The sequence below is a fragment of the Oculina patagonica genome, chromosome 8 (genome assembly GCF_052425735.1).
Source record: "Oculina patagonica isolate OP01 chromosome 8, crgOcupat, whole genome shotgun sequence".
NCBI lineage: Eukaryota > Metazoa > Cnidaria > Anthozoa > Scleractinia > Oculinidae > Oculina > Oculina patagonica.
Window position 1 is genome coordinate 2,490,060 of NC_135765.1, and position 72,089 is coordinate 2,562,148.

At 40.5% G+C, this 72,089-nt stretch overlaps 2 protein-coding genes and 2 pseudogenes across 2 annotated transcripts; 2 read left to right on the plus strand and 2 right to left on the minus strand.

The window, feature by feature from the left end:
- The first annotated feature begins 850 nt into the window (after window positions 1-850).
- Window positions 851-35,406, plus strand: LOC144664101 (uncharacterized). Its single transcript, XM_078525229.1, is given in 31 exon segments — window positions 851-980; window positions 1,296-1,373; window positions 1,976-2,230; window positions 2,412-2,495; window positions 2,498-2,593; window positions 3,446-4,064; window positions 4,579-4,875; window positions 5,732-5,864; window positions 6,592-6,712; window positions 7,736-7,840; window positions 8,366-8,553; window positions 8,835-8,990; window positions 9,279-11,454; window positions 11,994-13,505; window positions 13,791-13,938; window positions 14,494-14,627; window positions 14,738-14,966; window positions 15,259-15,649; window positions 16,322-16,612; window positions 17,120-17,916; window positions 19,447-19,561; window positions 21,071-21,177; window positions 24,807-25,027; window positions 25,673-25,867; window positions 28,007-28,146; window positions 29,091-29,321; window positions 31,340-31,451; window positions 32,591-32,775; window positions 33,609-33,753; window positions 34,360-34,539; window positions 35,285-35,406. Coding segments are annotated over 31 exon segments (9,573 nt in total). The 5' UTR covers window positions 851-970.
- Window positions 35,407-41,085: 5,679 nt separating this feature from the next.
- On the minus strand, window positions 41,086-41,203 carry LOC144664539 (5S ribosomal RNA; annotated as a pseudogene).
- A 121-nt stretch (window positions 41,204-41,324) lies between these two features.
- On the plus strand, window positions 41,325-41,422 carry LOC144664556 (5S ribosomal RNA; annotated as a pseudogene).
- A 5,425-nt stretch (window positions 41,423-46,847) lies between these two features.
- LOC144662454 (cytochrome P450 3A56-like) lies at window positions 46,848-52,541 on the minus strand. The gene is made up of 5 exons (XM_078523262.1): window positions 52,158-52,541; window positions 51,035-51,240; window positions 49,622-49,907; window positions 48,357-48,660; window positions 46,848-47,533 (listed from the first exon to the last, which is right to left on the minus strand). Exons 1-5 carry the CDS (start codon window positions 52,497-52,499, stop codon window positions 47,148-47,150), a joined length of 1,524 nt encoding a protein of 507 aa, XP_078379388.1. The 5' UTR covers window positions 52,500-52,541; the 3' UTR covers window positions 46,848-47,147.
- Window positions 52,542-72,089: the final 19,548 nt, after the last annotated feature.

The following is a 72,089-nucleotide window of genomic DNA, read 5'->3' on the forward strand; positions in this document are numbered from 1 at the left end:
TGTCTCTTAATGCTTATAAAAGCACTTCTAAGTGGTCAGAATCTGTGTTTCCTAGCATCTTCCTATTGGTTTCAAGCTAGACACCAATCTCCAAGATCATGTTTAACCCGTATGGGCAAGGAAAAAAGGCTTTCACAAACCACCAGATTCCTTTTATTCTTATAAGACTAGTGCGGATTTTTTTATAGCGGAGCTCCAGCGCGCGAAGCGCGCCAGCGGAGCACCATTGGTAAGAAATTTTGGTAAACCCATGAAGCCGAGAAAATTTAGGAACGTACGAGCGAACGTCCGTACAGACTCTGGGGAAGGGTGAGGGGAGTCACAGGGCAATCCGTCACTGGGCTGGGAAGAGTATGTCATCTTATGCCGCCTTACATCTTCCAGGTATTGGACACCCATGTTGTGGTCAATTGACAGCTGTTTAAACAAGGTATCCGCTGACCAGTATCACATGACCATATCGCGGGCTCAAGTTTGAGCTCATCGAGGTCATGTGTTGTTTTGAGGTTGATCACTGACCAGGTAGTGATTTTACCTTGGATCGCGGGCTCAAGTCTTATTTTTTCTGCTTTGGGTAACGACATAATTTGTCAGCGGAATTTCTGAAATTTAATTTGACGATTTATCTCGACTAAGGAATATTTCTGTAGTAGTTGTGCACGCCAGGTGTATTCAATAACTTTAATTAAAGTATAATATTTTTTTCAATGAGAGTATTTTCACAAGTTATGTATATAGGGAGCTATGCTTTTAAGCATGGCTAAATCTATATATTATTGAACATTTATTACAGTTCGTGCGTCCTACACGAAGCAGGTACATCCGTATCCATCGTTCAGACGGCACAGTTGTGTTCAGTGTTGACGTGGCCATTACAGCCGCTGTGTTGTATCCCGTTGGGAGACTGGGGCGAACGATTCAGTTCACGACTTCAGTGAGATTTACGGAGAGAGAAACTTACTTTGTTACAATGGATCATGGTAAATATGAAGCATTTATGAATTTCACATGCTCGACTGATCATGAATGAGTGATCCGATGCCCTTTTTTAACGAGCCAGAAAGCAGAAGGAACCAGAAAGTACCAGATATTGAAAAACCACTCACCTTCAGTTTGCGATTGGCAAATTCTTCTCGTTTTTTTATCCATCATCCTGCGTGATTTATTGTGCAAACATATCATCGGAAAATGTACTATCTGTATAAATTTAATATTAAAGTTTAATGAGCAGTTTCTGATTAAAAGCTAGCTCTCACGTTAAACTCTTAATATCACCTTGCGCCTTTTTCTTTTAGGTGTCGCTAAAGGTGTTACTTACTGTGGAGCTGAGTCGCCAGCAGTCAGAGATCCCAGCACCTGGAGAATCAAAATAAGTAAGTTAAATGTTTCTACATATTACCCTATCCTGCAAACAATAGGCCAGACCTTTTGCATCTTAACGGTGGTTAGTAAATCATTATTTCTTTGCAATCTCTTTCCTCGCGCTGAATTCCCTGGAAGAAAGGTAGCTTGCAGTGCAGATGTATCTTGGACGAGCGAGTGTTTGAGGGTTGGGTCAAGTGAAAAAACGGAGAAGGGACTGGGCGTCAAACTTTAGATGCAGGGCTGATCAAACAGCTAGAGACCGGACTGATGTTATAAATTTATTTTGGCCCAATATTTCGTTTGAACAAAACCAACCTTCATCAGGGGCATACAATGCTAAGTACAATTTGCTCCTGTTTGTCAGAGTGGTCCTTGCATAGTTACAGAAGTTACTGGAAGTCAGGCTGAAAAGCGTGCTAGCAAATTCCATATTGATGACGCGTAAAAATACGGAATCAAGAACAGCCAAGATTTATTAATATGGAATGTTTCTGGTAAAATCACCGACGTCTCTTGAGTTGAAAGGAGAGGCGTATTTTGTCAAAGCTACCTCACCGTAAGTGTTTAATAATTAAACGTATTAATCAGCAAATTCATCGTAATTTAACAGAGGATGTCACTCCGCCTGCATTGACGTTTGTCAACGCGCCGTCTCGCTCCAGTGGTGACGTCGAAATTACGTGGAGGGCAAGCGAAAATGTCATATCTCAGTGCACAGTTCAAACTCCTTCCCAGATCACTGCTCATCCGTGCAATATGTCGTGGACTGGGACGAATCTAAGCGAGGGCTACCACAGCATTTATGTTCAGGTGACGGATTTGGCGGGAAACACAGGTCCTCCTGTCAGGCACTCGTGGTTTGTAGGTATGTCATTGTAATGTATCAGTCATCCAAGTCATAAAATCCAAGAAGTTGTCAAGTGCCTTCGGTGAAGGGAATGTCACGCTATTTTGCTCGTAAATTAGCATCGTAGCTCTGCCAAGCATGCGCAAACGATCGTAAAAAGGTACTTCTTCTTTTTTCTTGCCTTTTATTCATTTTTCAGATCGCACACCACCGCAGGTTATTATCGCTTCCAAGCCTGCTCCACTAAGCAATGAAGCATCGTTCAAGTTCAGATTTTATTGTCGAGGCAGATGCAGAACGGACAGACATACGTGTTTGGTTTACGAGGAACGGATGATGTCGGGAACCTAGGAAATCCTGTGAATTTCACATGGAAAGTTGGTGAGCAAAGCCTCTTGGTTTTAATTATGTGTCCGTGTAACAAACTTCATTGCCCTTTTTCTAAGAACATTGACATTATCCTCAAGGCGCAACTAAAAGGTAACAAGAGCACTATTAGAGCACTACTTTAGCATTCGTTTTGTTTTTATATACCAACTCATCCTTTATTTAGGGAGCATGCCGCTAACATTTGGAAGGAAAAACTAGTTCCTCCTGTAGCACTATCAGTTAACGAATGATTTTTACTCAAAACTGGCCTACCTTATTGTTACTTATTTTCGCGGGACTAAATTTTCACGATTTTCGCGATTTTCAAAAAATCGCGGAATTAAAGATTTCTATTGTATTTTTTATGCTTATTACGTATTTTTGGCCAAATCGCGAAAATTAAGTCTCGCGAAATATGCTCGTTCCATTTTCGCGAAATTAAGTTCCCGCGAAAAGAAATAACAATAAGGTAGTTGTTGCTGTTCGGCCGTGTACGCAGCAATCTGAGTCACTGTATGTCTAAAAGAAACAAAGGTCAAATCCGCGTTCGAACCTGAAGCTCATACAGCCGGCGCTTTTATAAGGTTTCTGTAGCATTAAATGACTAGGAGTATTTCTACTCCCCCTGGATGGGATGCTAGTCCATCGCAGGGTTGACTCCGAGCATATATTTAGCCAGTACCCATTTATACACAAGTGGAGAGAGGCACTGCGTGAGTGAAGTGTCTTACTCACTATTACTTAACATAATGATCCCGGCCAGGGCTCGAACACGGACCGCTCGATTCAGAGTCCAGTGCTCTAACCAATAGGTTACCGCGCCACTGCGCCGTTAAAGTAATCCTTTCCTTATATCCTTACTAGATTTGCAGCCTCCAGCCATCTCAAACATGGCTGCACAGACAGTGGATTGCACATCAGATCTCAGTCCATCAGCTCTGGGTGAACCTTCAGTCAGCGACAACGAAGGACCAAATATAACATTAACCCACCAAGACATCGCAGGCGGCAGCTGCAGCTTTCAACGCAAGTGGACCGCAACAGACCAAGCGGGTAACAACGCGTCTATGATCCAGGTTATCAACCTGAACAAACCCAGTCCGCCGACCGTGAGTTATCATGGGAACGCAATCATTGCGTGTGGAAGTTTTGAGGAACAGCAGCAAGACATGCGCGATGCAATCAACGTCACTCATCCGTGCGATCGACCAATCACGATAACGCACGTCGACTCCGTTCCCACCATCCTTTGCGCCAGTACTTTCATAAGAACATGGACGATAGCTGATGATTGTGGCAAACAAGTGTCCTTTCAACAACAAATCCAAATTTTAGCGCTTCAGTTGCCCGACTATCCCAAGATTGGACAAGTTAATGTAGACCTGAGAGAGGCGCTTCGGTGGCCGCAGTATCCAGGGTCTGTTAAATACAATATCTACCTTTGGCCGTACGGCACAACAAAGCCATCATCACCAACTGATTGGTATGTCTGATAAATAACCGAAAAATTCGAAAATTAGTGACCATTGTTACTTTCGGAATAAGCAGACATTTTCTTTCGATACTTTCAGGGAGTCGCAATTTTTGGTGGGGGTGGGGGTTAGGTAGGGGATGTCGCTATCGCTACTTTCATGTAGCTTAAACGGGTACCATTCCTGAGCGTATCCATCGTAACAAACTAAAACTGTTTTGAACATAAATTAACTTATATTGGGTCATTTAAAACAAACATTAAACCAGTTTGGCACGGCTTGCTGTATCAGATATTTCTATTGTTTCTCTCAAATAACAGATCAAGTTACGTTTGACGGGCGAGTTTCAGAATTTGTTCACAACACTGAAATTTTATAGCTACTTTCGGAGGATGGGAAGTTGTTACTTTCGTAACTTTTCGTTGCAGACTCGACGCTCGGGTTAGTTATTTGAAATAAGTGATTTACTTCATTTACTTATTTGAGCTTTCTCTCACGAGCATTCAAATTTTCTTTGATTTCCAGGACTTATTATCAAAGATACTCTCCCTCTTCAGGCTACCCAGCGGATACCCGGATGTTGTGGAGAATTGAATACGTGCTCAGTTCAGGAGAACTCATACCCAGTCCAGTCTGGGGATTCCAAACCAGGGCCTTCCCTGACTTTAAAGTGGAAAAGGTCCTGGTACCACCAAACGCTTTCTCTGGTCTGACCTTCGAAGTGTCGTGGATTGTTAGAAATATTGGCAAGGTGGGAAATACATTGGTCACTTGGTACGATTCAGTCTATATTGGAAAGAGCACAGATTTCCGCCACGCAAGGTTTGTTTTGAAAACTGAACTTATCATTCTTAATCGCTGTTATCATTTCATTAAGGACGGCACATACTAGGGGACTAGTCGCAGGGACGTGTCGCAGGGACTTGTCGCAGGGATTTTCTTCGGGGACCAGTTTCCTAGTGTGTACTCGTATTTTGAATCAAAATTCTAGTCGCAGGGACCACATTTATAGTCCCTGTGACTAGACCCACGAATTAAGCTGGTTTTATTTCTGGGACTACCTAGTCGCAGGGACCAATAGTCCCACAAATCGGTCATATTTTTAGGGTAGCGCAAATATATCATCGGAAAACTCCAAACATCGTAGCGGAGCTCGAGCATTCATAGGTAGGAAAATGGTAATCTATCGAACCGAGAAATTTTGGTGGTCGCCAAACCCGTACGTACGTACGCACGGATTAGGCCTGGGGACGAGGTAGTAATATGCACACAAAAAAATTAATTTCTCTCAAAGAAGGATATCTCAATGCAAAATTGGAAAGTTTAAAACGTCTCAAAAACGTTTCAGTAAATAAATTGATGTCGTTTTTGGTTTCCAGGATTTCGTGGTGAAAAAGATAGTAGAGTTTATTTTCAGTTAAGCTGTATTGAAAAACACTTTAAAATGGCCCCACGGAAAACTGCGAGTCTTGTTTTCCTTCAACCCTCCATTAAGGGGGTCTCTGCATTGGAACAAAGCTCACTGTTTCCCTTGAAGCCCGTCATTAAGTGCTTATTACCTAACAGAAATGAAAACGGATTGGAAGATTTTAGTTGATGTAAATAACAAGGAGATACTGACGCATTTTCTTTTGTCTACAACAGAGAACCAGAATCTAAACGCCTTTATTCTTTCTAGGTTTGCAACATCCGTGCCACACAGAGCGATTCTGTTTCAAAATGATGATTACACTGCTAAGGGGACAGTTCAATTACGAGTTGACGAGTTTGGCGTGTTTTATGTTTTCGTTGAGACTGACAGGTACAAAAGGGTAAGTACTATTGTAAATAATAAAGATGGTAAATTTTAAGCTCGGTGATAAATAATGAAGATGAAGTAATCAACATGACTCGAGCATGGGACAAAGAAAAATTCTGAGTCCCCGATGGGAATCGAACCCATGGCCTCCCAGATACCGGTTAAAAAATTCATCTTCATTATTTTAATCACCGGTATCTTGGAGGCCATGGGTTCGATTCCCGTCGGGGACTCAGAATTTTTCTTTGTCCCATGCTCGTGTCATTGTTGAAAAATTCATCTTCAGGGAAAGTACCACTGACTACTCAACTGACCTCGTCATGTTCTTAAAGGGGCTTGGTCACGGATTTTAACAGGTTTTGGAACAGCCATAGGAAGCCTAACAATAAAGGTCCATTTGTTATTAAAAATTACTATATTAGAGCACTGTAACTAGTAACAAGTGTCTTTGGCTGTGGATGGCTCGGATGGAAATGGATAGCAGCTCGAAACTGATTAAGGCTTAACGTTTCAAGTTGTTTCCGCGCGTCTTCAAAATATTTATATTTATAGCCGAAGTTTGATTTCTATCTGAATTAAGATTACTGTCTCCCTTTAGATGTTCAAAGACAATGTTTTTCTTGGGTTAAGTTGCTTACCACTAATTTTGCAACAGTTTAGTCCAAAAATCTGCGAAATCTCCATGACATAGCTCCTTTAAAACCAACAAAGAGAAACACATTTTTTTTGTTTTCTTGCAGATAAGTGACATCGATCGATCTAACAATATGCTGTTGGGTGATACTCCAGTTCAAGTGTCCTTCACTCCGCCTCCTAACCTTAAAGTTGAGAAGATTGTGTTTCCAAGTCCATCGTTTTCAGGTAAGGATTATTGTCCAAAATGGCAATCATCTGTTCTTCCCTCAACTCAAATCCCGGGGGTTGAGGCAGGAGTTAAGGAGACTAAAAATGCTTCCAAACCACTCCTTTGCAACCCATTAACAATATTTAGACTAAAAGGTACCCCTTTGATATGGGTAGAGGGTAGTAGAGGATAGAAACGATTAATGCGAATGGTACCGTGATTTTGAGAACATCCACCAATTGAAAATACGCATGTCATATGCTTCCGCATAACGTTGCACTTGAGCCTTACTTTTTAAAGCATTTCAGTACAAGGTACTAAATTCTATACTATTTACCAATACAAAACTTTACAAAATTGGCTTCAGGACTTGTAATAAATGCTCCTTTTGTAAAACAGATTTAGAAACATGACATCATCTTTTATATAGTTGTCCAAACTTTCTGGGATGAATTTGAATTGTACTGGTTTTCCATTACAAAGGAGAGAATTTCTCTTAGTAAAAAAGATATAATTGTAGGCATCATAACAAGAACATGCCCCTTACTTAACTATCTTCTCATTATCACAAAACTCTACCTATGGGATTGTAGAAGTAACCAAACTATTCCAAAATTTTAATATTAAAGCTTTTAATTTTAAAGTTCAAATAAAATATGAAACTGAACTTGCACGTAATGGCATAAATTTGGAATTTTTAAGAGAAAAATGGGCTGCTTTTCAAATATTATAATTTCTCTATCTTTTTGTTCTTAGTGAAGAAAGAATGTTCAGTATTTCTATTATTTATATCGTAGTTATTACTTTTTTTGTACCTAGTGAATACCCTTTAAAACAATTGTAATGTAACAATTGTAGTGTCAGTATAATGTTTATTTAGATGTTGTATTTGTAATATGTGCATGTATTTTGCAGCAATAAAAAATAAATAAATAAATAAAATCCTAAGTAGCGCATGTTTTGATTACCCCAAAAATAGGATAAAAAATCAAATACCTTTAAAATGTTTGTACATCGATCTCGTACTTTTCTTTCCATAGGCAAAAATATTGACATAACGTGGACCGTAAAGAACTATGGGACGGGCGTGACTATGCATGATTCGTGGTACGACAGGGTATACCTTTCCAAGGATGACAAACGAGGTTGGTATCCATGTGAAGATTTCTATACATATACCGCCACATGAAACGTTGCTGTGCTGGTTTCCGGTGGGATTTTGTTGGGACTATTCTAGCCAATTCGTGTTCCAAAGTTTAGGGATATTAATACATTGAATATCCCTGAGGAATGTTGATTTATGAAATCAACTCATTCCTGTCCGGCCCTCGATGGGCTTGGGACTCTGTATGGGACCAGAAACCCATAAGGGTTGAAACGTGTAACTCCTTATGAGTTTCTGATGGGACTGACTGAGGAATGCTCCTTTAACTGGTTCAAAATCTTTTTCAGGTATTCCATTTGAAATTTTCACAGTTGTTACATATTATGGTCTCTTAACCCGCAGATATACAGGGAATACCTGTCAAAAATTGACTAAATTCACTGTTTGTGTCATTTTGTGTCATTTTATCTAAGTTATTCACTGTACTGCAAACCTAGGAAAAGGCGCGATGTCAAACTTGCGACATCTAGAGCAAACTAATAAATCTTGTTTTCATCCGGTTTAGACTGGTCTGACTGGCTACTGGGCACTTTTTACCATCATGGTTTGCTGGCAGTTGGTGCAAGTTATACGCGAAAGGAACCCGTCAAGCTGCCTAACGCAATCTACGGTAGCTTCTCCATTTTGGTGGTAACGGACGTTTATAACAATGTCTACGAGCATAATGACGAGGACGACAACATAAAGGGGCAGGTAATCAATCAATCAATCACTCACTTAATCAATCAATCAATTATTCAGTCAGTCAGTCAATCAATCAGTGGGGGAGAGGCTTCGCTCGCGGCTTATACCCCAATCCCGAACCATCCGGTCCAGGCTTACACGGTAAGACCCGTCATTCCAGAAAGAAACAGGTAGGATTGAATCATGCACGATAGTTTTGAGAAACTATGACTAAATGTAAATATAACTGTATTATTTTAAATTTTAAGAATATCTTTTGCTTCAAGAAGAGTTGTTGTTTCTTTTTATAGCTGTTAAAAATTTCCTTAAGTCCGCCCCCTGATCTTGTGGTAAGTTCAATCACAACATTGAAGAGTTATTACACCGGGGATATAATGAAAGTTGAATTTACTGTCTCCAACGATGGACTTGGGGAACCGTTTCGTAATTGGTGGAGAGATCGCGTGGTAAGTTGTAAACGAAATATTAGAGTACTCGACCCAGCTTCCGTTTTAAATTCAGATATATCAGCATATATCAGAGCCATACCTAGGATTTTTTGTCTGCGAGGGCAAACTCAGCTGCGGGGACAAACTGCAACATAGCTACAAGAAATAGCCCAGCAAAATCAAACACTATATTAGAAATTTAGTTTTCCTGGCGGAGGCAACTGCCCCGTCTGCCCCCCCCCTCCCCCCCCCCCAAGCTAGATACGGCCCTGATATGTCTAAATTTTATAAATCACTCATTTTCAGACCATCACCCACCTTGCATCGATGAAGCGTGATGTTCTTGGCACCACCAGTTTTTCAGGTTTATTTCCTCCATCGTCGACGTATACAAGGACTGTGAATCACGTGATTCCTCCAAGCTGGCCCACTGGACAATACAACATCACTGTATACACGGACTATTACAACGACGTATTTGAGTTCGTCTTCAATGATAACAATGAGAAAACCGTACAGGTAAATGTCACGCAAAAGCTACCCGATCTAACCGTGACGCTTGTCGACGAATTTTTGACTGCTGACACCGTGCAAGCCTATTTGAGGGTCTCTTTTTCAGTGGAGAACGTTGGATTGGGACAGACGACTGAGGCGCCGTGGTTTGACGCAGTGTACATCTCACCACACGTGCATTTTTCTCAGAAGAATGCCTTGTGGTTGGGAGATTTCCTTCACAGTGTCAACCTGGGTCCAGGGAAAGGATACAGTATGGACACAGGGCCGACAAGAGTCCACAGGGATGTATTTGGTCTGCGATACGTTCACGTGATAACAAACGTGTATGGAACAGTCACGGAACAAAACATAAAGAACAACATCGGAACTTCTAGAAATGTAACCGTCCCACAAGTTGTGCCGGATTTGGTCGTCACAAATTTCACTTTGTTGTCTGCCAAGAAACCCCTGGTAAGCGATTCTGAAGTATCGTTGAGCTGGACAGTTGAAAATAACGGGACAGGGAGCACCCTGCTGAAATCCTGGCACGACACGGTTTATCTGTCAAGCTCCCCAACTGTAGAAAACAATTCGACCAAGTTGACGGACGCGTTCTTTTATAAACAAACGCTAAGCCCTGGGCAAACTTACAACCAAGTTTCACTTATGAAGTTGCTGTCAAACATTACTGGAACCTACTATCTCGTTTTGGTAGTCAATGAAAACGGCTCTTTGGTTGAAAAAGACGCGCAGACGCAGACGAACAATTTTGCCCTGACGCGTGTAGAAATTCTTCCAGCACCATTGCCAGACTTAGCTGTCGTCTCTACGTCTTTTGTTTTTGAAGAAGAACGTCGTTTTCTGACAGTGTCTTGGAGCGTGGCAAACGTTGGTAGCTCGATGCGCTCACCTCTTTCCTGGGTAGACAGAGTTATCATTTCGTCGTCAAAAGGCGTCATCCATGGCGAAGCTGCTCATGTTTTAGCCTCTGAGAGAGTAACTACTAAATTAGATGAACAACAAGAGTACAAGATGACCGCTGCGCTACAAATTAATAACAACATCAGAGGAAAGTTTTACGTGCACACGGTGATAAACGCAGATAAGAGTTTATCGGAAGTTCCAGGCCTTTCAAATAACGTAGGTATGGCAAGGCAGATTCTCTCCGTTCCTCCTCCCCTGGCGGCTAGGTTAATTTTGACTATTATTTCAAGTTTGCCGTCTCAGATCACATTAGGAACTCCTTTCTCCATTGCTTTTCGCGAACAGAACGTGGGGTCTGTAACAACGAAGAAAACGTCGTGGACTGATGCGCTTTATGCTTATGGAAGGAAAGGAGCGAACAGGAAAGAGGTCATTGAGAGCGGGACAAAGTTAAAGGAGTTTCCTCATATTGGCGCCTTAGCAGCTCAATCGTTCTATGAAGTAAGGTCAAATGTTACAATTCCCCACGGATTTGGCTCGTTGGCTTTCATCTATGGTTTTGCTGATATCCACAGTCCCCATGCGCAACCCACAGTGACACCCACAGCGCCGACCGGCATTATTATCACAGAAGGGCTTTTGCCAGATTTTCAAGGGTCACTGGGGAACACTAAATTGCAAACCCGTGGTGGCCAGCCTTTAAATGTGACTTTCAATGTAACAAACAGTGGGGAATTTCCGGCACAGGGCGCGTGGTACAATGCTCTGTATCTCAGCCAAGACTTGCTGATTGATCCATTTGACCAGAGACTTGCCACTGTGAAAGCAACGTATCTTTCCGTGAACGCTACATTGTCTTTGAGCGCTGAGGTTTTCATTCCCTTTGACACACTTGATTCGGAGTATTACTTGTTACTGTCAGTGGACAGCAAAAACACGATCTGGGAGAGTGACGAGCAGAACAACGAGGCTTCTCTGCTGATCAAGATCAACAAGACATTCAGCAGCGACTTAGCTGTTTTGTCCGTTTCCTCGTCCAGTGGACAATTCTATTATGGCGATGGTAAGAAATTATCTTTAATCTAGAACTTACTTCAAGTTTAGACTAGCAGCGTATCGGTTTGATGTTGGTGCAAAGAGCGTGCCTTAGTCCTTTGCGTTTTTTTTTATTTTTTATGGCGATCTGTTAATGTATCCATGGGTTGGGTGGTGGGACGAGATCATATACATGGACCGAAAGCGGCTGCCAAAGGCGCCTGATTTGCTGATGTCCGATCTCGTCCCGAAACAACAATGAAGCGCATTGAGCTTTGTAAATGCTTTATACCAGAACCATTACCTAAAAAAAAGACAGGACAATGCAAATAGTGTTCTAAAACCGTGTGTCATATTTCGGCTTCTGAAAAGCAACCCTACAATTTAGTTGGAAGACATTTTCCGATATGTGGCTAAATAATGTCTTGTTATCGCTAGATTTTTCAATAATATTCAGAGCTGTTGCCTGAAGTCTAATCAAAAACCCTTTTAAAGTAGGGGATCATATTTTGGCTAGTTTTGACAATTCATGTGGAATTGCTGCCGCTACTCTATATTATTTTTCAGATGTTACAGTGGACTGGATGATCAGAAACAATGGAAGTCGACGAACCGAGGGTTACAAATGTGATACCGTTTACTTGTCGCAAGACGACGAATGGCAGATAGATGACATTAGAATAGGAAGTCCGATCTGTTCTTACGTCATTCTGGAACCTTACAATGGAGGCGCCAACCCAGACAGGTCTTACTCTCTAACAAACCAACTGCCGCTGACAACCTTAGGAGAATATCGCGGCCTCGTGAAAACCAGAAGTAACATTCTAGACCAGAACCACCAAAATAACATCGCTGTTGGGCCGAAGAATTTAAACGTTTCGTTTCCAAGACTTCCGCTGGATGGCTGCATCGATGTCACCCTAAAACAGGGAGAGGACTCGTCTTATATTATCGACAACGTCCCCGATGAAAAGACTCTTATTGTGACTGTAAATAGCAGCAGTGTTGATGCGTTCCATGAACTATTTGTCAGGCACTCTAAACCCGCAACCGCTTACCAGTACGATGGTGGCTCAACGTTTGCTCTGTCAGCTAACCAAGAAGTGGTGATTCCCGAAACGATTGCTGGAAAATACTATGTTCTGATGCGAAGATACGATTCTTCTTCATCCGCCCTAACTAACCATGCATCACAGTTGTGTGCACGCATTGCTAAGTTTGAAATTTTTCGTGTATTTCCCAATCAAGTAGCTTCACTTGGAAATGCTACTCTGCGCTTTGAAGGAACTCTGTTTGGACAAAAACTTGAAGCTTTTCTCGTGAATCCGTCAACTAATCAAAATGTCATCAAAGCAGAAAAGGTTTATCGAATGAGTTCTACTGAAGTATATGCCACTTTCATAACTAAAAATCTGACTATTGGTGCAACCTTCCACGTTAAGCTCGTTAACTCAGAGTCAAAAGAAGAGGCGTTTTTAGAGCGTTCTTTGGTCATAATCCGTGGTGAACCCGGATGGTTGAAAACGCACGTTGACTATCCAAGAGCGTTGCTAGTGGATTCCCCTGGGGTAATAACATTAACGTATGAAAATGCTGGCGAAACTGATATTTTAAGCCCTCTGTTGTCACTCAGTATCGGTGAAGGACAAGCACATTTTCGTCCTGTCCAAAAGGATAGAGAACCTGCCCAGTTCTCTTCCGCCGTTATGTTTTTAGCTCAACCAATTCAAGGCCCAGGGGGTATTTTACCTCCAAAGGCTTACGGGGAAGTAGTATTTGATACCCAGTCAATTGAAAGTGAAGAAGCGAAAGAGACATTCAGACTTCAGATGTTGGATGGGAACAACGAACCACACGCTTATATCAACAGCAGCAAAGATCTGAAGCCGGAGTATTTGAGCAATGAACTGTGGGTCCCAGTTTGGGAAAACTTTATGACTTCTGTTGGAAGGACCGCCTCTTCGTTCCAGCACAGGATGTCAGCGGTCAGTACCTTGCTGAGCATGTCAGGAAGGAGAGTCGACTTGTTGACTGATCTTGTCCATTTTCAACTTGATATGGCCAATGGCAAGCTGTCTGGTAGGTTTGTTGTTTCTTTGCAAATTTTAAGGTAAACGAGTTTTCAAAAGCAGACAGTATCTTGTTTTTTTGTAAAACAAAGTAACCCGTTGAACTCATTACCTCTCTTCATCAACGTGTTTTTCCTCTGAATGGTCCGTTCTATGAACCAGAAACAGATATATTTCTAAAAACATAATACTCAGATATTTTATTTTTATTTGCTTAAAGCCTTTTTTAGACGTTTGCCCTGTTGTGTACAATCGGTGCACGTGTCTTGCTCTGAACTAATGTTTTATCTTTAAGGTGACCCACTTTTAGCCCAGGATGACTTAAAAGACCAATCTTCATTGCGTGGCGCACTGCCTTTAGTATTGCAAAGAACCTACAGTCCACTTCTTTCAAAACGAAGAGACAAGGGCGTTTTTGGAATTGGATGGATGGCAGCGTGGTGGTAAGAAAACTTCAAAAGAAATCATAAAATAATCTTAACAGTTAGATAGGGAACAATCGTTTTAAATGGCAACAACAACAACAACAATAACAATATTTATTTTCTCGCACTAAAGTAAGATTAACAGCGCTCATGAAAGAAGAAGCAATGAACCTTGCAAAACTTACCCTCAACCTATTTGATGTATAAAATTCGCGTGAGTTCGAAAATCTATCCCAGTCTTAAAGATTAGAGTAGGTATTCCATAAATGGTATGCTTCTCAGTCAGTTTTGAAGAGAAATAGCCTTAACAAGCACCAGGGATGTTGCTAAATGCCGTTTATTATCATTTTTTCATCATCATCATCAACATCATCATCATCATCATTTATTAGCCACTTAAAGATTGAAATATTACAATAGTAATTATGGTAAGGCAAGGAGACCTCCGAGAAACCATCAGGCTTGTAGGGGAGGCCACTTCGGTTATCAATTTCTAAGAAATTTAGTTGTGGATGTGAGGCTAGGTCAATTCAGACTGATTTTGTTCTTGCTTTTGTCCCTTCACCAAATTAGGGAGGCTCAAGTAACACAGATTACACCAGGAAAAATTAAGATTGTTCGTTTACGTGAAGAGCTAGTATTTGAGGCAGACACGACTGGACTTTATGTGTCACTTGATGGAAAGACAGTCACTGTTAACAACACAGGTGAAAGGCGTTTGTTGTTTCTGTTCGTTCGATTTTATAGCTCGATTTAAGATACAAAATTCATTTTGCAAGTGTTACACTTGCTCATTTTTATTTGAATTTGTTCCCAGAACTTCAATTCACCGACTCCAGTATCTCTACCGTGTTTGTTTTTGATTCCGTCATGAAACATCTCAAAAAGATCCAAAGAGGCAACGAGACGATCGCAATCGAGTATTCGCAAAACAGATCCTCGACTTTCAGGCATTCGTCTGGAGGAAAAATCTCTGTGAAATACAACGACAATGGACTTGTTCGAGAGGCTCAGTTTGAAGATGGATCCGGTAAAAAACAAAGATGGTAAATATATCTTTGTTTCGCTTGAGTTGTGTATAATTCCGATGATAATTCTTGAGTTGTGTATAATTTTGATGTTCCCAAGTTTGCTGAGTTTTACTGTTAAGATACATTATTTTTATCTGATAACCCTGATTTTATGAGCCAAATGCGCCCGCAAAACAGAAAATTGCTGGAATGCTTTTAGCTGCTTTAAGCTACGAAAACTGGGGAAAAGGGCCAGCCTCTTGAGGCCCTAACCACAGTCGTGCTGAAGAATAATTAAGTTACGCTTTTCCTATGTTTTTGTCGGCAGTTTCTACACATATGACTGGGATACAGCAACACTAGTGTCTGTCAGCGTGGGCGAACAAACAACCCGTTATACCTACAACTCTAAAGGCGACCTTACAAGTATTGTCTACCCTACTTCATCTAATGTCAAGTATCGCTGGAACCAGCACGGACTCCTGAGTAATATAACAGGTTTTAACAAGGATAACGAGTTCATCCAGGGAGTGTATTTCTCGTACGACTGGAATGGTAAGGTTACTATGTCCAGACTTCCACAAGGCGACTCGGCCGTGTTTGTGTTTAATGAAGAAGCGAGCATGATGGATGTAATTGGCGGTGGTTTTAGCGGTGTACGATTCGAGAGCGTTAGAACTGATGACGAGGTTGTGCGAATCACAAGGCAAGGAGACCAGGTACTGAGATTCCTGATTGGTCGTTGAAATTGTTGCACAAGTGTACTTGCTTTATTACTTTAATAACTAAGAACGGTTTTAAATTTGTTGTCAAAAGTTCGCACAAAAACTGATTGTCTCTGCTGACTAAGACAATCAAAACAAATGCTAATCGTGAAGCTTTTTGTCACGCTTGGCACTGGTTACCTTATTTACTTGGCTAAGCTCCGCGGCGCTTTTTACAGTTTAAGCGGGTCGGTTGCGGCGCTAATTCAGGAGGCGGCGCTTATTTCAGAGGCGCTTTTTAAAAATCACGGCATTTGTAAATGATAACAAAAGAGAGAGCATTGAAATATAGCCACTTCAAACTGAAAAACATTGCGATCAAGACGAATTAATTTCTTTGCTTACTTTGTAGTTTGACCTCTCGAACGATTCAGTTTAATGTTTCGATTAAGCGCTGCATTGTTGTGAATGTATAATGGCTTATTCGAGAGCGGCGCTCTTTAATATTTTTTTTCCACATGCGGCGCTTAATCGTGGACGGCACTTATTCGAGTAAATACGGTATATGTTTTCCGCACTTGGCATCGGTTACAAGTTTTCCAGCGCTTAGCGTAGTATTTATTCTAGTTAAGCATGTGTTGGTACACCCTGTTGTCTAATTTATCAATACCCTCGTAACTTTTCCAGGTTGTAATGAAAAGAACGTTCAATGAAAAGACGAATATCATGTCTGTAGTAGACGCCAACGACCACGAAACAGAATTCCTACTGCGAAAAAACGGAGGCGTTCTAAACATGACGGATCCCGATGGCTACGTTTATCAGAATATTTATGATGATAAAGGCAAACTGATTGAGTTCAAATACCCGGATGGCAAGACCGAACTTACTGATTATGACAGTTCTGGGAGGCTGGTAAAGTTCACTGGCAGAGCTAAGAAGGAAGTTAAGTTCGAGTACAATGAGAATGACAGAATTGTAAGTTTGTGATAGTTTGTTGGTGATACTTAGTGTTAAATCAAATTAAACCATCAAATAACAGTTTCATAACTGAGGTAGAAAAACAGTAAAAACGTAATGATAAGAAACAAAAGGTGGTACAGAATAGAAAAGAATGCGAATGGATGCTCATGGTACGACAAACTCGAAGTACAAAGGAGTTACAAAAGTGGGAAGGCCAACAACAAATTTGGGCTTCTTAGCTGATAGTGTGTCAATGGAATTTTTGGTCAGGAAAACTTGCTGTCGTCTTAAGTACTTCGCAGGAAAGCGAATGCAAGTATGCCAGTCGAATAAAATATGTTCTGCGCTCGACCTTTCAATTCACTCAGTTCCCCTCGCGCAATAGTGAGTGCTAACTCGAGCTAACGGTCAAATCAAATTCAACCTGTCTTTGCAAATCTTTCGCAGATAATATTTAAGCATGTCTTCTTAACTGAGCAGACGATAATCGATGATAAACTCATTTTAATGCTATTTTCCTAGGTCAAAAAAGATGTTGATGAACTTGGCTCCTCGTATTTCCTTCATGATGAAAACGGTAATATCATTCAAGCAACAAACGCTATCGGAAAAATAAACATTGCTTTTGACAAAGAAAACAGACCATCCAGCGTCACTTATCCAAACGGTCAGCGGATCACTTACAAATTCAATGATTTCCAAAGGCGCGTGGCACTAAACGTCGCTGGGCTAAGCCTGGCTTACAAGTATGACCGGTTTTACCGGTTATCGGAAGTCGTACGTGTAGACCTGAGCGGCAAAGGTGACATCCTGTTGAAGTTAGAGTACAACTCACAGGGCATGGTTTCTAAACGTGTTCTTGGAAATGGAGCTTATTCTGAATACGTTTTAGATCCAATTAACTTCAAATTGTCGCGAATGGTGAATTATTTTCCAAATGGAAGCATTTCTTCGTATTTTGAATACCATTATGACAAGAAAGGGCGTATCATTCAACTAAACACAACATCAGGGAACTGGCATTACAAATACGATGCGGCTTCTCAGCTGATAGAATCAACAGATCCACAAGGAAATGTTGTTCGTTACGCCTACGACAAAAGAAAAAACCGAGTTGTCGTTTCACAAGAGCCTGGTAAGAAGACGCTGTACGCTGCAAACAAAGTTAACCAGTACACCACGGCAGGCGATTATGATATCAAATATGGCATGAATGGAAACCTGGAGGAGAAGACAAACAGAGATGTACGGAATGATAGTGCCAAGTTCAAGTTTAGTACCGAGGATTTCTTGGTGCAGACTGAAACTCCGAACAAAAGGTAAGGAGAAAAACAGCCTTGACTTGATGCTTTTGGTTGAATTAAATCATTAACTCCTTCATTGAGCAATTTTCTCGCTTTTGTTATTGTGCAAAGATGTGTCCTTTGGTGAAGATCTGGCGGCATGCAGAGCGCGCGCAAAGTAAATTTTTATTTGATGGAACATCGATAGTTAAAAGGGAATGGCGGGAAGATATCAGCTACAAGAGGGGGGTGAATAGGGGTACCCAAAGCCGCCGATCCGTGCTATTTTGTTGGCCAAATTCGACAATCCGCCACTATTTTTGTTCAAAACCGAATCCGCATTACTTGAAAACTTTTTGTGGCATAGTTTCACTGCGACTGACGGTAGATGCTGTTTTAATGCCAGTTTTTTAAGAAATTTGGTTTCATTGCTTTGCGACAATTTCGCCAACATAGCGACGAAGACGGACCAAAGTGATCCGAACTTCGTTTTAGAATCCACGATCAGAGCTTTCTGACATGAAGAGTCCGGCATCCGCGCCAAAATTCTCAGCTAATCCGCGATCCGCTGTACTTTCAAATCCGCGAATCCGCTCAAACTAACGCAAAAAATCCGTAATCCGGGCTCGTTTTAAGGCCAAATGCGCCGATCCGCGAACCCATTCACCCCCCGGTACTAGTAAAGACGCACGTGTTAGGAAGACATGTTTATTTTGTTTTCTTTTTAACTTGGGAGACTTACCGGACTAATAATTGTTGCTTGGAATTCCGGATTCAGAGGTCTGGGTTTGACATTGTCCGTGCGCCCCTTGGGGGAGCAGGGATGGCGCAGTGGTGAGAGCGCTCGCCTCCAACCAATGTGACTCGGGTTCGATTCCGGCCCGGTGCCATATGTGGGTTGAGCTTGTTGTTGGTTCTCGTCCTTGCGCCGAGGGTTTTTCTCCGGGTTCTCCGGTTTTCCTCCCTCCACAAAAATCAACACTTCTAAATTCCAATTCGATCAGGAATCCGAGGGCCACAGGTTTTGTCAGTCGCAAGACTAACATTTTTTTATTTTTTTTTTTTTGTTTTTTATTGATTTAAGTTACAAGATATAAAGATTACAAAATACGAAGATTACATTGTGCTAGTGTAATTAATAACAATGTGCTTATAGACAAGAAAAATAAGTTAAAAACAAAAAACAAAAAAGGAGAGAAAGACTGTAACATGCTACCCTCGTAAAATAAAGACGATTTATTTATTTATTCATTTATCAAAGTGCACCAGCGAATTGTTAAGGCTGTCTAATAAAATATTGGGACGGGGGGGAGGGGGGAGAAAGACTCCTAGTCGCTTCCTACAACAGACACCTGAGTTATGCGCCATCTACAATTTTTAGACCTGACTTAAGTTTTCCTTAGGAAACAATTTTCTCCTGTTCTTCCTATTACTAGACGAACGTACTCTTAGATGTATGTGTAGCACTCGCAAATACTGCACGAGATAGCAACTGAGCTCTTTTATATATTGCTCCAACCTGACGTTAAAAGGGAGTTTTCTTAAGTTATATTTTCTCTCTTGTAGATGCAACTTTGTCTATGACAGCTTGGGAAACTTGTACAAGAAGACATGTGGTCAAACAGAAGTGCAGTACATAGTCGATCCATTTGGGAATCCAGGAGCTGATATTGTTGGAAAGGTAAGAGATTTTGAGTGGTTGTCGTGAATATTAAACCAGTGAAAAAGTCACACAAATTGGACATGACGCACTCATTTACCGTTCCCACGAGAGACATGTTACAGAGACAACTCGAGCTCATAATCAGTCACACAGCGGTCAAACGCAGCGCGCGTGCGCAGTTACTGTGCAATTCCGACCAAAATTTACCATACAAAGTCTTAAATTTTCCGAAAACTTTCGCTTTAAAGCCAAAAGTTAACGCCGTCCCTGGAAAGTTAAGGTTTATACGCCGCTTATGGATTGGAAATTTGATAATTCATCTCCACTGAGTGTCCCAGCTTGAACTGTTCTTTCACCGTACTATTTCTTTAAAGGAGAAGTTCATTCCAGAATGGCCATTTATTTTCTTTACGCCAATAAAAAGTTTACACAAAGATGTTATTCACCAAAATTTCAGCCTCCAACGTTTGCTATAACCCTACGAAATCTTTCCCAAAACTCGACAACTGAACGCCGCCATCTTGGAGCTGGTAATGTATGCATGACGTCAAAGAGCTCAGCTTGAAGTTTGGCGGGAAAATTTTAATAGTCGAAACTCCTTGTTTTTTGTATTTCTTGGAGCTCTGTTTGAGCAAAGTGGAGATGCAAAAACAAGCATTTTGACAAACACAAGCCACTACGAAGAAACAAGGAGTTTCGAGTATTTAAATTTTCCCGCCAAACTTCAGGCTGAGCTCTTTGACGTCACGCATACATTACAAGCTCCAAGATGGCGGCGTTCAGTTGTCGAGTTTTGGGCAAGATTTCGTAGGGTTATAGCACACGTTTGAGGCTAAAATTTTGGTGAACAACATATCTTTGTATAAATTTTTTATTGGCGTAAAGAAAATAAATGGTCATTCTGGAGTGAACTTCTCCTTTAACAATTTCTTACAAAAGTTTGCCCACTTTCGAGTCAAAAGTTCGAGGCGGAGAAGACCGGATGTGACGTCAATTTTTGCGTTTGACCGCTGTGAAATGATCAGTACACTTGAGGGGACGTGCACTCAGCGGTCAAACGCCACGCGCGTGCGCACCTCCTGTGCAATTCCCGCCAAAATTCTCCATACAAAGTCTTATATGTTCCGAAAACTTTCGCTTTAAAGCCAAAAGTTAACGCCGTCCCTGGAAAGTTAAGGTTTATACGCCGCTTATGGATGGAAAATTGGATAATTGATCTTCACTGAGTTTCAAAGCTTTATTACTTTATTTCTTTAACAATTTCTTACAAAAGTTTGCCCACTTTCGAGTCAAAAGTTCGAGTCGGCGAAAACCGAACGCGATGTCAATTTTTGTGTTTGACCGCTGTAAAGGGGACGTGACACGGTAACATGTCCCTGCTATATGCCCTTCGTATGTACCGATCTTTAGTGTATACTTAATTCCTTTTTTCCTAATTGATAATAATTACTGGCATACATTTCTATCAGTGTTAGTTGTCAGAATTTGGTTCGTGTTATATTTAGACAGCATTTGTTCCTCCTGCAGATTTCTGGTGGAAATGTGACACACTTTGTTCATTGTGAAGAGCTTGGATTAGTTGCTTTGATTGATGTGAATGGAGATTTCTATTATTACGAGTTTGACGGTCTAGGGTGAGAGTTTGTTAGCTTATGTTACTCAGCGATTAATCTCTTTCTCATAAAAGCGTATTGGCCGTCACCAATCCAAAATATTTGACAACGAAAATACAGGAACCGCACAAATTCAGAAAATCGGCTGACATCGCTGGCAAACCCAAGGATTAAGATGGCGCCAAGCGCATGCATGAGACGCCGTAAGCAATATAAGCGGTCCTTTTTTAAACAAAAACGCTTTTGGTAGGCATAACTTACAAATAAATGTACAATACATCATACATACGCCGACCGGTTAGCTGACCCGCCGTTAGCTCAGTTGGTAGAGCGCCGGACTACCGTGCGGGAGGTCTCGGCGGGTTCGAGTCCCAGACCGGACCAACACTCAGGGTCTTAAAATAACTGAGGAGAATATGCTGCCTTTGCAATGACAAATGCAAATGGTTAGATATTCTAGTCTTCTCGCATGTGATCGTGAATTGCTATAAGCCTTTCAAAATAAAGAATAATTACAATAAAGTGAAATTAAATTCTGCATGGCGACCTTCGAACTGCTCATGGTCAGGTACCTGGCACCATTTAAAGGTTTATAGAAAAATAACAAGCGGATCGCCATGTCGATCGCTAGAGTTGGTTAAAGCAATAAACCCCCAGATAAAAGTACCGAATCTAGCTTAGCTCATTTCGCTGACTGGATGTGAACAAGACATGCACGATAATGCAGACCGCTGCTTGTAAGTCCTCCTAAAAAGACGCCGTATTGCTAGTAAACAACGAGCAATAATCTTGTACTAATCTTTTAAACTGAAGGGTAACATTTGAACATTTTCTTGAGCTCTCGACACTTGAATGGCGAGGAATAGAAGGACGAAATAAGCGATTGTTCCTGCTTTTACATAGCAAACTCCGCCCTAAAATGTTATTGGTTCAACTTTGTACCTGGTACGACCGTACGAAACCTCCCAAACGGGTTATCAAATGAACATGCCTCGACTTAAATAACATTATGTCTAGGCATAATGTTTGGTTTAATCTTCATTTTTTTTTTCGTGAGCCTCAGCTAAAGGACAAACAAATTTCATCCAACGTCATGTTTTATTGTTTAGCCGTTTCATCCGACACAATGTTGGATAAAAAATAGTTTATCGAGTTCAACAATGTAGCCTATGTCACTGATTAACTTATATTTTTTTCTCCCAAGACTTAGGCTCGTCACGGATGGAGCACTTGTAAACATTTTCACTTAGCCGTTCATGATCCATCTTAATCTTCGCCAACTACCTTATTGTTACTTATTTTCGCGGGACTTAATTTTCGCGATTTTCGCGATTTTCAAAAAATCGCGAAATTAAAGACCCGCGAAAATTAATTCTAAACGTTTTCTATTGTATTTTTTATGCTAATTACGTATTTTTGGCCAAATCGCGAAAATTAAGGGCGCTTTCCATTCGACCAAAAATTCCGGAAATTTCGGAACAAGGACGAATGGTACAGAAATTTGCTCGGAAAGTTTCCAGAAAATCCGGAAAGTGTTGGGCGCTTTCCATTCGACCAAAAATTCCGGAAATTTCGGAACAAGGACGAATGGTACAGAAATTTCCTGGGAAAGTTTCCAGAAAATCCGGAAAGTGTTGACTTTCCGAAATGCGAACCATTCAACCGAAAACCCCGGAAATTCCAGAAGCAAAATCAAATGGAACTGAAAGTTCCCGGAAAATGTTTTCGAAAATTTGGGTCTACCTTGCGAGGTTGTCCTCTTTTCCGGAAATTTTGGAAAAAGCTACCATTTTACACTCAGCCTAAGTTCCTTCGGCAGAAAATTTAGCGATTTGTGCAGCTGAAAGCAGCTACATGTGTTAAGGAAGCATTCTTGAAACTCCAAATAAAAAATTTAGGTGAACTCGGTTGTTTTTCGTTGTTGTTTTGCAGGCGGCAGCAAACTGAAATGTACAAATATTTATAACGCGCGTGCAGGCTACGCCATTGTTTTGCTCATTAAACTTTTTGGGTTGGGGACGTTTTCGTTGCTTGTAGTGTGCCTTTTGAAAGGTCCCTGTATTTGTCGCCACGATGTCATTCATGGCGTTTATATTCAGTGCTCGGAATGCTTTTTATTTGAAAAAATATCGAGTTATATGTGCAGGAAACCGGCCACAGTGCATTATTTTAATGCACCGTAGAAATTTCCATATAAGACGCACTACTTGACCATATGCAAATTTTGTTTTGCCTTCCGTGCAGTCAACCGGAAAAGTTGGAAAATGCTGTTCCATTTGCCACTGGAATTTTCTGGAAACTCAAACCAGAATTTTTGGTCGAATGGAAAGCGCCCGTTGACTTTCCGAAATGCGAACCATTCAACCGAAAACCCCGGAAATTCCAGAAGGAAAATCAAATGGAACTGAAAGTTCCCGGAAATTGTTTTTGAAAATTTGGGTCTACCTTGCGAGGTTGTCCTCTTTTCCGGAAATTTTGGAAAAAGCTACCATTTTACACTCAGCCTGAGTTCCTTCGGCAGAAAATTTAGCGATTTGTGCAGCTGAAAGCAGGTACATGTGTTAAGGAAGCATTCTTGAAGCTCCAAATAAAATTTTTTGGTGAACTCGGTTGTTTTTCGTTGTTGTTTTGCAGGCGGCAGCAAAGAAATGTACAAATATTTATAACGCGCGTGCAGGCTACGCCATTGTTTTGCTCATTAAACTTTTTGGGTTGGCGACGTTTGCGTTGCTTGTAGTGTGCCTTTTGAAAGGTCCCTGTATTTGTAGCCACGATGTCATTCGTGGCGTTTATTTTCAGTGCTCGGAATGCTTTTTATTTGCAAAAATATCGAGTTATATGTGCAGGAAACCGGCAACAGTGCATTATTTTAATGCACCGTAGAAATTTCCATATGAGACGCACTACCTGACCATATGCAAATTTTGTTTTGCCTTCCGTGCAGTCAACCGGAAATGTTGGAAAATGCTGTTCCATTTGCCACTGGAATTTTCCGGAAACTCAAACCAGAATTTTTGGTCGAATGGAAAGCGCCCTAAGTCTCGCGAAATATTCCTGTTCCATTTTCGCGAAATTAAGTACCCGCGAAAATAAGTAACAATAAGGTATTCTTTAATATTACCTCTTATAAGTATTTTTTTCTACTCTGCTAGACTATTGTTTATGAGAGGCGCGGTGGCCTAATGGTTAGTGCGCCGGACTCCGGATCGAGCGGTCCGAGTTCGATTCCCGGCCGGGGTCACTTGTACCTTACTCTCATAGTGTCTCTCTCCACCCAGGTGTTTAAATGGGTACCGGCGAAATAATGCTGTGTGAGTACCCTGTGATGGACTAGCATCCCATTCAGGGGGGAGTAGAAATATTCCTAGCCGCTTAATGCTACGGAAACCGTGATAAGCTCCGGCAATGTGGGCCGCTTGGCTCGTGGCTTCCCTCTTTTTTAAACTATTGTTTAATGTTTTCTTCATTCGGAAAGTAATTTTGTACACCAAAAAAAGAAAAATAACAAGTTAAAAGATGGTGACACATCTTCAATATTAGCCTGTAAGTAGACCAAACATTCAGAAGGTACAGATAGATTACAGCCACGTGAAATTTTTCCAGTAGTTTTTCTTCTGAAATGCCATTCTCGTTTGTACTTTCCTGGGCAGGTCTGTCGTAGGAGTACTAGGTCCAAGTGGTGACCGTGTCAATCGCTACAGTTATGATCCGTTTGGGAGATTGTTAGAAGTCGATGAACAGTTGCCACAGGACTTCACGTTTATTGGTCAATGGGGAGTGACTGCTGACCGTGAACTAAAAGATATCTACTGGATGAGATCTAGACATTACGATGCACAGCTTGGAAGATTTCTTAGCATTGATCCACTTGGTAAAAGCACCCTTACTGATTTCTGTAAACCCCCTTTCACTTTAGAGAGTGGCAAAATTAAATCAGTTCATCCCGCGCAATGTTGAAAAAACAAGAAAACACTCTAAATACCCTTTTATTTGAATGGTCACGCACAAGAGTTTCAGAGTTAAAAGATTTAAAAGTTAGAACCACCTTGTACAGCTTAATAAACAGTACCACATGAAAGCACCATTCAATAGCTTTTATTTGAGTGGCCACGTACACATGTACACACAGTCAGTAGAGTTCATCCACAGTCTTAAGCTGAGTTTAAATTTTAAATACCAACTTTTTTTTAATAAGACTAATAAGCTAGCTGTCGTTAAGCTGCTATTTCACTTTTGATCAGTGTCAGACATTGAGTTGGCGTTGCTTACTAAGAAATACCTTAATCGTCTTGCAATTCTCCCTTTTAAATGACGATCTTAATTTTTTTCGTAATGTAGTTAAAAACTCGTCGAATCGAAGATCGTTATTCTCAAAGATTGGCAAGAATGTATGTTGATTATCCTTTTCTAATTTAATCTTAAGTGGTAAAACTCATTGTCAATACTGATAGAAGACAGGAGGCAGTTGTCCTGCCAATGATAAGGGACTGTTTTCTCATATTTCCTTTGTTTTTAGGTTTTTCAGGGAAAAGTATCAATCTTTACTCGTACGCTGCCAACAATCCCGTGATGCTCAAAGACCCTCTAGGGCGTCGTGTTTCGTTCATTAATGTGGCCGGTGGTCCCCTTGGTGCGATCTTAAATACAGGGACGAATGTCGCAGCTTATATTGCGACTCAGAAAATAAAAAATGAGAAAATTTCTTTTGGAGGTATGTACGCAAAACGGATAATCTCCACATCTGGTGATCAGCAAAAACTTTCTGTTAAGATTAACGATGCAAGGTCACGTGCGTAGTTGCGAATTCTTTGGTTGTTGATCACTTGTATTTTTCTTAGTCTGTTAAACAGGTTTTACTTATTAAGCCATCATCGGTGCTTGTTGTTCTCTGACAAAACCGTTTTGTTTTTAATTATTTTTAGGACTGGCATCAAGCGCAATCACTGGTGCCATAAGTGGTTTAATCCCGTCTCCTGTGAAGTATGCTGCTAGTAAGTATGCAGCTTAACTTTGTAACCATTAAGAGGGGACCTTTTTTCGATCTCTTTTCCTCCAAGATTTAGGGATTTTAAATTCTAACTTGAGGTTTGGGACAGCAATAGTTATGCACGCTCACCTGAGACCAGGTGTTTCCCCTTATAAAATTCAACATTTCGCGTTACAAAACGCTCCAGACTTGTTTATCACAAAATGTAATTATGTTTCCAGGCATGCCACGTAAACAAAAGGGCAAAAAATCCCAACTGGCAGGAGGAAGAGAGGTTGGCTATTTACAAAGCATGCTCGTCCAGTCCCTGAACTCTCTCTTTCGCGCGCCCTACATAGGGGCTGAACTCTCCCTACCCCCTATGTAGGGCAGGGGTGGGATTTTGGGGGTTTAAAAGCGCGCACAAACTCCTCCTCCCCAAGCCACTCGCGGCTGCGCCGCTTGCTTGTACGCGCTTTAAAACCCAAAAATACCGCCAGCTACGCAGGCTACAGGCTGTCTTGCAGTTAGTTAGTCAGTCAGTCAGTCAGTCAGTCAGTGAGTTAGTAAGTTAGTTACTACTTGTTTTACCGTTTACAACCGGTATGTTTTAATTTATTAACCTTCAGAAGTCGCGGCTGGGTTCGCCACTAGCTTCGGAGGCTCTATAATACAGCAAGGGATCGATAACCGTGATATTAAATGGGGAAAGGCATTGGAAGATGGAATCAATGGAGCAATCTCCTCAGCCCTTCCTCCACTCGGCGGTGGTAATTGTCCTTGTCTTTCTGACTGCTTGATTTTTATTCCTTTTTCTCTAGCTGTTAATGCTTCTTTTTTGTTTTAAAACCAATAATGTCTATATTAAAGGAACTGCATGTGTCGCGGATTTTAGCCAAATTTAGGCATGGGAAATGGCCATCAAACTCGGTGAAATAGAAAAATAACTTAAAACAGTGAAGGAACATTTCAATAACACCGCAGATACAAAAGAAGGAACGGATTGCCACAAGTGAAGACGATTGAAACGGATTGCGAAATGGGTTTTTGAAATACTGTTGGCCTGAAAGGTTTTCAAAGTTAAATCTCGTTTGCGTGTTACTTTTAATTATAACGTCTAGGAGACCCATTTGATTGAAATGAAGTTTTATTTTTTTTGTCATTTAGATCTATAGAAGTAATTTTATTGCCAACATTAAGATTTATAGCGAGTATTTGGCAAAACTTAATAAAATAAACTTAACTCAGCCGTGACACAGTCCCTTTAATTATGCCGTTTTTGGTACGCTAGCTTGCACTGAGTCCCCTCTCTCTCGTAACATCTTTTTTCGATTGAATGAGAGCATATCGTGTGATGACTTAATATGATAACTTCCTAACTTCGTAACTAACTTCATAACTTCCTACGGGGAACAACAACTGAACAATAAACTGACATGTGATCAGACCATGCGTCTAAGACCGCTGGAAATTTGCATCGGCGTCACGTCGACCGAAATAACGTTAAGAAAATCAGAAACTAGACTACTGCCTAGTCTGTCTTTTCTCTTAGAGTCCGAGGAACGCGCGGTTATATCAGAAACGCGAGCAAACTGGTTGAACTGGCGGATGGATGAGAAGGGGCTTGGGGCGAGAGGAGAAAAAAAAGACAACGGACATTTCCAAGACTTTTCCTCGAACGCGCGCGCACTCTTGTCTTGCCCCAATACTCGCGCGTCATAAATCCTCGCCGAGCCTCGCACTCCAGTGCTAAATTTCGAGAGAAAAACAGACTTTTATTTATTATTTTTTCTGCTCTCTATCGCGAAAAATGAAAATCTGAAAAATTATTTGAAATTATTCAATTTTGTTAGAGTTAATACTTTTTCTTCTGTTCCTTTTTAGGAGGGTCTGGAGTGCGTATTATGGAGACCATAGCAGATTTTAATGACAAGACGATTAAAAACCTTTTGGTGCCAGAAGTAACGTCAACGGCAAAGGATATAATCAAATTCATTATCAACTGGGTCCGCTCCCTGGATCCGGTGAGTGCTTACGAGGTTGTAAATGTTAATTTTGTTTATAGTGGTCATGTACTTAGCTTCATATCTCTTCGAGATAGCTAGTTTACAGGAGTCTTACAGGCATGCCACTGAAACAGAGGAAACAAATATTTTAAATGATCATAACAAGGCTAAAAATCCCAACTGGCAAGAGGCAGACGAGTTGGCTATATACAAAGCGTGATCGAGGATTTGAACTCGGGACAACCGAGAAACAAATTCAGCTAGTGGCAGGGGCAGGTCTTGAACCGGGGACCTTCAGATTACAACACAAGCGCCCTAAACCACTCGGTCACGTTTGCCTCCAGGGTTCAAAGTCTCAATTCCCTTTACTGGTAGTTATACATTTATTTCAATGTTAGTTCTGAGAACTTGGACAACACCCCTCGTCGATTGTTTGATACCGTGTTTGGATGGGAATCCGATATAATATAATTTCCCCAGAAATAACACCAGAGCTGTGAAGATGAAAATCCAACTATTGATTACGTTTTTCACCGCCTCATAATTATGATGATAACCAACGGAAGTTGAGAAGAAGGAAACAAACAAAATGGGTCAAAAAGAAATTAGAAACCCAACACTCAGACGCAACCTTTTTAAGTGGTTAAAGTAACTGAGACATCCGCTAAGAAAATAGGCTACAAGCAATTATCTCTCTTTTGCTCTAAAATCCGTGGGGACAAAGGCCAAAATATCGCGTTCGTTCGTTTGTCCCCAAGGATTTTAGAGAAAAAGAAAGACTAGCTAGCAGTCTATTAAGAAAATTGAAGGTGATGTAAAACAAAACCGTCACTTAGTTCTTCTATTTTGTGTAAAATGCAGAGTTCGATGTTATGTAATGACATAGACGGTAGACGATATATACGTTGGTAGTCGTGCTGTAGAACTCGCCGGCCATCTTAATTGTTTAACCCTTTATATAGAACGACATGATTGGTCCTCCAGGATACGGAGACGCGCGCTTTATGTCAGTGGAGACGCCGCTGAACTACAAGATCAGGTTTGAGAACGATCCTAATGCGACAGCTCCTGCGCAACACGTGATTATTCTACACACACTGGATCAAGACTTGGACATTCGAACATTTAGAATCACAGGATTTGGATTTGGTAGCTTTAATAAAAAACTGACCAATACAAGAGCCTCTCTTCAGGTATGAAAATTAGAGGAAGAAGTTGCCACATAAGAAAATAGGGGACGGTGCGTCCTTTTGGAATGATCCGGAGCATGATCAGTGTTTCAGATAACTAAGTATGGGTAATCAAATGGTGTACTCGTGAAATTAGGAAATAATTTCACGCGCGTTTTGTCAAAATTCTAATAATTTACCGAGCCTTTAGGCGAGGGAAATTATATTAGAATTTTGACAAAATGCAAGTGAAATTATTTTCTTATTTCACGAGTACACCATTTGATTACATTTAAATATCATAGGTGACAAATTCCGCTTGCAATCTTAGGTGTTTTTGACTGGTACATTGCATCGCGAACTCTGAGCTTTGAAAAGTTGAAAACATAACATTTTGCTTAAGTTCGCAAGGTTTTTTAGTCTTTGAATAAAACCTTTTAGAGATTCCTTTTTGCCGTTGACAAAAAGTTTCAAAGATGAATCAACTGTCAATTATTTCTCACATTATGACCATAGTTTGTCTTGAATGAACTGAAAACGGCGCCCGTGTAATACGCTCAAAAATCCGCTCGATGCCATTTTTAATTGGCTTAAGTCTTGAAGTCGTTTTGACGTTTTGAAATATAAAATATCATCAAAAGTTTTATTACATGGCCAAGGCTAGCTGGCTAAGATGAAATTCAAGCGAAAATGTACAAAGTTTAAGCTTTAAAACATCTTTTATTCCGGACGCCATCTTGCCGCTAACTACGTTGCCATGGCAATTCTATAATTTCACATGTGAAATTATAAATTAACGTTGAAATTTCGCGCCAAAATTAAGGAGTTATTTGTCACTTATGATATTAATGGCATTATTATTAAACACATGCGCGCGCTGTACATATATGGTCAAAATGTTAACGTTATCTGTCATCCGTACATAACATATATCCTGCGATATACGTAGGTTGCGAAGATAACCAACGGACCAACCATTCGTCCGAAATCTTGTAAAGCGCTGCATAATTACAGTTTTTCTATCTGCAAAATGTGTTTCGTTGACAATTTGTCGAATAATAAAACAATAATCCTCAGCGGCGTAGCCAGGATTTTTGTATAGGGGGGTTCCAAATGTAAATTGTAATTGTGAACGTAAAACTGAGCGCTAGGGGGGGCCGGGGGCATGCCCCCCCCCCCCCGGGAAATTTTCAAATTTGCGGTCCCCAGAAATGGCATCTCCTTGATTCTGAGCATAAATTTTTAGCGATTTTAGAGTCAATTGAAGCTAGTATTTCTAAGAAGGGAAGCTCAAAATCCCGCGTACCAGGTAATTTTTCCGGCGTACCATTCACTCCCGGCGTACCGTCACTCACTAGTCAGCTAGTATATCAGCCAGAAGTAGGCACCGTGGATGCTTCCGTGCAAAAATGTCGACTGTTGCACTAATGTCAATTTGTCTGTTGTAATGTATGTTCATAAGAGCAAGTCCTGACTCTCGCTCGCTGGTCATTGTAGCCCGCAGGTATGTCTTTAGTCTGCGCAATGTGCTGAACGATCGCTCACATTCTGCAGAAGTACATGTAATTGGCAACGTACACAAGATGCGCAGCAACTTGTGCACATTTGGATAAAAATCGCTGTCACATTCTGCCAAGGCCTGAACTGCACTGTTTGGTAGGTCTTGATCCGCACTTAGCCACTTTCGCCGCCAACAGGCAAGCTCCACATCTACAACTTGGGGTGATGGTAGATCATCTGCATAGTACTGGATGGCAGCTCGCACAGGGTTTCCTAATTTCATTTTTCTAATCTGGCGGAATTAAAGGGGGGTTCTAATAATATTTTTTCTCTTGAATTAGCTATGCGATATCCCGAAGGGGGGTTCCGGAACCCCTGGAACCCTCCCCTGGCTACGCCACTGATCCTGCTCAATCTTGCGGAATATCGTCTGATTTTAGCCAACTCGGCCTACGGCCTCGTCGGCTAAGTATCTGGCGATATTCCGCGCGATTTCGCAGGATAACTGTTAAATAACTCTTTTTTATTTGTTTATTTATTAGGAAACAATCGACCTTGTCTCGGAGAAGAACATTTACCTCCGAGTGCTAGCCGGTATAGATGTCTTGACTCGTGAAGCACGCTGGGAATTTCAGAGCCTCGATCCTGAGACAGGTATTATGTTGTTGTTACATTCAGTCTTCCAACAGCCAATCATAACAGTTATGGTCAATTTCATGCTCTAGTCGGCGAAAACAAGTAGATCAATTTTCCTCCAAATCCACCCCTTGACTACAAAAATACAGTCAACACTCTCGAAGACTGACACCGTCGGACCGGCTCCAGCTTTAGAGAGGTTTTAAAGAGAGAAAAGTTAACGTGACACCAGTGATTCTGAGAGATTATAAGGCTGAACCCGTTACAAATTGTGACGCTGTCTTAGTTGAACGTAAAACAACACCGAGTGATGAATTAAAAAGAAAGCTAAACTACACTCTTTTATACATGTGTTATTATATTTATAAATTGAAACTCCAGAACGATTCATTATCAATCTCGGATTTTATAAATAAAGTTATTTATAAATATAGAATAGAACACCTTTAAGTACTGACATTAACAGCTATCTAACCTCTCCTTCGCTATCTTCAATGTGTATTATGTAGTTTCTTTATATTATTTAGGGAAAGATTTCCATCGCTTTTTATATTATTTTGTTACATTTCTGATCCGTTGCCACTGTATTGTGAATTGTAAGTAGTATCTTGTAAAGTATCGTAATAGTGTAATTTTTTTTCCTTTTGTGTTATTTTCTAAATAAATAATTTAAAAAATACTTTTTGCAATTTTGGTATTTTTCGTTCAAAAATACTGAATACGGTTAAAAAATACTGAAAACGCGTATTCTGAGTTGGATTCATCCCCCAACCCAACCCCCCCCCCCCCCCCGCGGCCCTTCTCACTGTAGTAAGACCCTTACAGCTATTAAGCAGTACTTTCATACGGTACTGTATATATTCTTTTTATATATTCTTAAAACTGAATAAAATCTGTCAATTTGATTCCATGAAATAATCAATAAACGAAATTCATATATGAATTGCATACTGATTCATTATTTCATGTTCATCTTTCCCGGGTATATTATGAACCAATTTAATGACCAGCTCCCAGTTGGCTTGCTAGCTCGATTTACCGGTATCGCAGAGGTCAGTGTACAAATCCCTGCAAGCCTGGGTTTTTTTTTTCAGGCTTTCTTTTCGCAGCTGCATACGTTGCATGAATAATTGCATTTTATTTCTTTCCAATAACAGGTGAGGCTCCTGATGATCCACTGACAGGCTTTCTTCCACCAAACAACGGCACGACAGGTCAAGGATATGTGACTTTCACTGTTAGCATGAAGAAGAATTTGCCATCTTTAGCAAGGATTGATGCGCAGGCTAGCATCTATTTCGACAAGAACGAACCGATCGACACTCCTCCAATCTTTAACACGGTACAGAGTCCATTGCAAATAAAAGCTGTAGCGCTATAGCTATAGGAACAAAGTCTTGGATATGATAAAGGGGTACCGATAGTTTAAAGTAAAACACATGCAAATTTAAATAATAGAGTGAAACAAATAGGTAATGGGTATAAGAGTAACGGGAAGGAGTCATGTGTGTTATTTCTGTTAATTTAAGCAATCTAACAGCTCGCTTAATCTTCAGGAAATATTCTTCAGGACTGAAATTTTATATCCAACGTTTTGCTCTCAAAATATTAGGATGATAAGTTCTGTTTTGTTAATGGACACAACATTAGATTGTTCCAGGTTGTTTCACGGCTTCAAGGAAAATGTTCCACTTCTGAAACGATGTGACTGATACCTGTGACTGTCCCTATACCTGAAATATAAAATACATTCTACTTAATAAAGTATACGTAACAACTTTATTATCGTGTCGAAACATCAAGCATACTACGACAATCATATAATATATTATTAAAAACTAGCAATGGTATATTGCAATTCCTGCGTCTTGATTGGTTAACAGGCAATGGTATATGATCACATATACCATTGACACAAATATGGTAGCCGGAACGCGTCATCAAAAAAACTGGGGAGCTAAAATATTGAAATTCTTTGGGCGTTTTTAATAAAACAATTATTCCACTCGCGCTTGTTGGATACGAGATCGTTATAGCCAATCTACCATCTCATATCCACCGCGCGCTCGTGGAATAATTTTTAAAGAGGCCACGTTTTTTCAACGACAACGTTTATTCTACTGTATAGTTACATGCAAAAACTAAAGATTCAATATATAATATATTTCTATCTAGATTGACAGTTCAAGCCCGTCCTCCAATATATCTGTTATAAGTGACGTCATGAAGGTTGGAAAACTGGCTGTGGATATCGATACACGAGACGAGGGGTCTGGGGTCCAGTCAGTTGACATATTTTACCAAATCTCGGAGGGTAATGGTAAGTCGTTGTTTGCTAATTTGAACTGCTTCATTTGCATCACACGTCTTTCGTTTCCGTATTATTCAGCCACTGGGTTTTACCAGTTTTAAACTTGCTCGATAGGAACTTGACTTGTGCCTTAAAAGTAACGCCTGCACACTGGCCAGTGCTCAATTCAAGCGTTCCTTAGACTTGATATTCACAATGACTAAGTGAAGGGGTTTCCCCCCATGATCTGTTTTCTTTAGCATAAAGCACTCCGAGAGCACTATTGAACACTTATTTTAATAAAGTTGCCACGCGATCTTTCTATTTTACTGAAACTACATTAAATCTACGGAATCCTTTATTGAATTCTCGAGGGACATTAGATGAATTAGATGAATTAGATGTTAAATCGACCGTGAGTTGACCTTTTAATGTTTTACACCTTTTAAAGGCGTCTAGAGACCTCCTTTGATACCAATGCTTATTTCATTGACAGGGTTATCCTGTATAAATATTAGCATCGTCATCATCATCATCATCATCATGCCAACGAACAATTCTCCTTCACGTAACATGATATAAATCCCTGGAACATCAACTTGAAGTTTTTGATTGCTCTTTTTGTTCCGTTTTTAGACCCTTTCCAAGAACAAACCCTACTCCCCCTACTGTCAGGCATAACAGACGATACAACCTTCCTACCCCTACCCCCAGAGAAGGCGTATACACTTCTGGCTTTGGCTGTTGATCACGTGGGTAACAGACAGCCAATGGACTTGAATCGGGCAATCACAGTGGACTTTACACTTTCTAAACGTATGTCTTGGTTTTAACATTGTTATACTGTAAAGGCTCGTTCTCATATAATCGCCCGATCGTTTCTATTGCCTCTGTCACTTCAAACGGTTTTCTTGCGATCGGGGCGAGTATATGGGAACATTACACAGGCGATGCCTAATGACTGCGGCGATCGGGGCGATCACGATCGCTTGGATCGCCCGTGTTCTATCCTTCTAGCTTCTCTTTCCCTTCTTCGCCGTAAAACTGCAATAACTAAGAAGATGGTAGGCTACAAGTTTTGCTCTTTCATTAAAGGCTGTCATTGTGTTGGATCTAGGGATAAAATGACTGTATTTCGTAGGTCTTCGCTTACACCAGGCGATCAGGACGATCATATGAGAACCCCCTGGTCGCTTCTATCTCCTACGATCGTCTCAATTGTTGAAAAAGATCGATGATACGAAAGAAACGATCGGAGCGATCATATGAGAACCAGCCTTAAAAGAGCGACAATAATCCCTCCCCCTGTCAGAACAATCTCCTCAGCTCTATCTCAAGGTTGTTTTTGAAGGTTAATAAAGATACTGATACTAGTGTCGTTGACATTCGGACCCGGATTCGTGGCCAAACAAAATGTACTAGAGGGTTAACGTTGGGGAAGAAAAACCTATCACAGTTATCAGAAAACAATAAACGAATTGTCTCAACAGTTAAGAAATGCTGTTGTCAATAGTTATGTTTGAAAATGTAGAGTAATGATAGTATTTCATCCACTTTGCAGCTTCCTGTAAACGACTAAACAACTGCTCCGGCCATGGATATTGCTCCGTTCTCAATTTCTGCATCTGTGAAGATGGATTTTATGGTGTTAACTGCTCACTTGGTAAATATCAAAAGTTGTAAAATTTATTAAATATTCATGCGGGTGCAAACCAATCCCAGTACCATATTCAGATCACATGTATTCAACTGTAAACCCCAATACAAATCAAACAATAGAATTAACTTAGCTTTTGATACAAACTCCTGCTCAGCTAATTAGTATTCATTAACTTTTAATACAGATCTGTACTGATTCGCATAACAATACTTTGCATTCAATTTATTGTTTTCATTTCACAAGTAGAATAAAATATTCGCGTCCGATCTGTATGGGATCGGCGAGCCATTGTAAACGCCCATACAGATCTCCCGCTCATATTTTATCTACTACTTATTTATTGAATGACTCATCACATGACATGTCAAAGAGCGCGTCATCTTTAATTAGCACCGACAAACAGTTAAACGCTATATGAGGTTAACTATTCACTGGGCGCGTAGCATAAGGACAAAGCACGAGGTGTCAATTAAAACATTACTGACTTACAAAATAATAAAAAGAAGTTATATATTAATGAGGCAATTATTAGACCTAAATTTTATTTCACGCCTAATTTTTCGGGGATTTGGCCGGTCAACGTGGTGGTGTAGGATGATATGTTATTTTTTTTGGTTTAAAAACTTAGGATGATAGTGAACAATTTTTTAAGTGTCGCAAAAATGACATCAACCGTTTATGACTTGGGGCATTTTATATATTTTTCTTATTTTGTACAGTAGCATGTGAAGACAAACATCCGCATTGCGCAGAATTCGTTGCTGAAAATGGAGGCGAAGAATACTGTAATGACCCAGACGACTACATACAAAGCTTTGTTAAGGAGTGGTGTAAAAAAACTTGCAACGTGGACAACTGTAAGTCGCCAATTTCATGTAAATTATCAGACAACAGGTTTTGAAGCAGTCTCTTAATTCGTCAAAAATAGCTACCATTTTGAGAGGAATAGAAAAAGAAATGAACGCAACATCCCCTTCTTCTAGGTATCCATGACGAATTCGAACTTAACACAAGCAGCACTGTTATCAAAAATAGGTCCTGTTAAAAAATAAATAAATAATGTTGTTTATAATGGTCATGCACTTAGCTTCATATCTCTACGAGATAGCTAGTTTACAGGCATGCCACTGAAACAGAGGAAACAAATATTTTAAATGAACATAACAAGGTTAAAAATCCCAACTGGCAGAAGGCAGACCAGTTGGCTATATACAAAGCGTGACCGAGGATTTGAACACGGGACGATCGAGAAACAAATCCAGCTAGTGGCAAGGACATGTCTTAAACCGGGGACCTCCGGATTACAACAACAGCACCCTTAACCACTCGGCCACGCTTGCCTCCTTGAACAATATTAAATAGATTTAGCCAAGCCTAAAAGCGGAGCTCCCCGGTAATTTACTTTGCCCTTTATTAAAATATCTGAATTTACTGACCGTAGGAAAAAAAAAGTTAATGAGCCCGCAATCCAATAGAAAAACCATTTCCGGTCAGCGGTCAACTTTATAAAAACGCGTTACCTCGATGAGTTATACACCTGAGCCCGCGATATTATCACGTGATACTGGTCAGCGGATACCTTGTATTGACAGCTGTCAATTGACCATAACTTTGATGCCCAGTAACAAATAGATGAGGGTTTATCTATTTCTGAAGTGCGCAACACCGTACGCCGTACGTACGCGCCCGCGAGCCATGCCGCTAGCCATGATGACCATGAAAACTCAAGTTCATGGTTTTCATATTTCTGTGAATTTTCTATGGGTATGGGGCTCCGCTCTGCGGCCCTTCGGGCCGCTGTGGAGCTCCGCTATAAAACTTGGGAAAACGTAATTGTGCAGGAGAAAAACAACTTAGAGAGGGAACTGGCTTGATGTAAGGGACAAGTCAAGGTTTTTTAGTAACTTTCTAGTACGATGACCTAGCATGGATCGTCACGCAACGGAGACGTTGGTCGTCACGCAATAATTTAAAGTCACGAGCAAGCAGAATGTCAAAAGAAAGAAGAGAAAGGAAGAAAGACGAGTGGTTCAGGGACGCGCTAGTTTTTCGTTCTCGGAAAGACAAAAAGAACTTATTAGAGATGGGCCAGAAGGGGTAACCTGGGAAATGGGATTTGGGCAAATTTTAATTGGAAAAATGGGATTGGGTCACTGGGAATGAGAACCACAGACACAAAAACAATAGAACTGGGTCTGGGATTTGGAAAAGCAATCGGCTAAAAAATGAGATTTATATCCCCCACCCGTTCATGACTCTCATTAGAAACAACTACTTACAATTCTATGTATTTAATTTTCATTTTCTTTTTTGTTTTGTTTTTTGTTTTATTTTTAAGGCGCTGGTCAGATCGGCGGTAATGTCAAACCACCGCACCCTGGAACAGAAAGTAAGTAGTGCATGTTGCATCCATTTAAACGGGAATATATTATATTCTGAACTCTGTTATTTTTCATTCGTAAGCCGTTAATGCTATTCAGCGTTGCCGTCAGTTTACTACTTAATTACCTTGGTACAGTCGTCAAACTAGCTCTACTTTGTTGCAAGGAACATGTCAAACTGTTTTTAAAGTTTTGTTTTGTTATATCGTTTTGTTCATATAAATTTCCGCGAAATATGGCTGTTCCATTTTCGCGAAATTAAGTGCCCGCGAAAATAAGTAACAACAAGAAGCTTTAGAAGCTTGAGAAGCTTAAAATCGGGCGCTTAATAATTAGCTATCTGTTTTGACTTGAACGGCAGGGTACAGTACAGTAAAAATCACTGGAAAAACAGTCACTTAAACCTATTCAGGCCGGAGGGGGGGGGGGCTTTTGAGGCCCGCGCTGACTTTGGACGCTTATAACTTTTTCAAGATTCAACCAAACGCTGCCAAACTTTGCGCGTTTATCTAAAATTTATCTTGCAATAATTTGGTAGGATTAGTTATTGGTGCCAGTAACTTGAAATCACCATGGCAACGTCATTTTGACAGGCTTGTTTTCCCAAATTTGTAATTTTCGTGTTTCTATTTAATAATGAAAATCTGGAATGTTTTCAAGATTGCATCATTACTTAATGACATAATGGTCTCAATTTATAAAAATATATTTCGCACAATACAAATAAACGATTGAACTAGACGTCTAGAAAATATAAATTTGTAACACTTAGCAAAAAGCAGCCTTTTCACAATACTTAATAAAGGCGGGGTTTTTACCTGAAGACCAATTTTTCCAACGCTTTAGGTGGCTGACGCATTTCAGTATTTTCCAGCCCTTACACTTTAATGGAACAGTATACAACTCCTAATCAGGTTACTATTGTCAAGAAAATGATCACAACTTATTGACCAATGATTAGGTATTTGTTTCATACCATTACTGTAATAGCAACTGGTGAAGAATAGTAGTACTGACCCAAAGTATAAGGGCTGGAAAACACTGAAAACCATTTCAGCCGCGTTTCAAGGAATCCAAAAAAGCTTTACTTATCCCATATATATTTGTTTTGCAGTATTTTGTTAATTTTTGGACGATTTTGGGGGATGTCTGAGAGGCGATAGTTTTTCTCAAAGGATTAGTAAAATTTAGACAAATAAGAAATATTGGAGATTTAATGTGATTTTAAAATTTGAATTTGAAGTTAAAAATTGGTGGACGGACACCAAACAGTCTCCTGACAACCCGGAGTGCTCTTGCGAGGGGGTCAACTGTTTGGTGGTGTTTCCATTCTTTTCTTCAATCCCTTCTTTAAATCTCTTAAAGTTTCATTCAAATTCAGGTAGAACCCCACCTTAAGTTTTGTACTTGTGAGAAAACAACAGAAGTAAAAGGTTGCGTGATATAACCAAGCATGGATTTTAATTCTCCCTCCCTTTCCATCTCCTTAGCCTTTCACCCCCACCTGTCCCTCCCTTTCTACTCTCATTCAATTTAATGTTTGTTTACATTTCCTAACCAATTCAGTATCGTACTAATCTGTGCCAAGCAATCAGATAATAACAGAAATTTGCCTTACTTTTGATCTCCCATACCAAGACCTTAGAGTATAAACCGCTAATAAAACAAAACACACTTGATAATAATTCTCTGAGGTTATACACCTTGCAGTATTAACGTACTAACGAACTTGATAACAAACCCCATGTCGTACTAAGGATTTTACTGATCAACATAGAAAATAAGTTCACAATGGTTTGTTCCCAAAACGTTTTTTACTGTACAGAGGGTCTGTATATTGACCTGTAACTTGTATACCGTATTGAAAAATTCAGAACGAACCGACTTCTGCCCGCTACCATGATATCATGTTGAAAAATTAGCTCGTTCGAAACCGTAGCAAAATCGTTAGAGACAGACAAGATACAGCCGTTTACTGGCAGTCTTTGAAAATCCTGAATTTCGTCAAAATGAGCCAAAATAAAGTTTTAAAATTTCCTTTATCAATATGGTTCTTATCTTTTTATTCAATTCTATGAACTGCTTTTATGCAGTACTGTCCAACAAAGATTTCAATTTCCCCAAAGTTTCGGGACAAATGGATACAAAATATTTCGTGCAGAATGTAATTTGATTAAGCGAATGTTTTCACGTCTATAAATACTTCAAGCAGTGAATGAAAAACCGTTTTGTTTTCATCGATGAGAACCACTTTCAAATAGTTAATGCATAAAAAATAACAATCAGATCAGAATACAATAATTATTAATGCAAGGTCTCGCTATTATGTCTCTGCAGAGATACTTCTTTTTTGCAAGTTCAAATGTATGCAAATTTCGTGTGAAATGTAATTCGATTCCATTGTCTTGTTTACAAACTCTTTCTTAAGAAAGTTGTATTTTCGTGAATAAAACCCATTGGCCTGTTTTGTTTTCCTGATCATGTTTGTCTGTGATTTTTACAAAACATGTGGTCTTTATTTCGGAACTTTAAGTTGTACAAAAATTCCTATTTTGAACACAGATGTCACTTCCGGAATTTCTCATCTAAAATTCAATTGGTATTTAATTATAATTATTCGAAGTTTTCATTTTCAAGTCATCTTTTCATTCGATAGCTTTACTGATCTCGTAAAAAATTCCATTCAAGTTCACACCAATACTGTACATTGCCAATATTTTGCTGACGTCTTGAGAAGTGTCTTACTAACGTCACTAGTCAAATCTAAAATATATCCAAAACATGTTGTGCAAACATTCTACTCTTTGTGACAGGCGACTTTGACGCCCAACTGTGCGGAAATGAAAATCGACATACTTCTTGCTAAATATATAAAAAATAGTTTTAAAGTGGAGTCCGCCTCAAAAAAATGTACCGCCAGATCACACTGCTATTTGTAAAAACCAGCAATGGGGTGACCCTATTCGGCGGAATGACGGAACGGCACGGCGGAATGGCGGAATATCCTAAAACGCGGAATGACGGAATATCCTAAAACGCGGAATTGTGAAACATTAAAAAGAAGAAGCAACAACAGCAACAAAAACAAACAAACAAAAGGAAAATTATAATTGCTAACTTTCTCAGACGGCGATAATAAGGCTATCCTTCGAAGGATACTCGAGTGATCGACTGGGAGGATTTCGTAAAATTACAGAGTTCTCGTCCCGCCCGAGACAATGAAATGTATAAAGCCGAAGTTCGTTAACGAAGCCGTTAGAAAGAAAACGAAAGGGCCTGAAATTTACTGAGTTCGTACTGAGAAATTAAAAAAAAAAACGAAACCCACAACAACGGGTTTCCAGATGGTCACCCATCCAAGTACTAACCCCGCCCAACAGGGCTTAACTTTGGCGATCAGACAAGAACCAGTGCTTTCCTTGTGGTATCAGTCCCAGACGAAGCAAAGACTGACAAGAGTCATGCAAATAAAGAACAGAAATACCTGGTTATAATGGATCTTTTGAACGATGATTTAACTGGACTAACACTGTTATAAGCTGATTTACGCGCTCTTTCTGATACCACATGGAAAGCACCGGTTCTCATCCGATCGCCAAAGTTAAGCCCTGTTGGGCAGGGTTAGTACTTGGATGGGTGACCATCTGGAAACCCCTGGCCTTGTTGTGGATTTCCTTTTTATTAATATGTCAGTACAAACTCAGTTAATTTCAGGCCCTTTCGTTTTCTTTCTAACGGCTTCGTTAGCGTATTTCAGCTTTATACGTTTCATTGTCTCGAGCGGGACAAGAACTCTGTAAAATAACGAAATCCTCCCTCAATCACTCGAGTATCCTTCGAAGGATTAAGAAGATATATAAAGAACCCTTCGTTTATAGGGTATATTTACTGTTTACTGGTTTTCTACTGCTAGCAGCCGTTGTAAACAAGTTGGCTTTTCTGTCACGGCAACGAATATCCACAAGTTAAAGTACATGTACCTGAATCATTCTTAGCGACATTCTTAGCCTTATTATCACCGTCTGAGAAAGTTAGCAATTATAATTTTCCTTTTGTTTGTTTGTTTTTGTTGCTGTTGTTGCTTCTTTTTTAAATGTTTCACAATTCCGCGTTTTAGAATATTCCGTCATTCCGCGTTTTAGGATATTCCGCCATTCCGCCGTGCCGTTCCTTCATTCCGCCATTCCGTCATTCCGCCGAATAGGGTCACCCCCAGCAAAGCGTCTAGTTTCAAAGTTTCCCACAAAAACATTGCGTGACATGAATGACGTTACCCCTTTTATTTACAAAAATAGCTTCAACTTGTCAAAGCAACTACAGTTTCACAATGGTGATTATTAGTACTTTACCCCTTAAGCTTTTTTTCTCTGTCCTCCCGCCGAAGCAAAGAAGAGAACCAGATTGCAGATTAGCCCAAAATGAGTTTGATCGTAGCACGAGTCAAGTTCGAGCCCGAGTCAACTTCGAGTCACGAGTCAACTTCGAGTCAAGTTAAATTTCTTTTTTTTTTTTGCAGTTTTATTTTTAATTGCTGTGTGAAAATTATATACGTACCGGAGGTATAAGAACAGCAAGATTTGAGTCATTTGACCTCTTCTTTCAGTTTCACTGTCGATTGCGACAGTTTAGTCCTGCATTTGTTCGCAACTGCTTTTCAAACGTTCCTCGGCATTCATAATAGATTTTCCTCACAGATTCCTACCTGTATTAATTACACACAGCTGAGGCAGAGGTTCCATTTCAACAAGAAAGCGTGAAAATTGACGTGAAGTTCAAAAATATTAGCCCTTCTTGACTCGAGCGCCATCTTGTTTTATCCACAGGGATCCCATACAAGAAATGAAAGGGTGACCCTATTCGGAGGAATGGTGGAATGACAGAACGGCACGGTGGAATGGCGGAATATCCTAAAACGCGGAATTGTGAAACATTAAAAAAAGAAGCAACAACAGCAACAAAAACAAACAAACAAAAGAAAAATTATAACTGCTAACTTTCTCAGACGACGATTAAGGCTAAGAATGTCGCTAAGAATGATTCAGGTACTTTAACTTGTGGATATTCGTCGCTGTGACAGAAAAGCCAACTTGTTTACAGCAGCTGCTAGCAGTAGAAAACCAGAAAACAGTAAATATAACCCATAGACGAAGAGTCATGCAGTGGAAACCTAAATAACGATAACTCGCCGAAATCGCGTTAGATCGACCTGAGAAGCTGGCAAACAACAAAGAATAAAACACAAAGTCGGGGTAAGTCAATTTTATTCGTAAAATATACGATTTTTTAATTTTAAAGCAAAACCGTTGCGTTCCCATACAAACCCTTATAAATCGAATCTTTGTAACACAACACCGCTTATAAGCAAGAGTCACGTCCAAAGGTAATCTGATAGAGAGCTTGGGCTGCCTGTGATGCAGGACTAAACTGTCGCAATCGACAGTGAAACTGAAAGAAGAGGTCAAATGACTCAAATCTTGCTGTTCTTATACCTCCGGTACGTATATAATTTTCACACAGCAATTAAAAATAAAACTGCAAAAAAAAAAAAAAGAAATTTAACTTGACTCGAAGTTGACTCGTGACTCGAAGTTGACTCGGGCTCGAACTTGACTCGTGCTACGATCAAACTCGCCCAAAAGTCGACCCAGTGTTCCTGTCAAAACTGAAATGAAACCGATTGGCCCAGGCTATCCCCGTCATTTTTAGCCGACAGGAGACTATCGTCTAGGACGACCAAAGGGTAAACTATAAATCGGCCACGCCCGATTAATAAGGTATTTCTGCTTGATTCTGAAAAGCCGATGCTACGAATACTACGTGGATAAATACTGCGCCAAGATGTACGGTATATGCTGTAAAATCCTGATAATTCAGAAGCGGGGAGGGAGTCCTTTTTAGACTTTTCACAGTCCCCTATTTTCCTGTAAAGTCGTAGAGATCTATCGTGGAGTTCGACGGGCCGCCATCTTGGTCCCTAATTGGAGCGAAAACTGGAGAGGGTACAAAAAGCCCGTGGGTTCACCGCGGTCAAACGTCTCAGGCAGCTTTTCTTTCTATTTTGGGGAGTTACGTTCATATTGAAGTGTTAGTATGAGCAAAGATCGATAAAATATTCGCTGAGTGTAAACATATTCCCATTTCCTCAGATATACGAGTGTTTTTACTTTTTAAATGATCCGCATCCGAACCAAAGTGCTTTGACAAAATGGCGCCGACAAGTACGCTTGTCGCTGTTTTCAACCGCTGTTTTCAACCAAGAACTTTTTTAGTAAAGCTCCAAAAAACTTAGTAAATTGTCAGGATACAGGTAATGTACCAGTCTTTGTACTGTGAGAATTGAACCCCTTTCTTTGGAGTACTTTTCTTGTTTTTTGCGTATTTCTGTCGTTTGACCGCGGTCGAGCCCGTGGGTAGGGTCGCTCGCGTTCATGAACCAAGATGGCGGCCCATCGAACTCAACGATCGATCTCTACGACTTCACAGAAAAATAGGGGACTGTGAACAGCCTAGAGTTTTTTACGATGCTTATGGATCGTATCACTCAAATGACAAGTCTTCAACCATGTTATTAACTTCTCTTTTTTTAGATGTCAACGGCGACGACGGAATTTAGACCGAAGAGCTATATAGCTAATATTTTAGTTGTCAAAGGAGCCGAGCAACGAGTTATAATGTATTTTTATCAGTATTAAAATAACAGCAATTTTAAAAAAGATGGCAAATGAATTTCAGTCACGCATATTAAGAGTTATTTTTCGCTAAAATAGATATATCAATATAATGTGTAGCGAAATCCCGCTAAGGCCTTTTTATTGAAACATGCCTTTATTCAAGTCAGTTTGTATTACAGTTCATTGCCTTAAAAGCCTGGCTTTGCGTTTTTGGTTAATTCTGTAAAACACATCGTACCTTTGATTATTGTATTGTTGATTTTCTTGGCTCTTATATAATAAAAGTGTAGCTGTGTGGTAAAATTAAATTAAAATGAAGAATTAAATAGTCTTGTTTTCTTTTCGATTTACCTGGTTTCATTCTTTCTCAAGGCATAATAATGGAAGAGAATCGAGACCACTTATGTCATGTACTAGGAGAGTCCTCCGGTGCCCTTTTGGATTTTAGAGGGAAGGGGAATTTGTTGAAGGGAGGACAGTGTCTTTTACTAGTTTTTGAAGAGTGGGAAAATTTTTGCAATACGCATTTATTACGTAATTTTCTTGAAATTTATCTTTAAAATAGCAAAACACAGAAGCTAAATTGCTTCTGTATTCAAAGAGAAGGAAAGAAAGATCTAAAAATGGTCGAAAGTCGGCATTTTGAGAAAATAAAAGATTAGACAATAAATCTCTTAATTAATAGGCATTTTAGTGTGCAGTATCGTACATTTTTACTCGTCATATGTATTTTTACTTGCCCAATACGTCAAGACTCGTATAAAAATTTAAGGTATTATATTAAGTATTAGTATTATATTATACATTATATATTATGTCTGCCTGTGACAACAATGCCCCTAGCCTTGAATAACAACGTACAGAGGTAGTGTTTACAGCGGGCGAATGAAAAAAAAATGATACGTTCCAGAGAGGTAGTGTCTTACTGTTGTTCATGTTTGAACATTTCTCGCAAAATCTAGACTCTCTCTGTAGCTGACACAACTCTCTGGAAATATGTAGATGATACCACTCTCGCCGAGTCAGTATCCAAGCACGAAACAACGGTTGCATGCAATCATGCGTTGATGAACTTGTTTGGCAGTCTGAAGTTGATGGTTTTCAGCTAAACAAGTATAAGAGTAAAGAGCTGAGAATATCTTTTTCTAGTTTACCTAGTACTGTAGACCCTATCACTATTAATAATAAGCAAATCGAAGTTGTCTCGTCCGCAAAGCTATTAGGAGTTTTAGTTTCAGACGACCTCAAGTGGAATGTACATGTTAATTATATTTGCAAAAAGACCGCAACACGCCTGTATTTTCTAAAGCAGCTAAAACTCGCGAAGGTCAACCCGAAGGATATGTTACTGTTCTATACAACATGCATCCGTCCACCTTAACATAGAAAGACTGCAAAAGCACGCACTGCGCATAATGTATCCTGAATTATTATTCCACTATTGCGCCATTTTACCATATTAGGGCAAAAGAACGCGCAAAATATGCCACGTTATTACACTGTAGAACTGGGCAAAAATACGGGCGGACAAACTTACGGAATACTGGCCCAATCAAAGTGGAAAAATTAGTGGAATAATAAATCCCTTATTCCATGGTTAAACATATAATACGAGCGGACATTTTGCTCATTGCTCGCTCATTGCTCGCAACTCGTTGAACGCAACTCGCAAAATATCCTCGCGTATTATATGTTAAACCATCAAATAAGGTGTATTTATTAATAAGAAGTATAAAAACAGTTAATAAATGATATAGAGTAATTAAGTGATACAGGTAGAAAGAGAGAGAGTCATAGAGACTTAGAGATAAAGAGTTATATATAGAGAGAGTTATACTATAGTGGAAGAGTTATAGAGAGCTATTGAGAGAGCGTTATGGAGCAAAATAGGGAGTTATTTGGACAAATAGACAGTTATAGGGAGAGAAAGTAAACGAGCGAGATAGGGATCTTTAGGGAACAAATTTGAGAGAGAGTGAGAGAAAAGAGTAGGAAAGAGAGTAAGAATGTATTCAGGGTATCCTAAGTATCGACGATATCCAGGCTATCCATTGTATCCAGAGTATCCAGACTATCCAGACTATCCAGGGTATCCAGATTATCCAGAGTATCCAGGGTGTCCATTGTATCCAGATTATCCAGACTATCCAGGGAATCAAGAGTATCCAGACTATCCAGGGAATTCAGGGTATCCAGGGTAAAATGGAATTTACTCACTTGAAATTGAACCAAAATTTGCATTGCCAGAAAAAACCAATTTTACCGGCATCCATTTTTGACTATGCCTAGTAAATTTTGTTCCCTTTCGGGTGGGAGAAGAGGTACTTAAATTTAACGATATAAAATTTGACTGAGACAAATGGTCTTTTAGCGAGCACTTAATTGAGCAATTTTTGCCCAACTTGCTAAAATCACTAAAATTAGTAGCCGCTAACAATGGTAACCATAAGGTATATCTTATATGTACTACTTTTAATCTAATTAGTTCCTTTGTTCATTTTGTAATTTTTACACCTTTTTGTTATTGTCACATTGTCATATCATATTGTCAGTTCAAATGAAATCCATTAGAAAGTTGTCAAAGAGATGCCAAAATTAATTAAAAAACTTTGTCAGGTGGCAATGGTACTGCACGCAGCACTGCAACACTAAAAACATGTCCCTTGTCAGAGATAGCTCTTGAAAAGAATGGCTTTACACAAGGTATTGCCTTCACTTGTTCCGTGACACTACCCGAATGTTAACATCTCCACAAGTCAAGGTGGCTTTTAAGATAACTTCGGGTGGAATCTTGGTATCTGGAGCCACTTCCAAGCGATACTTCTTCAATATTCGGGCCAACACCAGCTTCATTTCCATTTGAGCAAACCGCACACCAATACAGTTATGTGGCCCGTGACCAAATGGCAAATATGTGTATGGATCACGTGACTGCTTGGCTGATGGTGAAAAGTGCTCTGGGTCAAACATGTCTGGGTTGGGATAAATCGATGGGTCTCGGTGAATGCTGTATGCCGGTATCACAACTGTTAAACCTTCAGGTATCTTTATCCCCTTCAAGACGCACTCTTGAGTACAGGCACGGGCCATAATAAACCCTGTGAAATGAAAGTTTGTCAAACAATAGTGTAGGCCATAAAAACTCCCTCAAACATTTTCCTGAGTAAATTTTAAGCAAATGAATTTAATTTGCTGGCAAAATGACAGGTGGAAAGCTGAAGGTGGGGGATCATATCTATCCTCTGCAAGCATTTTTGCATGCCTAGGGTGGGCTTATTACACGCTTAGAGATTTTGTGTGCTAACAGCTGGGCTGGGAGCTGTTATTAACGGTGGGTTAAGTATTAAAATTAAATTGAAGACCACTTGCTAAAAATTCAGGCACTTAACAGCAAAACAATTTGTCACACGGTTACTTATGGTTAATTATTCCATAATTTTCAGTTATAAGGTTAATTAAATGCACCCCTAGTGTAAACCAGGATATAGTAACTACTATGTAACAGGGTGTCAAGAAAGGATGGGGGGTGGGGGAAAATGGCCCATCAGGTGAGAGCTTATCCTGGTTTCAGAGGCATGAAGCGACTAGGAATATTTCTACACCCCCCTGGATGAGATGCTAGTCCATCGCAGGTTTATCCCCCAGCATTAAATTTGCTGGTACCCATTTATACACCTGGGTGGAGAGAGACACTGTGAGAGTCAAGCGTCTTGCCCAAATAATATTACACAGTGACCCCGGCCAGGGCTCGGAAAGGGGGGAGGGTTGGAGTGGCAGGAAAGTGGGAGTCCTAAATTTTTTGTTGTGGAGCCTGCATACAGCCAGGCCTTTTTTGGCCTACAGAGCCCTGGAGCCCTTTGAAACCCTAATGTTGATATACTTGTCATATACTCACACAGCGCAATAGGTTTCCTCTCTTACCTGGAGGATAAAGTCTCAGAACTTCTGATATTACCATGTCAAGGTATGGCATTTGCTGAACTATCTCATAAGACAGGATTTCCCTTTCGTCTGGCCACACAGCGTCAATCTCTTGTTGCACTTTGTCCTGAATTTCAGGACTTGTTGCTAAATGGTGACACACGAAGCTTAAAGTGGTACTGGAGGTTTCAACCCCTGCTGACAGAAAGAAAATGCTTTGTGCAATGACTTCCATGTCTGTGAGCTTCTTAGACTCTGGGACTGAAGGGTCATCTGAGGCAGCCAGCATTAGGTCCAACATGTCCTATAAAGAAATTAAACATTCAAAGTCACCAGTGATGCTAATTGACTTATGTTTACCAAGTGCAAGAATCCCTCACTTGGACCCTGCATGCTGGCTAGGTTCAACCATCAAAAACAAGCACTTCTAATATATCATGTTCTCACTTCAACTCTGCGCTCAAATCATTCCTTAAGATTACAAAAAAAATTGCATGGTCTTTTTAGTGTTTCCACTATTATTTTCCGCGATTGCACAATTCCTTTAAATGAAAGATCTCTCTTTCAATTTACACATTCATGTGTTTATATCGAAAGAGAAATGATTGTTTCCTCGACCGAAGCAGTTAATAAGTTCACCAACGTCTCAAAAGGACTCTCGGTTTATTGCTGTCTCATTTAGGGTTATATCTGGTTTACAGCTGTGAGTCTTTCGAAACCTGTATCAATATTACAACGATAATTATATATAACAATTTGCCAAAGTCGAAGGATTACATCAATTGCCGTTTGCACTAATTGCAATTGATTATCGATTGTAACGTAATTCTTTCATTAATTAGTGATTGTAAAGTAATCGTCACAAATTAACATTTCGTTTCCAACGAAACAATAATTAGCGCCCTATCCTTGATAAACGCCCTGTCACCAATTAGCTCCCTCACCTGAGATCCAAAAATAAAATAAAATAAGCACCCAGCAGCTCCCCCCCCCCCCCCCCAGCAGCCTACCGGGTGCAAAATTCAATCATTATGGTACATTATTACCTGAAGATGAAGCAATAACCAGAAAAAGATTGAGGTGATGTTTGTCTATCAGATAATTTGATGATCATGTGCAAAAATTCAGGCACTTTTAATTTTAAACAAAAAAGAAAAGACCCAAAACTGAACTAGTCTTAGGTAAATTTTTCACCTATGTCTCTTTAATAATTAAATGATCATTCTTTCCAAACTAATCAAATTAATTAAGACCATATAGTGGACCTTTTTTGTTGAGCTCCCAGCATTTGCTCTCTTGGTGCGAACTATTTCCTCTCCAATGTTTATAATAGGTATTAAATTTGACATCCACAATCTTGGCACTTTTTCCAAGATTTTTTTCCCAAAAGGCATCAAGAATATAATCGTCAGTACAATTTGCTGAAAAGTTGTCTGTTTCATGGAGCGCTGCACTGCTTTTAGGACAGGGTCGTCAGGATTATTTTGTGAATCCACTTGAAGGCCAAAACCAGCGGAAACAATGACATCCATTGTAAGACACTGTTGAAATCTATAAGAATTAATAAAATAAAATGAATTGAAACTCCTGTTTACTGGAATAAAAATAACAGGCATATCTCTCTGTGCTATTTGTAAAATTAAATTTCTCCATAGGGAGTGTCAGCTTTCTACGATTTCCCACATGGGTTTTCATATCTCCTGTATACGAAGAAAAAATGCAAGTTCATAATTTCCTTCTGGTTATCATTGAATTTGGATGCTTATGGGGGTATTTTTTGGATGTTTATGTGGTTAATCAAAACTATAACAAAATTTTCAAACCTGATTGGTTATCAGCAGCCCGATTTGAGCACTAATAGGACAGTGTACGTGTCATGCCTGTGTAATTGGACAGTACGCGTCATTTTGCGCGCGCTGTTGTTGTGTATCTTGTTGAGTAAACTGTTATGTTTAAGTATTCACAAAGACTTTTAACCATTTTACCAGTAAAGTTTGTTTCTCAAACTTTTTCATAGTTTTGATTAATTGGTAACAGGACTTCGTGTCGTCCAATTCTGTCTGCAATCATACTTGTGCTTAAACAAATCGGACTCCTGCTTCGCGCTCGTCTGATTTTGTTAATCACTCTTATGATTACTGACTGAATTGGACTCCACTCAGTCCCATTACCATATTATTTATAGCATGGAATTTACAGAGTTCAGAGGAGCTATAACCTTCACACAACAATTGACCTTCAGGATTTGAGTTTCTTTAGGTTGGCATGTCTGGAATCACTGTGAGCCACCAGTATTGCCCAGCTTTAAGCTCTCATGCCAACTTCTAACACAACACAAAGATCCTAATTCTTTTATACATTATATATCTGACACCTTAAACCCATATTTGGAGACAAAGCTGCAATAATAGCGAAGTGTGCAATGTCTAAAAATAGAATGCAAATGAATATAACCCCAAGAAGCTCAGAAAACATCAGCATGTTCTGAGAGAAAGGAAGGAATCTAGGCGAAGTTTTCGTTTTATGAAAGTGTTTTAGGAACATTGGCTCTTTTAGAAAGTGTTTAAGGAAAATCATCTGTCATTTTGGTTTGTTTGTCTGAGTCTTGCCTGAGTCGTGACGTCACACGTGCACTTTGCTATTAGTGGCATGCTTTTATACATTCAATTATAACTTACTTATGAATATTAATGCTTTCCTCTTTGTCAGCAACTTCACCAAGTTTCTTGATCAAATTGTCACAGCAGGCGTTCATCAGAGGAACCATCTGTTTCATTTTTAGCCCACTAAAAGCTGGCGTCAAGGTGTTACGAATACGTTTCCACTTCTCTTTTTTGGCTTCACCCAACATGCTGCACAATGGTTCAGGTTGTTCCAAAAATTTCTGTTTATAAAATTTAAATCCCATTGAAGTCATTTGAAGTGACTCTTGTTAAAATCAGTGAGTTATAGCAGCTGCGAATTACCTAGAGGCAGAGACGGTGGAACATTCTTCCGACTTGGAGGGGGGGGCTGACTTGTGACTTGAAGTGGGGAGGGGCTTAAGATACTTCTCTTATTACTTCTTTTATTTTTGGGCTTCTAAACCCCTCCCCAGCCCCCATGGCTCCGCCGTCCATGCCTGGAGGAGAAATGTGGAGAGGGAGTGGGAAGCAATGGGTTGCAATTCGTAGGCGGGTGCAACGACAGCTGCAAAAGTTCGAGAGGGGTTGAAAGTAATTTTGGATGGCCTCAAGAGTTGTCGGGGGCGTGAAGAGGAGCAGCTGCAGCTGCTAGTAAAAATATGTACTTGGAATGCACCTTGGGAGATACTTTACCCATGTCTGGGCATAGGGATGCTGCAAACAAACAGGTATCCTAAAAATGAACTATCCGTTCATAAAGATTTGTGTTTTTCTGTGTGCGGTTAGCCGTTATTTGGGTCGGAACGGAACGCTTGAATAGGGTGTCATTTTTCAGTTTTGGGCCTTAAAAAGGTATCAATTTTCGCTTTCTATATCCTTGGGCAGCCATGCACTTTACTTTATTTTTTATTCTTATATGTATTGTAAATTTAATTTAATTAGCAGGTGCGAATAAAGTTGTTGTTGTCGTTGTTAAATAGGGGTTAGGTAAAGAACCTTCGCGGCACACCCCTATTCGAAATTCATCGGAGTACAACCACACACCCCCCCCCCTCCCCCACACGCCCCAGCCCAGTGAAATTTAATGGTATATATGATTCGTGAAATGGTCCAAAAACTGTACGTGATGCGTGCTTAGGATCTCCCCTTTACTCAACTTTACCTACCCTGTACTTACCGGACGATCGGCGAAAGCAGCAAATTCTTTGACAAGTATGTCCTTGATTATTTCAGGATCACTGATAACTATGCAGGGTTTGCTGCCAAAGATATACATGGAGAATACATGGCCGTATTTTGTGTAATATTCGTCGATCTGTAGATGAATCTTTCCCTTGTGTTTTATGGTATCGTGCAGATGTCCGATCAGCGGAAGAGGAGTTGGACCGGTGGGATATGCAGCTTTCAGCGTCTGATAGGGCACGATCCCAAAGTAATAAACAACCAGCAAAATGACTGAGGCGATTAAAATCGTCTGCCAGTGCTCAAGAAGCGGTTCTACGGAGTCCAAAAAATCCATTCTCAGTTAAGCAGCTCGCTCGCCAAGCTCTAACACGTACAAAGAGTCAAGTCAGCCGCCATTTTGAAAGCGCAGAAGACCCTGGGGACGAGGTTGCTCGATATTGCTCGGTTGCTCTTGTGCTTCTTGTGTCTTGTGCGGTCGCATAACCCTTTTGCCTGGACCCTAATCTCGTACCCAGATGTCTACTTACCACGGTAGTACACATCTGGTCAAGTGCGTTCAATTCGCCAATGTGATTGGTTAATGAACAGCTTCAGCATTTACGCGCGGATGATGCAAACTTTGTTTCGCACGCGCGCACCGTGCGTTAGCTAGTAGGAAAATATTTGGTTTTAAAGGCTTTTCTACAAATGCGTCGTGTTTTGAACGTTACTAATGCGAATAAGCTATGGATACAATTTGTAGTTCAAGCTTGTTAGAACAAAATGCTTTAAAATTACGATTTTCGTGGGTAAAAAGATGGGCAAAAAACTTTGCAAATCTGACGCGTACTTGACACGTACAGCTAGCTTGTACGCGTCAAACACAGCGCGCGCTTTTCCCCACCGTTGAAGGCTGGTTTGAGTGTTTTAATTTATCAGCAAAAACACGACTGGCGGCTTTTTTTCTTCCTCAACTCTATTTCAAGATTGTGTTACTTGTCTTTCCTTGTATGGGAAAGAAGTTCATTAGCTATTTAAAGCGGCCAAGTGAGCTTTTCATCTACTAAATTCCCGAACATGCGTAGTCGCGTCGTGTGTCACATTTCTGACACATTTGACGCGAGCAAAATCCGACTTTGCCAGATGTTCTCTCCGAGGGTTGAGAAGATCTGGGTACGAGATTAGCCTGGACCCCACTCAGGGGGGAGAGGAGAAGGAAAAACGTAATCTCTAATTTACCGGCTGTGGAATAGGTCATGTGTCAGAACAGAACTCAGTCGCAAAAATATGTCGGGGCGATTTTCCTACACAAACCTATACAGGAAAAGATCAGCGACTCTAAGTCTATATTTTTATTTTTTTCACAAGGGGGAAAAAGCCCCTTGGTAATTTGGAGCAAGGGAAGAGCCCTTTGAACGAGGTTGGCTTGCTCGATTGAGTTCGTTGATGATTGCAAGCCGTCAAAACCGTTCGCGCTAGTTCTTCAGATTTGTAGACCAACATCTTTGAACAGTGAAAAATGCCCGATTCCCTCTATAGTGCGCGCCTGCCGGGAATCACGGTAGTTGTATTCATCAAACCATGCGCGAGACTCAGCAACGATGCACGCTGCTAAGTCTCGCGCATGGTTTAATGAATACAACTACTGTGATTCCCTGCAGGCGCGCGCTATAGAGGGAATCGGCTATTAGACATGCTAGAACCGTATCTTTGAAGTACCCGTACTTTTCTAATTTTTTTTTTACCAGCAGCAGGGAAACGAGGCTGGTTTTAATATGTGCGCGCGTCTGCGCGCGCTCTTGCGTCACGTAAAACTATGAACGAATCTCATTGGCTGATTTTTGCGCGCGCGTTTTGCTGCTCTTGTTATGTCATAAAAGAAAGATTTCAACTGTGAAACAAAACTTGGGCATGTTGGGGATGATTATAGCAAAGACAAAATGTTTCTTGAAAATTTCTTGGAATTGTTTGAGATTCTTACAAAGAAAAGAGAAATGAGAAAACAAGCTTAAAGGTATGTTGACTGGGCGTTTGTTTTAGAACAAATTACGCCAAAGCGTTTTAACAGGATTTTATTTAAATGGTGGCTTCGTAGTTCGTTACTTACTGGCCTACCTCCAAGAGGGCAGAGATATAATAACTAAAAAACTTTACCAAACAGATTGGTATTTGCGCGCTCTTTGACTGGCTTAAAAACTTTGCTTAATCGTGATAAAAAGAAATACATAGGTTTGACGCCTGATTTCGTGAATAATAATTAGATATGAGAAAAATACAATAACTAAGATGAAAGAACCTGACTTAAAAAATGTTATTCACAATTTCAAACTGGATTTCCCAGAAAATTACTATCCCAATTTCTTTCCAACTGAAATGTCCAGTGTTGCTATCTGTTTTTCTTTTTTCTGGCTAGAAATTAATTTTGGAATTTTGTTAATTTAAGTCAACGCGAAATGAACAATATGTGCCATTTCCAAAGCTGACATTAAGCGGAGCGCCTATTCCAACATTCCTCGGTGATGACTGGAATGCGATCTTTCTCCCGACATTGTTAAGCTTACATTCAATACGCAAAAAAGTTAAACATTTCGAAAAAGATATTGATGGTGCATTGTTTTGTGCAAACCATATTTGTCGTGGCATATCTAAATGAATATTAATTGCGTATAAGAGTTTAAGCGTCATGACACACCCATAATTTTAGTGTTGGTCATCGTTGTTCTGTGAAGCAAACGGCGAACATCTTCCTCTATGTGCTTCGTTCAGATAAGTCCACATTTCCTCTTTTCTTTGTTTAAATGGTATTTCTTTAGTTGTTATGTAGCTTTAGTTATTGAAATTACGCTAGCTTTTAAGTTTTGCCTTTAAAACGGTCTAATGTAGCCAAGCAGTGATTTTAGTTCGAGTTACTCATCGGCCACGCCGCCGAAATCGTTGAAGTGTAATTGTTGAAATACTGAATTTCCAAACACGTTTTTTCCCGTGAGTAGTTATTGTACTATACTGTTAGGCGGACTGTTTCTCGCGCCACTAACTTTTCGTTAGCAATTTGTATCGTATTGAATTTGTTTTCAGTTTTTATACTTGTCAGTAAGCTGGCGTCAAACCAAACTCCTTCGACGCCTCCTTCCCTTCCCAGACAGTAAATAAGAGCTTTTGCCTGGATTAGAATACAAATACCTAATCTTTTCCTGTGTGTTTCGTCAAATTTAGCAGAGCAGTAGAAGTGCTTCCAAAAGAATTTGCAAACAGAGCGGGCATGTTCAGTGTTGGCGCCAAAAAATCATGAATCAGCGATAAGCAAGTGGGGCGTTGTTATTCCATCCTCGCCGGCCTCTTCGCGTTACAAACAATTACAATTTCAGGTAAGGTGATCGTTCGATGATTGCTTAACAGTAAATTTGTCATTTACAAGATCTTGTCTCAATTTTTAGTCTGTCTGGTAAGCCTATATGGTGTACCGGGGCAGCACTGATGTGATCTGCTTTCATACTAAGACTGCCCTGAATGGTCATCAAATTTCAAATTGACTTAATTGCTTTACGTTGAGGTGTTCGTTAATTTGGTCAAACGACCTCAAGGATATCCTATACGGAGCATGCGCAAATGCTGCAATCGGCCAAAACAACATCGAAGTCGGCGGTAAATTTGTCCAAAATGGACTTCGTCAATGTTTCAGCGTTCCTGATTTTAGAAATGGCCGTCATAATAGATATTTCAAAATAACTCTCGCCAGTCTTTTGAACCGACAGGGCCAAGTTTTGGCTCGGTCAACAGGGACAACTTTCTCATATAAACGCTCGGCAAAATATAGCTCGGGAGAGAGGGTAACTCTCCTACCAGGGACAACTCTCCTCCATATAAACAGGCCCTCAGAGATTTCTGGCGGGAAACAGTTTTATTGTTAGATGTCGTTAATGAAAAGTTACTTAAGCAAAATGTCCACTGGTTTTCCTCGACATTTCGGCAGGTATCACCGACTGAAAAATCCGGAGCCGGCTAAACTGGATGAATGAAATAAAAACTTCTTTTCTTCAAGTTACTAAATACTAATGTTTTCTCTATTTTCTTCAGCTCGTTGAACAGAGATCAATACAAACAAAGTGCATCAAGTGAAGCTATTGTTTTAATCGAAGTCTGGTAGCTCTCCTCCTCTGGATTCAATTGACTATTGGAAAGATCTTATGTCAGATAAGTATTTTTCGTAATTCTTTCGGTTATTTGCACTTTTTCGGTACAAAAACGTTTCCTATTACAATAAACTATTGTGATTTACCAGCAAGAGGAATTGAAAATCAAGATCGCAAGACTGCAGTTGATTATTTAGTGTCATTTCTGGTTCATATAACGCAATGATGAGCAAACCAAATCAAACTTGTACGAAATAGTAACGAAAAAAACTAAAAATAATGATACACCAGACTAGTGTTTAGACATCTTGTTATACAATGAAAAGTACCTTGAGTAGATTCATATCAAATTATCTTGGTTACGTGTCTACTATAAATACTTAGGTAATGAGAAAAAATCATTATCTGAAGGATATTGTCTTGTACCACCCCAATGACATTTTAAAACGTTCTGTATTGAAGGATTGACATCTAGTGCCGCGAATTCGAACAGAAAACATATCTATTATAAGTAAAAACGCTAGCCTGTGTACAGCCGTCCCGCTCCGCTCAAAAAAATCGCGAGCGGAGTGGGACGGCTGTACACGGCTATAAAAACGCAAACAACACAACAAATTGTTGAGGGAGCCGCCAGCGATCGAGTTTTTTCGAAAACTGAAATGTTACAGTGTACGTACTGACGTAACCTAAATATAAGCTACAACATAAACAGTGAAGAAAAAACTGAATAAAATTATAACCTAAACGGAGACAGTGAAAAGGAGTGTAAATGTGACAAGTACAAAATTCAAACTATTACAGGCTAGATAAGGCTAGATATAATACTCATTATTTTATACAAAAATAAGAAAAAAACAACTTCGATTAACCTAGTCATTCACAAGGAGTGCTCCGTAAACGGGTTTAAAACCCCAATGGCAATAAATTGCAATACATGCTTATTGACAACTAAAAGAAATGCATTTTTTGCATAAAAATTTTTTTGCAGTGTTTATGTTTCGTGAGCATTAGTCAAAAGCATTTGACATCAGTCGGAGAAAAACTGAATCAAACCATACTGAAATGTTACATCGACGTTTTAACAGTCACGATACACCATGTGTAACACTAGTATTCTTGTTTCAAAAATTCGCTCAGGGTCTTTCTTAATCTTAATCATAATCTGCTTGTTTTTGAAAAATAAAGAAAAATTAAACCTTACTCTCGTGGTGAGTAATATTTGTTTAGAGTTTGGGATTGCAAAATACCAAAATAGCTCAAACCAAATCTAGAAACAGTGTGCTGGAACGATTGCATACCTGTATTAGCAAATTAAAAGTTCTCAACAAACTTTAAACAGCAAACTGTTAATGCAGGTAGAGATATAAAAAGAAAAAAAGAAAAAAACTAAAATACAGTCATGTATTTTTAATAACGCCTTTAGAATTGATAACATCTCTCTAATTTATGAGTCGTGGTCAGAGCACGGTTGTTCGAGATCTATACCTAGCGTACTTTTAAAATTACCAGATTTAAAAAAACACCGCAAGAAAATATGCTTAATAAAAAATGGATTTCTTTGATTTTTTGGTCTGAACTTCTCTAAAATTAGTGGTATTGGCAACTAAACCCATAAAAAACTTCATCTCTGAACATCTAAACAAAGTTTATAACGTAAGTTTGCAGAGAGAAATCAAACCACGGCTATAAATAAAGATTTTTTGAAGACGCGCGGAGACAACTTGAAAAGTTTAGCCTTAATTTTTTAAGTAGCAATCCAGTTCCATTTTAGCCATCTGCAGCAGAGGACGCTTGTAAACAGTTTCAGTGCTCTAATATGGTAATTGTTAATAAAAATGGATCATTATTATTAGGTTTCTAACGACACAAATATTTATTTGGCTGTTTAAAAAACTGTTGAAATTCATGACAAAGCCCCTTTAAGTTATATTGATTTTTTCTTTGTTTCTCCAGGTGGTAGAGATATAAAAAAAGGGAATACAAGGGCTCCGGAGTACAACCATTATGGGTCAACTGCAAGTGACGATGGTGTAGCTATTGGATTCTGAAGCAAGTTGACTGTTGGAAACTTCGTTTTTCCAAGATAAGTCCACAGTTTTCTTCCTTCTGTACAGTTTTGGTGGGGGACTATTAGAGTGTACTGTTTCGAATTGAATAGCAATGGTTGTAAAGTATTGCATAAAGAATATTCATTACTAGATATATCACCAAACTACTGGCAGAACCAACACTAAGAGAATTGTAAGGCAACCTATAAATTCTGAAATGGCTAATATCCACTGAAGATTATGTTCACTTTTCTCTGCATAGTTTTAAGGTTAGTCGAATGGCGTATTGATCAATTAACGAACACGAAAAAACTGTTTAACACTTTAAGGGAATTCAAACAAAAAACTCTCATGTCAACCCATTCCTTGCTGCTTAGAATGCATGAATAAAAACTGTAACAGTACTTGAAACAGGCCTTGGACTGTTTAACTGCATATCAACTCGTCATTTTAAGATTGCTGAAAAAATTTGTTTAACAACAACTATGAAATACTACAGACACCTCGATACTTTGACTAGTAAAGAATGTCGTTCGTGTTTAGAAGGATTTACCGGTAATTCAAAATCAAAAGATAAGGAACAGAAAAGAACAACATCGCTGTTTCCTATATCTTGTACAAAGAGTATCGTTATTAATAATGTGTCTTCAGTTAATTTTTCTATCAAACGTGGTGAGGTGATAAACACCAGGAGAATATTGTCTTCATGTACCACCAATATCTCACAAATTACATTGAAATATATTTATAACAATCAGTTAGGAGAATAGATATTTTGATCTAGTATTTGAAAGCGTTAACGTTCAGTTTTCTAAACTCTACCTTGAGGGCCATCCGTGTGACGTTTCTGTAGTACGAACCTAACCAAAAACATAAACAAAACTAAACTAATTTGTTCGAAATATGTCGAGAAAGGATTTGTAAAGTGTTTGCAAAAACGAGGATTTGCGATTTTTCTGAATTCAAGAATTCAATCAAAGGAAACATGAAGCCTAAAACATACTAACGTTTTTTTGTAAACGATAAAATTGGTAACTTTCTTATAAGACGAGTTGAAACTTTCTTTTAAGAAGATTTGTAACTTTCTTTTAAGACGATTTGCGTATGAAATGACTGAACGAAAATTAATCATTTGTTTCGGAAGGCGTTTTTTAGCTTTTTCATACTTATTATGACATAGAATTTGTACCGGAGATGTATTTTAAGAATTTGTGTTTTTGCGACTTTGATAGCAGAAAAAATAGAGTACGACTCGTGGCTCTATAGCATTTGTCGTCGGGACGTTTATCCTTTTCAAATATTTGGAAACGTGTGTGAATTCGTTTTTGTTTAGCAATAAATAAAGTAAATATCGATAGAATTACACTACTTTGACTCAACTTTAAAAATAATCTATTTTCTATTTTTAATTATGTCATTTCAAGAAGTTTGTTGCTGTTTATTTAACAATTCTCAAAGTCAAAAACTGTTGAACAAAAATTATTCGGAAAAATGATTGAACAACTAGGCCCAGTTAAGATAAAAAGTTAGATCCAATTAGCCTAAGAACACAGCAATACCTTAACACAAAATTGTTGTTTTGTATAACCTGTTTATCGTATTGAAGTTGGCAACAGAAAATTCTGAACATTACGTTTATCCCACTTTGTAGGTATTACAAATCATATTTGGAAGAATAACTAAAAGGGAGTTTATTTTCGAGGAACGGTATTATCCGGCGAAACACTGAAATCTCTTTAAATTGTTATCATGACTTGAAAAAATTCCTAAAGTTATTCCGTCTAAAACTGATGACATATTTTTTGGTATAAAATTTAAAAACTTGGAGTAGTACGTTTTTATAACTTCTTGACATTATTACCTCAACCTCACAAATTATCTTTGCTCGTCACGAATGTTTTGCTTATTTTTCTTCTTGCGACCCTGAGAACGATTTTGATTCTTAAGCTCACTTGTATTAGAATTTTTTATACGCCATTGTAAAAATCTAAAACATGGCTCATTTAATGTTTTCAAAACGTTCACTACAAAAGTTTAATAGTTGACATATTTTGACCATAGCAACAGCAAGGTACAGTTCCCAAAATGCTCTTCCGAGATACCTCAAAATTATAATTTCATCACACAAGCAAAGATCGATTATACGTGTGCAGTTCAGTTACTTTTTCTTACAGCTTATTAGATTGTTAAGTAGTATTTGCAAGAGTTTGGTGCGGGCTGAACTAGCGCATACTTAAAAAATTTGTAAACTTAGGAACGACCAAATGTTCTCAGTTTCGCAGTTCAAGTTTTCCATTTATCAGTTAAATTAACATCTTAAACACGCCTTCTAATAGATCAATATTCTACTTGATAAAGGAACGCAGACATGAGAAGGATTTGCACGGAAATGAATAGTGAAGCATCACAGTTGTGTATAACAAAACATGAAGAATGTGTCAAGAATAAACCAAGATTATTAAAGAAAAAGCATTGACTGCATTTTGTAATCTTTCGTAACATGAGTTTGCTTATTTACCAAGCACTCTAAGTGGCGGCATCTACAGAAGCCAACAATCAATACAAAAAACTGGTTTTCAAGTGGGAAACGCAATACAGAAATTAAAGTAACGAAAATCAAAATTTAACTCATGTAAAGAAAGTGTGAAGAGCAAAATAAATGAAGACGATGAAACGCTCTTAAAACTTTCTACTAAAAACATTTATTATTCATAATTAAACATTGAATAAGAAAAAAAGTCGAGCATTCTAAAAAATGCTCAGTCAAAACATGTGTCCTTGTGTCCTTCTTTCCTATATAAAATGTTACTCGATTTCAGCAACATTTAGAAACTCCAAAGACAAGGTTGGGAGAAACAACGACTCCCACATACCCTTCTCCCACTCCCCTCCGGAGAAGGAGAGAGTGGAGGGGGAGGTACTCCCACACACCCTTCTCCCACTCCCCTCCGGAGAAGGAGAGAGTGGAGGGGGAGGTACTCCCACACACCCTTCTCCCACTCCCCTCCGGAGAAGGAGAGAGTGGAGGGGGAGGTACTCCCACACACCCTTCTCCCACTCCCCTCCGGAGAAGGAGAGAGTGGAGGGGGAGGTACTCCCACACACCCTTCTCCCACTCCCCTCCGGAGAAGGAGAGAGTGGAGGGGGAGGTACTCCCACACACCCTTCTCCCACTCCCCTCCGGAGAAGGAGAGAGTGGAGGGGGAGGTACTCCCACACACCCTTCTCCCACTCCCCTCCGGAGAAGGAGAGAGTGGAGGGGGAGGTACTCCCACACACCCTTCTCCCACTCCCCTCCGGAGAAGGAGAGAGTGGAGGGGGAGGTACTCCCCACACACCCTTCTCCCACTCCCCTCCGGAGAAGGAGAGAGTGGAGGGGGAGGTACTCCCACACACCCTTCTCCCACTCCCCTCCGGAGAAGGAGAGAGTGGAGGGGGAGGTACTCCCACACACCCTTCTCCCACTCCCCTCCGGAGAAGGAGAGAGTGGAGGGGGGAGGTACTCCCACACACCCTTCTCCCACTCCCCTCCGGAGAAGGAGAGAGTGGAGGGGGAGGTACTCCCACACACCCTTCTCCCACTCCCCTCCGGAGAAGGAGAGAGTGGAGGGGGGAGGTACTCCCACACACCCTTCTCCCACTCCCCTCCGGAGAAGGAGAGAGTGGAGGGGGAGGTACTCCCACACACCCTTCTCCCACTCCCCTCCGGAGAAGGAGAGAGTGGAGGGGGAGGTACTCCCACACACCCTTCTCCCACTCCCCTCCGGAGAAGGAGAGAGTGGAGGGGGAGGTACTCCCACACACCCTTCTCCCACTCCCCTCCGGAGAAGGAGAGAGTGGAGGGGGAGGTACTCCCACACACCCTTCTCCCACTCCCCTCCGGAGAAGGAGAGAGTGGAGGGGGAGGTACTCCCACACACCCTTCTCCCACTCCCCTCCGGAGAAGGAGAGAGTGGAGGGGGAGGTACTCCCACACACCCTTCTCCCACTCCCCTCCGGAGAAGGAGAGAGTGGAGGGGGAGGTACTCCCACACACCCTTCTCCCACTCCCCTCCGGAGAAGGAGAGAGTGGAGGGGGAGGTACTCCCACACACCCTTCTCCCACTCCCCTCCGGAGAAGGAGAGAGTGGAGGGGGAGGTACTCCCACACACCCTTCTCCCACTCCCCTCCGGAGAAGGAGAGAGTGGAGGGGGAGGTACTCCCACACACCCTTCTCCCACTCCCCTCCGGAGAAGGAGAGAGTGGAGGGGGAGGTACTCCCACACACCCTTCTCCCACTCCCCTCCGGAGAAGGAGAGAGTGGAGGGGGAGGTACTCCCACACACCCTTCTCCCACTCCCCTCCGGAGAAGGAGAGAGTGGAGGGGGAGGTACTCCCACACACCCTTCTCCCACTCCCCTCCGGAGAAGGAGAGAGTGGAGGGGGAGGTACTCCCACACACCCTTCTCCCACTCCCCTCCGGAGAAGGAGAGAGTGGAGGGGGAGGTACTCCCACACACCCTTCTCCCACTCCCCTCCGGAGAAGGAGAGAGTGGAGGGGGAGGTACTCCCACACACCCTTCTCCCACTCCCCTCCGGAGAAGGAGAGAGTGGAGGGGGAGGTACTCCCACACACCCTTCTCCCACTCCCCTCCGGAGAAGGAGAGAGTGGAGGGGGAGGTACTCCCACACACCCTTCTCCCACTCCCCTCCGGAGAAGGAGAGAGTGGAGGGGGAGGTACTCCCACACACCCTTCTCCCACTCCCCTCCGGAGAAGGAGAGAGTGGAGGGGGAGGTACTCCCACACACCCTTCTCCCACTCCCCTCCGGAGAAGGAGAGAGTGGAGGGGGAGGTACTCCCACACACCCTTCTCCCACTCCCCTCCGGAGAAGGAGAGAGTGGAGGGGGAGGTACTCCCACACACCCTTCTCCCACTCCCCTCCGGAGAAGGAGAGAGTGGAGGGGGAGGTACTCCCACACACCCTTCTCCCACTCCCCTCCGGAGAAGGAGAGAGTGGAGGGGGAGGTACTCCCACACACCCTTCTCCCACTCCCCTCCGGAGAAGGAGAGAGTGGAGGGGGAGGTACTCCCACACACCCTTCTCCCACTCCCCTCCGGAGAAGGAGAGAGTGGAGGGGGAGGTACTCCCACACACCCTTCTCCCACTCCCCTCCGGAGAAGGAGAGAGTGGAGGGGGAGGTACTCCCACACACCCTTCTCCCACTCCCCTCCGGAGAAGGAGAGAGTGGAGGGGGAGGTACTCCCACACACCCTTCTCCCACTCCCCTCCGGAGAAGGAGAGAGTGGAGGGGGAGGTACTCCCACACACCCTTCTCCCACTCCCCTCCGGAGAAGGAGAGAGTGGAGGGGGAGGTACTCCCACACACCCTTCTCCCACTCCCCTCCGGAGAAGGAGAGAGTGGAGGGGGAGGTACTCCCACACACCCTTCTCCCACTCCCCTCCGGAGAAGGAGAGAGTGGAGGGGGAGGTACTCCCACACACCCTTCTCCCACTCCCCTCCGGAGAAGGAGAGAGTGGAGGGGGAGGTACTCCCACACACCCTTCTCCCACTCCCCTCCGGAGAAGGAGAGAGTGGAGGGGGAGGTACTCCCACACACCCTTCTCCCACTCCCCTCCGGAGAAGGAGAGAGTGGAGGGGGAGGTACTCCCACACACCCTTCTCCCACTCCCCTCCGGAGAAGGAGAGAGTGGAGGGGGAGGTACTCCCACACACCCTTCTCCCACTCCCCTCCGGAGAAGGAGAGAGTGGAGGGGGAGGTACTCCCACACACCCTTCTCCCACTCCCCTCCGGAGAAGGAGAGAGTGGAGGGGGAGGTACTCCCACACACCCTTCTCCCACTCCCCTCCGGAGAAGGAGAGAGTGGAGGGGGAGGTACTCCCACACACCCTTCTCCCACTCCCCTCCGGAGAAGGAGAGAGTGGAGGGGGAGGTACTCCCACACACCCTTCTCCCACTCCCCTCCGGAGAAGGAGAGAGTGGAGGGGGAGGTACTCCCACACACCCTTCTCCCACTCCCCTCCGGAGAAGGAGAGAGTGGAGGGGGAGGTACTCCCACACACCCTTCTCCCACTCCCCTCCGGAGAAGGAGAGAGTGGAGGGGGAGGTACTCCCACACACCCTTCTCCCACTCCCCTCCGGAGAAGGAGAGAGTGGAGGGGGAGGTACTCCCACACACCCTTCTCCCACTCCCCTCCGGAGAAGGAGAGAGTGGAGGGGGAGGTACTCCCACACACCCTTCTCCCACTCCCCTCCGGAGAAGGAGAGAGTGGAGGGGGAGGTACTCCCACACACCCTTCTCCCACTCCCCTCCGGAGAAGGAGAGAGTGGAGGGGGAGGTACTCCCACACACCCTTCTCCCACTCCCCTCCGGAGAAGGAGAGAGTGGAGGGGGAGGTACTCCCACACACCCTTCTCCCACTCCCCTCCGGAGAAGGAGAGAGTGGAGGGGGAGGTACTCCCACACACCCTTCTCCCACTCCCCTCCGGAGAAGGAGAGAGTGGAGGGGGAGGTACTCCCACACACCCTTCTCCCACTCCCCTCCGGAGAAGGAGAGAGTGGAGGGGGAGGTACTCCCACACACCCTTCTCCCACTCCCCTCCGGAGAAGGAGAGAGTGGAGGGGGAGGTACTCCCACACACCCTTCTCCCACTCCCCTCCGGAGAAGGAGAGAGTGGAGGGGGAGGTACTCCCACACACCCTTCTCCCACTCCCCTCCGGAGAAGGAGAGAGTGGAGGGGGAGGTACTCCCACACACCCTTCTCCCACTCCCCTCCGGAGAAGGAGAGAGTGGAGGGGGAGGTACTCCCACACACCCTTCTCCCACTCCCCTCCGGAGAAGGAGAGAGTGGAGGGGGAGGTACTCCCACACACCCTTCTCCCACTCCCCTCCGGAGAAGGAGAGAGTGGAGGGGGAGGTACTCCCACACACCCTTCTCCCACTCCCCTCCGGAGAAGGAGAGAGTGGAGGGGGAGGTACTCCCACACACCCTTCTCCCACTCCCCTCCGGAGAAGGAGAGAGTGGAGGGGGAGGTACTCCCACACACCCTTCCTGGATTAATTTATTCATATATTCCTGCAACACAAAATAGGAAACAACGGTGTCTTCTGTGGTGCTGGCTTTGTCATCATTGTTTCTTTTACATTTAAATTTTGTTTACTCCCTATCACAACCCGTCTTTTTCAGAACGCTTAACAGCGATGGATATATTCTTTTGTGCGAGGGGCTGTTTATTCCATCTAAAATTTTCAACCCTCCTTTAGCCGGAAGTTTGGGCTAGGAAGTTTAACTTTCATCCTCAATTCTTCAGGCTGCCAGGGGAGACGACTGTAAATTAAAGTTTCAACTCCCTAGGCAATCATCCACCCAACTGAAAGTGAAGATTAGTAAAGAGAATTTTTCTCCTATTTCAATTTAACGTCCTTCACTGTCTCAGAGGTGAACATGTTGGGAGGGATTGTACTCCTATCCACAATCCTTCGCTCTTACATTGAAAAGAGTTGAGATTGTGGATGGAAGTAACACTTCTTCCCACTGTCTTTTCCTCTGTGAGAGTGGAGGATTGTGGGTGGGATTAAAAGGTCCTCCCATAATCTTTTCCTCTATGAGAATGAAGATTGTTAAAAATTAAACTCTCTCCTACAGTCGTTTCCTTTCGGAAAGTAGGGATTGTGGACGGACGTAAACCACCACCCCCCCCCCCCCCCCCCTATTAACCTCACTTCCAGGTGACGTGGAGGATTGCGGGAGGGAGTTAAACTTTGATCCTCAATCGTCTCCTCCAGGAGGTTGGAGGATTATGGATCAGAGTTAAATTCCCTTCCGTAATCTTCCCCCAAGGCAAGTGCAGAAGTTGATGGGAGTGAGACTTTTTCCCATAATGGGCGTATATATCGCTTCTGGTATAACCTCCTTTGGGCAGGAGGGAATTGCTCATCGGAGTAAACTAAATTTAAATGTAAAAGTAATGGACAGCGACACAAGTTTAACCTCATTCACTTTTCAAGTGATGTGGCTTATTTATATCCTTTTTATTTTTGTGACTAAGTAATGTTACATTGTGGAGAGGTTTTGAGAGCATTTGGGCCAAGCCTTTAATCTGCTCTTAGTATCTTCTTTACAGGCGTGAAGTTGACTTTATTTATATTGACTCATTTGTTGTGTGGTGAGTACTGATAAGATTAAGGTTTACTCAGTGCACAATAAATTATCTTCTCGGTTAAGTTTACAAAGTCATATTTATCAATTGCCTACACGATAACGGACGCTGTTTTCATAGTTTCCTAACACTCTTAAGCAAAAAATTATAATATCTAAAAGAGCACGAGAGAGACTTAATATAAAAAAAACAACTTAGCTAACTTATTTAACGCACAAATGACATTTGTTTGCAAGATATCATTGGATTATTTTTCTGTTTATTTTTCCTGCTTCTACTCATTGTTTTTTTTTACATTGATAAGAATTTTTGTTTCGCTCGGTAACAACGTAATAGAAATACATGTGAAGTACAAAACATTTTCTGTAAAGAACATGTCAAAAATTTAAAACGATCCTTTATCTACAGTCAGTGTTTGTCCCATTATATTATTATAATTGTAATCACAGAGTGTGGCAAAAAGTCCCTTCATGAATAATAACGTTTACAAATGTTCTTCTTCTTCTCGTTTTGCGCTGTGTTGTTGTTCACTTTCTTGATTGTTCGCTCTCCGAGTACCTGCAAAGAGGATCAAACATTGACAATATATTAGAACACATAACCTAGAATAAAGGTTAGCGGTGTAAAAATCGATCGTAAATGAAGCCAACTAATCCGGGGATCGCCCTGTTGTGTTAGGTCATTTAATTTTGTGTAAGACTACCTTTTTTCGCAACAAAGGAAAACGTTCCTTTACTGACAAGAACATAGTTTGTGGCGAAGGAAAATAATAACTTTTATACCATGCCATAGAAAATACAGCCAATCAGAATACAGGAAAGCCGTTGTATATTCGACGGTATTCAACCCAACCTTCCCATAGTGCGCTGCGACTGTATTGTCGATGAAATTTAGTAAGCGTATTTTCTATGGCATGGTATAAAATAGTTACACAACACTTTCTCGTGGTATACTATGGAATATCCCACTTGTCACTTGTATTTTCTTGGCATACACACTCGCCTAAAGGCTCATGTGTATACCGAGAAAATACAAGTGACTCGTGGGATATTCCATAGTATACCACTCGAAAGCGTTGCATAACTAGTATTTACTTAACCCCCATTAATACCCAAGTTAGAGACAGAGTGATCAAAATCTATTATCTCCTTTTTACGAGGCAAGAAACAAAATTTAGATAGACAGCGGGGAATATACTAGAAATGTAACCTAAAGTTGCAAGCGATGAACAAGACCATAGATTTTCAATTTGGACGTATTGAGTTATTCTACCTCCTCTACGCCTTGCAATTCAATCAAACAAATTTTAACAAGTCTGATCACATAACTGAGACTAAACTTTGCGCGGTTGCTTTTCTTTCAGTACAAATCTTACTTTATAAAGCAATCCTCCATACCAATTTTCTTTGCCATAGTTCCCAAAATTTTACCAAATGTTAGATGAATGAATTTAATACTACATCAAGACGATATTTTTCAGTTTATAACTTATGTACAGGATTAAACGCAAGTACTGTTCATTAAATACTTCATATTTGACTGCGTTATTTACGATTTCCATATTTCTTCATATTTGACAGAATTGATAATTTTCTCATAACCTGTTTTTGGGTACTGTATATAGACACTGTAAGGGAAAATAGACTTTGCATCTCACGTTGACACTAGGTTATTGGAAAGCGAACATGTTAAAGGCGCTGTTATTATTGACATGCCACTGAAATCACTATAAATGTTCTTAAAAGTCGATGCATACTTTGTAGGCATTTTACTATAAATATAAGTTACTAGCACATTGTAATCAGAAAATCTAGTTGAGAAAAGCTGAGAGTTCTTTTTTCGTTATTTAAAGATTGTATTTCTCGCACTTTCAGTCGGCATTGTTGTATAATAGGTGAGTAAACTGTAACATTATTTTTTCTCAAAATTTTCATGCAAATCGTTTGTAACTTATGTCCATCTTTCATCAAGTTCGACTTCTCTTAAATGCAAATAATTGATTTGGCACAAATGAAGCATTAATAACATGTTTATTTTTTGCCCACAAATTGAAAATTTCTCCAAACGAAGACTAGTATTTTGTAAAAAAAAAATGTGTATCAAAAGTTCATTTAATATAAAAAGTGGAGGAAGGGCCGGGTGGGAGAGATATGAAGACGTTAAGGAGGGATACGCATGTATAAGGGGGGGGGGGGGGGTGATGTAGAAAAATTATGTGGTCACAAGGCCGGGGTGCAGAACCTTTTTGTTTTTTCATATTCACACTTACTTTATGTTTTTTTCTTCTATAATCATAACTTACTAATGTCCAGTCCATAACCTGAACACAAGAAATGTATCTTAAAGATGAGCTTTGAGTTTTATTTAATCATTTCTAACAGAAGTTTCAATGACATCCTCCTCATCTTTTGTCATTTACATTGCCATCACCACTGTCATTTTCAGGAGTCTGTCTCTTGATCAGTGACATCGTCTGATTCGATTTCCTTGCCCATAGCAGGTCTGAGTACACTCTGGTTTGCTCCACGTCGTCCATCACATCTGCTTCGATGAGATATTCTAGGTCCTTGATGTGAAACCTTGGGTGGAGCTTGATCCTTGCCAACTTAGCTTCTGACAAGACTGCATTTGCGAGGACTTCACCCATAGATTTGTAATTTGTATGCTTGACTTTTTGCCCATATCTTTCTGGCGTTGGACGTTTTTCTTCTTTGCTCTTTCTTTTTTCTCTTCATTCTTTTCCTTTCTTCAGCAGCAGCTGTATCCCAACCAAAAAGACTATCTAGTATTTTGTATTTATAACTAATGCAGCGGTGTAAACAACTGATTTTCCAATTCAGTTCATTATTCGCCCAGTTTTTAGGTGTAAGTGTTGTATCATTCAAGAAATTTTTCGGCCTCACTATATATGGATATATGTCCAAGTATTGATCTCAGTTGGAAAACTTGTTTTAAGGTACACGATGAATTTATTTCGTAACTAAAACTTCTGTTTACTTACAAATATCATGGTCAGTGTTTTGAATTGTGGAAATTGTGATCGCGTGTGTTGTTAGGGAATGGGTGCCCTGAAATTTCTGTTGCAATGGGGAGGGGGAGGGGAGGCCTGGAATTTTTTTCGGGTTAATGATGCCTCATCTTCATGTCCCGTCCCTCTCCTCCCCTGCCACCCTTTCATATTAAACGATTTTTTTAGCCGACTCTTGACGAACAGGTTTGGTTCTAACTTGATCAAATATGTAATACGAAGCGTTAGTACTCTAAATTCGCATAAAAAAATTAAAATAAATGCTAACCGCCTGAAATGTTCATTTAGCTCTCTATATTTCTTTTAACGTTACTGGTACATCAAGACTGACAACTTAACTAGTTATGTTTTTTTTAAACATACTTGACAATGTATCGATGTGGTAAAAAGATTTTAGATTTGATCACTTTTGTACTTAACCTTAGTTTTAAATGGAGTGTTTCTGTTTATATTTCTTTTGAACTGCTTGCTCTATGCTATAGGCCTATCACAGTGAAATTGTGCTGAATGATGCAAGACTTGAAACTGCCTTTTTCATAGAATAAATTGCGACGAAGAATACTATAGAGTTTCAATTTGGTCAACTTGCGTTCATCTTCCTACCCTATTGTCTTGCAATCAAACTATTTGTTTTCATATGTGGTCACATAACAGACTAAATTAACGCGATTGGCTCCCTTTCAGTAATGATCTTAAATATAAATTCTCCACACAATTTTAAATTACATTGTATAAATTAGACCTGAGAATTTAGAACTGCATGAGGACAATATCCCCTAGTTAACAATTTGTTTCTCATTTTCCCCTAGTTAACAATTTTTTTGTCATTAAAATTAAACAAGGGCATCAAATTAGCTAGCTATATTTTGCCCCTTCCATTTCTTCTTCTACTCGTTTTGTTTATGTTTACCTTTGTAATTTTGGAATGGAATAAATAAATAAAGTGAAATTAAAATGAAATGAATAATGAGAAAGAATTAATATAGAAAATAGACTTGTCATGTTATCTCGATAGCTGGTTACATTTTACTGCTAATTTATAAAGCTACTCAGTAAAAAACCGTAATCAGAAAATCCAGTAACACCTTGAAACTGATTTGTTTTGCGGCCTCTTATAAGGATTGTATAAATATAGTGAATTGGAATTGGTCGTCACCTTAAACTAAATTTTTGTCACAAATTGCTTTCACGGTTACACGATCATTATGTCCTTCGTTATTAACCTCTACTTGTTTTCAAAGCAAGCAATCACAAGTTTGTTTCACAATTTTAGCCTTAGCATATTTTTGCGATCTGTACGATTAAATACTTCCATTTTTCTTTCGACCATTTTCTTTGTAACATTTCTTGTTTAGTCGAATTTTTTCAAACAATTTTGATTCTGGTATTCTAAAAATACGTTAACAATTCTCCAATTTTGAAGTGATATTGAGAAAAAAATTAACTAACTCGAGACATTCATTCTGCATCCTTACTGATCACTTTGTATCTTTTTTGTTGCTGGTACATCAAGACAATCAGTTTTCTAGTTATCTATTTTCTTCATAAGATACTTGACAATGGATCAGTGCGGAAAGGAGATATTATATTTTGATCACTCTTGTTCTGAAATTTTTTATGATAAACAACAGAACAAAAAAAAAGATAAACTTATCTTAAATAAGATGTTTCCGATGTCATCTTAGGCCAGTTTCAAGGAGCAAATCACTGCAAAGGAATTTGCGGCACGTTCTTTCAAAATATTTGCCTTCAATCTGGAGAAAAAAGAAAATAACATTGTTAACTTTAGCTATTTTCCTTTGTTTTGTCAAAAGTTAAGGAACGATTTTTTAAATTAAAATTCCCGTTGACTGATCAAAACGATATACGAATAGCACTCTAATATTTTACTGATTGTGCGAATAATATTTGTCAGCTTCAAATTAACCAGCTCGAAATATCAATTCTCGAACCTACAATTGACCTGCTCCCCAAGTATCAAGGCTTCATAGCTCATGTGGTAGAGCAACGCACCGATGTCGCGTTAGTCAAGGGTTCTAATTTCGTTGTTTCTTTTTATGGTAAATGACACAACAAAAAGACAGGATACAATGAACGTATCTTACATAACATGTTTCCAATGTCATCTTGCGCCAGAGTCCAAGAACTAATGAATCACTGCAATCCAAATGGCTGCACATTCCCAGAAATATCTGCGTTCAACCTGGAGAAAGAAAGAGAATATTAACTTGGGCGATCGTTTAGGACGATTTCAGTTTCTGTTTATACTGATCAATACAACATACGAATAGCACTCTAATATTTTACCGATCATGCGTATAATATTGTTACCAACTCGAAATATCAATTCTTGAATCTACAATTGACCAGCTTTATAGCTCAGTTGGTAGAGCAATGGTGTCGCGGAGGTCTTGAATTTTTCCAGAACAAACAAAGCACTTGTTTAAAATTGCTTGCTCACTACCAAGATCATTTCATTCATTTCAAAATCCTTACTTTATAACTCTTTTTCTGCTAGTAAATCAAGACAATATTTCCTAGTTAACGGGCTTTTTTACAAGATACTAGACAATA

Excerpts from the sequence above, each read along its gene's own strand:
- LOC144662454 (XM_078523262.1), bottom strand. The coding sequence starts at position 52,499 with ATGGATTTTTTGGACTCCGTAGAACCGCTTCTTGAGCACTGGCAGACG. Across the intron at positions 51,241-52,157 it reads CTGCTTTCGCCGATCGTCCG|AAATTTTTGGAACAACCTGA; the intron begins GTAAGTACAGGG and ends TTTTATAAACAG. Across the intron at positions 49,908-51,034 it reads GAAAGCATTAATATTCATAA|ATTTCAACAGTGTCTTACAA; the intron begins GTAAGTTATAAT and ends TAATTCTTATAG.